The 72,089-nt window shown below is 34.6% G+C and overlaps 2 protein-coding genes across 2 annotated transcripts; one reads left to right on the forward strand and one right to left on the reverse strand.

The window, feature by feature from the left end:
- Nucleotides 1–433: 433 nt before the first annotated feature.
- On the reverse strand, nucleotides 434–27,450 carry LOC149413365 (bleomycin hydrolase). The gene is made up of 11 exons (XM_089645602.1): nucleotides 27,175–27,450; nucleotides 25,172–25,329; nucleotides 23,042–23,172; nucleotides 20,036–20,150; nucleotides 16,546–16,683; nucleotides 13,288–13,408; nucleotides 9,877–10,004; nucleotides 8,842–9,068; nucleotides 6,780–6,900; nucleotides 5,387–5,497; nucleotides 434–4,627 (listed from the first exon to the last, which is right to left on the reverse strand). Exons 1-11 carry the CDS (start codon nucleotides 27,179–27,181, stop codon nucleotides 4,520–4,522), a joined length of 1,365 nt encoding a protein of 454 aa, XP_089501728.1. The 5' UTR covers nucleotides 27,182–27,450; the 3' UTR covers nucleotides 434–4,519.
- Nucleotides 27,451–28,378: 928 nt separating this feature from the next.
- LOC149413366 (uncharacterized) lies at nucleotides 28,379–32,431 on the forward strand. Its single transcript, XM_089645159.1, has 3 exons — nucleotides 28,379–28,815; nucleotides 29,990–30,091; nucleotides 31,983–32,431. Exons 1-3 carry the CDS (start codon nucleotides 28,669–28,671, stop codon nucleotides 32,301–32,303), a joined length of 570 nt encoding a protein of 189 aa, XP_089501285.1. The 5' UTR covers nucleotides 28,379–28,668; the 3' UTR covers nucleotides 32,304–32,431.
- The last annotated feature ends 39,658 nt before the right edge of the window (nucleotides 32,432–72,089 follow it).

Genomic DNA, 72,089 nt, shown 5'->3' on the forward strand with positions numbered 1-72,089 from the left:
GTATCTCAATCAGAACTATTCGGAACCTGACGTGCGAGCGCTATATTTTCTGTACAAGCAGTGCCACCTATGATTAATTGCTAAAACTATCTTTATAATTTTACAGACACTACAGAAACTGATATTTCAAAATGTTTGATCAATTTCACTAGAAGAGAGATGAAATTAGGTTTCAGAAGGTCAGAGAATTTTTTTATAATACCGCTTCGCAATCAAACTGTTTAAAAATATTTATTCACACAATATTTTTAAATCCATGGGGAGAAGTGGAGGGGGATTACGAAATTTCGTACGAAAAAATTCCCCACATTGAGATTATCGAAAAAATTGCCCAAAATTCAAATCTTTTTGCCGACTCAGTAGATTTTCATCTTCATCTCTTCAGTGGATTTGGGATTGTGATAAATGAAAAAATTTATATAAAAAAAAGACATTGTATTTAATTTGCTTTTATTAAAATAATTGAGAAAACGTTTTATTTCAAAATAAACATGCCTAGAGTGTAATAAAGCAGATAGTGAACACAATATGGATCATTTGTACAATGTTAACATGTTAATTAAAAGTTATTTACAGCACTAGTTAGTAAAATTGTTAATAAAAAACACTTCGGTAGAATGGAAGACAATATTAACCTCTTAAGGACCACGCCCAAGTATACTCGGGCGGCTATTATGTGCCAGAATTCGGAATTCATACTAAAGAAATTTTTTAATTATTTTTTCACACTATGCACCACAACATCAATATTCAGTCCCATTTTGGGCCCGAATATGGCTTTTATATGAGGATATATATTTTGAGTAAATAAAATTCATTGATAAAAAAAAGGTGTTTTTTTTTCCATTTTTAATTTTTAAATGATTACTGAAGGGGTTAATTATCTTTAAAAAAGAAAACAATGTTTAAGGGTAAGCTGAAAACTATTCATAAACTGCTTGTTCATAGATGGCTCTAATTTAATTATTTTAGGAAGAAACCCTTTTTCCAAGTTATGCTTTAATATATTTACTCACCTTAATATTTTAAAATGTAACTTGCAAAAGTGTTTTTTCCTAAAATAATTAAATTAGCCATCTATTGCCAGTTTATGAATTGTTTTATGTATACCCTTACCATAACATATTATTATTGTTTGCTTACTCAGAACTCTCTAAAAAAAATGGTTAAAATTTATATATGACATAAAGACTAGCAATAAAATTAATGTTAAAACAATTATTCCAGTTCAAAAATAGAAGCTAAAGTTGGAGCCATAAGCGCCATTTTGTTTTGACATTTGAAAGGTCCTAGTTAACTGCCAATGCTAGGTTTATTTCAGCTTTTGAACAAATTGTGTTCAGCTGAGAAGCACAACAAGATGACAGTTGTGCTTTTCTACTGATTGAAAATTGTTTAAAATTTGAAACGGATTTAGAATCGGCGTTTAAAGGGGACCTTTTAAATATAAAAAAAATGGTGCTGATTGACCATATGATGACGATAAATGTCAATTGTAAATGTGTTTATGTCATTGACAAACGTGTATATAAGTGCGATTGACAGAATTTCAATCAATCTGTCAATATTTTCACCTCAGTTGCTTTTTCGACGTATGCGGAAACATAACCTAAAATGTGTGAATAGTGATAATCTTTTCATTTTACTATCCATAACTCTGGACAGTCATGATATAAGGCAGTTATAAGTAAAACCAATGCTATTCCGCAATGATACTGACTTCCAAGGGCTCGATAGACAGAGCAATTGAACATATTCAATCGCACAGCGAAACGATCATTTCGCTACATTGGTGCCGCTGGTCTATGGTGTCTATACGCTTAACCAATATATACATGTCAATGGGAAGTCTCGATTTACAATTCCTTCAATTGTCTCAGTAAATGATCAATTAGAAATAATTGTCAATTGCAGCAATAATGTGACTATTGCCGCAAGAACGTGACTATTGCAGCAATTACGTGACTATTGAACCAATAACGTGACTATTGCAGCAATAACGTGACTATTGACAATTGACATTGATCGTCTCCTGGGCGCTTTACATTTAACAACCCAACTTTAGAGTAAAGCAATATTATATTTTTATTAATTTAATATTTAATGTGTGTATTATTTTGTACACATGTTTTTTTGGTTGTTGTTGAAATTAATTGATGGTAACTTTTTTTTACGCGACACTCTTCATAATAAATACCCTGCAAGTGTTGTGGATCCAGGAAAGCTATATTGTTATGCGTTTGGGCGATGTTAAGAGGCAGATTAAGGAGGGGACTAATGATTTTTAGTAAGGACTAAGAAAAGGATTACAAAAATACATACATTAAAATGATACATCGATAATTTCAAAATACCCTAATTAAAATAAATCTGTTACTTTGAGCACCGTAAGAAAAAATTTTGTACGTAAAAATTACTATATACATATATACCGTCCTACTCATAATAGATAATACGGAGGGATAAGAGCAGGTTAGTTTAAAACGTTACACATAATCACGCGCATGCGTATTGCGTATAATTGCCGTAATACTGCAGTATTAGTGGCTGACAGATTTTTAAACCGTCCCAACCCCCAGGATTAGGGACGTATTACTCTGGTATTAAGACGGAGATCGCAGACTTAAAAATCTTGTTGATTTGACAAATATCGATCAGTCGCGCAATGAAAATGTAAAAAAGCAGTAATACCCATTGGCAGCACTATCAGAGGAATATTTTAGATCGAAATATCGATTTAGCAAAGCAAATAAGGAACGCATAATCAAATTGGTCAAATTTCGAAGCAATTCAAAGCAGACCTTTTCAATGACATCGCAAATGTCATCTGAAGAAACGTGAAGTTTACTAACTAACGGCGAAATGCAAAAATGACCGTGTTTTTGAGGATTGGAACAAGGTGGTGCCAGTCTAAAAAAATCTTGCATGAATATTATTATGAGTAAATATTTTAACCCGTGCAGTATACAGCCCTTCTAAAGGTATAGCTATACCAGCGCTACAGAGGCGTTTTAGGGAATCTTTATAAGTAAAAGTTTAACCCATAAATCGGATATTTAAGTTATAAAACTGTGGCATTATAGTTGATATAGGTGTCAATTTCGCCTTGGCAAAATATAAACTAATACATATCAGTATAAAAAAATTATGATAAAACTACAAAAAAAAACTTCTAAGTTGCTAAAGTAACAGATTTTCAGATTAAGTGGTCATAATGTATTAATTTTAACCCTTTCGCTGTGTTTTAAATACACATTTTTGACAGTTGTACGTTTTATTTTAAAAAGGATCTCTCATAATATTACTATGAGGTTAGGTTAGGTTTGCGACAAATGGGTTATTTAGTAAAAATGCAGTGTATGGAAAATATTATTAATAGAAGGTCAACAAAGTAAACTAACATGTATTGTAAATACATAATAGGAAAATGTTAGTTAAGAAAACACTTTATAAACCATGAAAAGGTCATTAAATTAAAAAAAGTAAAATGATTGCAATAAAAGCCATAAATAAGTTAATGATTTATCAAATGATAAGAAGAAATCTTAAGCAAGATTAAAAACGAGATATGGCAATATTAACATATTTCAAGTCTTTTAGGTAAATTAACTCGCCCATTTAAAAATTCTTACAATGATAATGTATTACATTATTCTGAAAGGTACTTATTTCATCTACGTTAAAAAAGCTATATATCAGTTCAGGGCTGTCGGTAATCATACCGGAGATGAAAAAACCATTATTGGGATGGCGTAATAAGAGTCGTGACAGGCGATAACGAAGAGAACGGACAACCCAGCAAACTCTTTGATAAAGTGAAATTTTATTGTGTAATATTTTAAGGCAAAATTAATTTACAAGGTCTACATTGCAACTGCAGTGCTTTGTACCGTGCTTGGGCACGATTCTTCAACACTGCAAATACAGTGGTTCAACCTCTTCGGGTTAACTCCAGTTTATGGAGTTGAATTACAGAGCACACTTTAATTTATACACGGTGTTCGGAAATCAGTAGTACAAGAGGGAAAGTGGTGAATCTACATTACAAAGAAAACAATTTTTTTTTTTTTTTTCATTTTGAATTTCGATTTTTGTTTAGCAATAAAAAGGTTAAAAAAAACTTTTGGAGCCAGGTATACGTATCAACCCATTATAAATACATTAAACAGGTGATATTAACCCTCAAGCAAGCGATTATTTTTGAATTTTACCTAAAGAATATCTACTTCAGACTTGATTTACTCGAAAACGAAAGCTCAAATCATAGAAAGTTAAACTACAAATGATGTAGATTCAACAGTTTTTCGCTTGTATTACTAGTTTCCGGACACCATGTGTGTGCATTATTTTCAAAGATATTATATCAGTTAAAAAATTTTTTTTTGAACAGGACACTTTTTTTTTGGCCTGAACGAAGTGTTGTTAGAACCAGTGATATAATAGCCACACTCCGCTATGAGCACAGACTGCCTCGCCAGGAAAATGGGCATTTGGTGTATGACGTGACGCAGTGAGGATGCTAGTTGGTAGCGAGGGTTCCCATAGGATCCCAGGCGGGCAGCGTCACCGGCACCTGGTTGAACACGCTCATTATTTCTTCCGAAAGGTACTTCTTGTCACAGACCACCTGGAAAAATTAATATTAATATTGTAAACGAAAAATGTTTCAGTTTTAACTAACTAATCATCAGGTCGTGCTACACTCCATTGTTTCATTCACATTCATACATTCTCTTCTGTTTTTCTAAATCTTGATGTAAATATTTTTATTTATAAAAATCATGATATTGTTACAGCAATATCAATAATATCATCGCCGTTGATGTCAAGGGAGCCAAGCCACAAATTTGGCGTAAATGAGTTAAGGTTAAACGCAACGCTCGTTGTATTCTACGTGTTCACAGATGGCGTTAATTAATTAATTTTGTTTAAATACGCTTTTGCAAGGTATTGCTTTACAGTATTAAGACAAATTATTTGTTTGCGCCCTCATATACGCAATATGAATATGAATAAATAGTTTTGTCCATATAAAAACTCAATTCTATCGAGAAAGGCATACAAATACAATATTGGATTGAATCATCGGTAAAATATTGTATTTGTGTGCCTTTCTCGAAAGAATTAAGTCTTTAAACGAATAAAACTATTGATTCATATTCATATTGCGTATATACGGGCGCAAACAAATGATTTGTCTTAATATTGTAAAGCAATACCTTGCAAAAGCGTATTTAAACAAAATTAATTAATTAACGCCATCTGTGAACACGTAGAATACAACGAGCGTTGCGTTTAACCTTAAGGAGACAAAAGCATCATAAAACAATCAAAGATGCATTATAATAATTAAGTTAGAAAAGAATGTAATAAAGTAGAAAGTTACCTCAAAGACGAACTCATCAAACCACTCGGTTGTGAGGAGAAGATACCCCTTTTCTCCCATCTCTTCGCCCCAAGAATTCTCTACGCGGAACTTTGTAGGGTTACCCTCATTCTAAAAACGAAAATAATACAAAATTAATTACTTGCGTAGGAACTTATTAGCGATTGCTTCAAAACGAATTTATTAAAATTTTACTGGATGCCTTAGAAATAAATCTTGGACAAAAGAAAGGCACTCATTTTGCTATGTTTTTAATGTGAATACCGTACTAGAACCGTCCAAAGCCAGTGGTACTATTGCATCCTCAATTGGGGTATGTTAAGAGGCTGAAGGTAGTGGGAAGGGAAAAGAGACAGGGCAGAGAAAAGTGGTGATGTATCTGGATATTCAAATGTGGTCACCAAACACAGCTGAAGCCATAGAAGGTACATCCACTGGCCGTTATTTTAAATTTAGTTGTAAACTACTTATGTTATAAACTGCGCCTGCTCTCAACAACACAGGAGTAGAAATAAAGCAAAGCTTCCATTCTGAACAGTGTATTCATACGAGGGCGATACTGACAGTATCTTCAGCTCTGCTTGATGCGGCTGATTTTTAAAATAAGAATTGCTACAGCACTTAGATTGGGTATTTCACAGAAATTTAAATATTGTAACATTGTCATCAAATTTATGGCTCGGTGCCATTTTGTTTATTTGAGATTTGAAATGTCCCCGCTAACTCTTGGCGTGCCGATGCTAAATTTTCACCACCCGCCAGCTGATTCTATTTTCGAACTAAGTTATTTATTTTTTGCAAAATGATGTTTTTGTAAAATGTACCGTCTTACCAGAAACAATAAGTAGTTTCTTTCACCAGACGAGCTTATTTTTTGATTGTGCCAATTGGATACGATGGTACTCAAGAGGTTAAACACCGTTTCTAGTTTTGTTCAGCTAGATAGTAATAATTTCATAGTAAAAATTCAACCGGTAAAAAAACAAAGTTTTTTTACTATAATACATGTGTTTTTATGAATAGCTGTATTTAAAAACATATATATATTTTTTTGTTTTACTGAGGATTGAATCTTCCTCCCAGGGACTGGCTCTGAACTGCTGTGAACTTTTAAAATGTTTTTTAAAATAAAAAAAATTGTTTGATTGAGGATTGAACCTTGAACTGAGCCAAATCCTGATTGTGTAGGACCAAAATTAATTTCATACATTAACCGCTGTAATTTCATCGAATTTCAGAGAAATGCGTGACTTCCACCAAGTTGACAGAATGCATTGTCATCGACAATGAGTCTATAAGCTGAGTTTCAGCTCGATTGGATGTTGGAAAGTGGAATCTTCCAAGATTTGCATTCATTCTAAATTACATGTATTTAAAAAAATTGTTTTTTTACATCAATTGAAACAGCTGTGAAAGCCATGGCGTGGGTCATGGCAGACTCCCCATAGATCACTCGGTCTTCTTTGCTCAGGGACACGTGGACGTCCGTTCCAAACACAAGGGAGAAGTCGTGTCTGAAACAAATAGGAAATTTAAAGTAAATTGTATGGAGAACAAAATCAGAATCGCTTGCGGTAATAACATTGTAGATTCTACTTTTTATTTAAGAAATGTAACCTCTCTGTTACAACATTTTATCTGTGCATGTCAAATTTTAATTTAATTCAATGGTGTACCAATAATGAAAATACTTGAATTTTTAAATGAGTACTACAGTCATTATTTTCTTGAAAATACCTTAATTATATTTTCCGAGTAGGGTCATTTATTCAGGTTTATGTAGAAATGATAAAACCAGTTAGTACATTCATATAACTATATTTTTTTGACGATTTTCCTCGTAATGAGAGATTTTAAATTTTTAGATAATGTTAACTACTCTGGGGAAACATCCGATATAAACATGAATTATATATGAATAATAAGACGTCATTACGCTTGCAAAAAGGCTATGCACCAGATTTTAGCAACCATTTTTAATAAAAAGAGATTTTAACATTTATTGTTGTGAGAATCTGTATTTAAGGGTTTTCTCGAAATATATTTTAAAACTTCACACTGATAGATGGCGTTATTTTAAATATTTTCGAATAAGACACTTTTGACACGTTATGGTTTTGAATATATTAGATGAATTTTTTCAAAAATTCTCAAAGACAATTTTTCTTCCTAGCTCCTAAAATCTTTAACCGTATCCATTAAAACCTAAAAACTGTGAGTCAACCCCATTCCTTTAAAAAACAAATTACGAAATGGATCCTTACACACGGAATACATTACAACTACAATACCCATTCATTCTACACTCTATCAATTTAATCACCTTTCAGTCAAAAAATAATATATCCTTATTACCTAACTTAGCGGTATAGTATGTACAGAATTAATTAGTGTGATCTATTTACTAATAATTTCTCAAATTTTTCATCTTTTTATAATTCTCTAACTTCTCCATCCTCTTCTTTCAACCCAAACTAGCTATACATCATTTTTCTTTTTTATACTATAGTAATGTATAGATTCTATGTCCGCAAACTGTAAAATTCACCCGCCATAACACAGGATCATCCCTAGCATGGAGGGTGAAATATCACAAAAAACCACATGTACTCTCTAAATCGTGTATCAATAAAATAAATAAATAAATTATCAGTTTGCGCCCGTACATTAAATATATTAATCTGAATAAATTGTTTTCTCTACCTATAAAGCTCAGGTCTTAGAGAACAGCATAAAAACACACAATTTGACTACGAAACTAACATAAAAAATACATTTGCCAAAACTCGCGAGTATGTTTATAAATAAAAAAAATTTTACCCAACCAAAAGATATTTGCGAAAAAGAGTGCATCTCAAAGTCCTAACGGCATAACGCATAAGGCTTATTATGCCCTTGCTGGCGTTAACTAGACCATTTTCTATCTGCTTGCACTACGGACAATGCTATATGAAGATCGAGAAGAAGAGATACCAAGTCTGTATTACATGGTTCCCGATACATTATATATTTTTTACAAGTTTTTAAAAGTTTAAAGTTTTATTAGAGGTTGCAGTAAATATTCTCTGCCACTATCTATTTAGCAATCCATCAAGACCATCTGTTTTTAAAGCGTTAAAAATTTGTGAATGTTTTAACGTACATCGCTTCTTTCCAAAAATCGTCACCAATATTTTTTCTTACGAGGAATTTTTTTCCTTCAAAATAATGCACCACAATAATGTAACTGATACACCAGTAGTCTCTATTATTTTTATGTCTTTCCGTCACGTAAAATCTTCAAGATGCCGGTAACTGATACACCAGTAGTCTGTATTATTTTTCAGTAATAAAATAAATATAATAATTTTGGATATTTTCGAGTGGGGCATTCAAACAGATTTTATGAGAATTGTCGCTTCTGCTTCACCTTAAGTTTAGGGTGTTACATGTTAGAATTAGGATAACCAACTCACATGCGAATGTCCTCAATGCCCATCTTGGGCATGAATCTCTTGTTGACGTCGCAGCCAAACCAGACGGCCTCGCCAGCCTGCACGGAGCGAGCTGCGGCTTCGCGCAAGTGCCTCACCTCCTGGTTATTGTAGAGGGTGCGCCTTCCGCCCACCACGTTTCCCAGGCAGTCCACCATGTAGAGGGCGCCGTAGGGATGTGCCGCTCGGGGATCCGTCACCAGGCACACCTGAAATAGACAAACAATCAGATATGGGAGGTACTAAATAATGTCTACTAATAGACAAAGGAAACTGTTGTATCAACGGGTTTTCTCACAAACTTTCTTATTAAATAAATCTCTGGCTCAATAAAGCACTTGAAACTTTAATGTGATAGATTGGTAATGGGCTATAATATCTTATTTAGCAGGCAGTAGGAATAATGTAGACCCCGACCTTGAGATTCCCACCATATTTAATCTACAATACTCAACAGCTAAACGCCATCTATTCATACATCATTCCTGAACATACTGAGCCCTAGATTCCTACACACCCCTCATATCTTAAGAAAAATCAGTTCTAGAAAATTGAAAATTCTGGAGAAGATTGAAAAGCATTGATAGTAGTCCCAAACACAGGTTGCACGTGACATCATAGTTCTAGTAGTTCTAGTAGAAAGAAGAGGACGACCGTAGACGATGCACATACAAGCTCTCTCCGGGACTATTATAGTTGAGGAAAATGGCTCACTTCATGGCATTGAAACTAACACAACTGATATGAGTACAATTACATCTGCCCTGATGATGAAACATTGGCTAAAGAAGGAGGAAGCGCAACTCGGCATAATAATCCAAAAATTAATCACCGTAATGCTTTTGGTAAAATTTAAAATCGTATCTGATATGAGTACAGTTTCATCGAGTTGTTCCAGGCTGCATCCCGGAGTGAAGATTGCCCTGATGGTGGCCGAACTCCGATAGGAGAGGATGCCAGAAAAACTGACAAAGAATTTATAAAAGTGTAACAATTCACGTATTGTCTATGAGTAACCTTATCATCCACATTGTAGAGCGGCTTCACGTGTTTCTCGTAGAATTCTAGCGGGGTAATGAGGCCCACAGTATTGTAGACGTTCTTCTTGCTGTAGTAATCCCATGTGAAGGTTTCTGGGGGAGTACCTGCAAAGTAAATACACCATCATGACTCCTTCAGTAAACATTACTTGTTCTGAAAAGGGAATAAGTCACTACTAGCTGTGTGGTTGTAACTTGTAATAGCCCAGCTACACTACTCGCGAAGTTGATCGAAGTTGACCGAATACGATATTCGGGCATCTTCGCTTCGCTTCGCAAGACTTCCGATTGTTGTCGGTAAATGCGCCCGAGTCAAAGGACTCGAAGCGTCACGGCATAAATAAACCAATCACTGACTGGTTGGACTGAGTTACTCGCGAAGTACACGAGTGTGTGGGCACGCACTTCGAACTTCGTCGAGGACTTCGTCGAAGCGAGTAGTGTAGCGGCCGCTTTACACAAAGACAGCCAGGAGGGGGGTGGGGGTCTAATAAAGGAAAGGATTAACTGATTTGATTTCCCAAGCATGGTTGTGCTCTCATGTAAATAGCCAAGCCGATATTGACAAGCGGATATTGTCTATGGATTGACATTTCTAAACATCAAACAGCTGTTTTTATTGTTAGTTTAGCTTTCAAAACCAATAATAACATAGCAACAAACCTTAAAAACTCTAAAAGTAGAAATCCTTAACTTAATAATAGTGGCATATATGAATTAAAATGTGACGACACCGACTGCAACGCTACTTATATCGGACAGACGGGAAGGGCTTTCTCAACTAGATTCAAAGAACATATAAGACGCAGAACATCTCTTAGTAAATAATCACGTCCCGCTTGACAACAATGAATTTAAACTCTTACATATATGTAAGAGTTTAAATATATTATATTTTTCTATAGAAAGAAAGGGCCTTAGATTAAATTTACTTGAACAATTAGAAATCAATAAAAGAACCAATAACCCTAATATTACATTAATTAATAATGTAAGCAAAATTATTTATTCAACGCTTCTAAGTATGTTCACAAAAGCTAAACAACATACCACATTTAAATAAATTAATATCAGCCACATCATTGTTAAACAATTAAGATAACATTAATGTGGGGAAAACAGACTTCAAAATACCCCTACAGAATATGAAATCTATTGTCACAATTATTTTGTCAGTAAATCGGTTTAACCGGTAATAAATCATTTTAAATTGGGAGGGAGTAAAATAGAATCATATAAATAAGTCGCCTAAACGTGGTTATAACTACAGTTTGAAAATGGCCTTGAAAGCCGAAACAGCTGTAACAATATTAACCGTTTTAGTGCTAATCAATTTTTGCAAAAATAAATGTAAATTTCTATACACATATTGATTAATTCAGAGGAAAAAATAATGGTGTCAAATTAAACACTCTAATTTAGTCAAATATCAATCAATTTTATTAATTCTTTTTGCATTATAAAGAAAAAATGTTTGTTGATATAAATATGAAAAAATAAGATAAAATATCAATTTTGTTTCTTTTTGAAATTGAAAATCATTTGTTGCTTTAGAAAACACTTTTGTCGGAGGAATTTTGGCAAAATTTGGTGTTTCTTCTGTTTCTGAAGATGAAGAGGAGATAGAAGGCTCACTTTCAATCCTCAATCTTTTTCTTCGATGCGTTATAATACTGCTATCGTTACTATTTGTATCTGTTGTTTCACCTCCCGTAGAATCATTAGGAATCAAATCAATGTTCGAAATAATAGCACGTGACATAGCTATTTTTTTTAAATAATGTAAAAAAATGGAAAAAAGGTATTTTTAAATGTATAAGAATGCACTCTCGTTACAAATTAGCGTACGTCCTCTCCCGCGGAGCACCAAAAACACACTGAAACTCGCAGCGCTTCTGCGCTGCGCCGCAATTTTCGATACAAACGATCGCAGCGCTTTTGCGACGCTTAGCATTCTAACGGTTAAACACCAAAAAATACTTGCAAAACTCAACAATTATTTTATTAAATTTGATTTTAATTAAATTTAAAAAAAAAAATCAAACAGCTGTATAAAAATACTAGTAAATTGACAAAGTCCAATTGAAATACACCCACTTTAACATACATTGGCAGTCCGCAGTGCTTTCTGACACCGAAAAGGGAATTTAGCCATAACTCCTGAAATTCCGAACATTCCATTTCTCCAAGCTAAAACGGATCCAATTCATTGCGTATTTGACATCTTTCAATTCTGAGAGCTTCGTTAATCTGCCTCCGTTCATTAAAAAGTAATTTTGCTTAACGAATGACATTATAAAAAAAGTTGTGCATATTGACAGTTAGTCTCTCAGTGAGAGCTAGGATGTCGCGGTTAAATAGACGGCAATTGTCTACCGGCTGTCGGAATCAATTGTTGTACTCTGCTTAACGCCGCCTAATAACCATAGATGACGGATGTAGTCAGTATTGTATTGATATAGGGTTTTATCGATCGACCGTGCTGGTGCACCTATCTATACGTTCAGAATTTGCTAGGCAACAACTGTCTGCCTACAAAGAATTTTAACCCTTCAGTACTTTCATCACATTTGTTCAGTTTGCAATGTTTTCTGTGTGTTTCAACTGCTTTATATACACCTTATTTTTAAATATTCCATAAAAACAAATACTGCTTTCGATACTAGATAAAATTATCTTTCCGGTGTATGCATTTAAAATAAAAATTACTGTTTCGAAATAATAAAATTCAATGTGAAAAATATTGTCAAAAACGCTAACCACATTTTTACTTAATATTTTACTCAAATCATAGAAAAATTGCAGAACTCGATATTTCGATAACACATTCGTTTTGTTTGAGGAATTTGTAGGAAAACTGTAACATCATTTTTATCTCGTTTATATAATACAAAATAATTTTTTTTAAGTTAAACCGATTTTTACGATAGCGGCGCGAAATATGAATTATTCATTCTGGCTATTTTTAGGATTTTATTAATGGATTCCAGTATAAATATTTGAGATAAAATGAGAAGAATAATTATTTCTCTTTCTAACGTAAAAAAAATTTATGTATTTCCACATGATAGATAAAAACACTTTTATAAAATATGGACATCCGGTCATATATGACCCTAAAAAGCTGGAGGGGTTAAGATACTTTGGGCACGTTGCTGGCCAAACTGGGAATTCGAATAGGCTAAGTGGAAGCTCATGATCAATGGAAGGCAGAACAAGCAGAAGAGCATCAACGATGTGTTGGACTGATGACGTGGCTCTCCTGCAGCATAGGACGGCTAGGATTGGAGGAGTCTGATTCATCAGGACGCTCACGATCCTCATCAGTTAGGTAAACAATCAAGTAGATGGTTAGTATAAGAATTTATGTTATAATTTTTCAACTTACTGAGACAAATGGCAACGACGTTATAGATGATCTTCATCTGCTTTTCGATCGCGGCCTGGATCACTTCTTCGGAGGCGTCCGCATCAACCAGCTGCCGCAGCTCTTTGGCAAACTGTCTCAACTGAAAAGCAAAGACAAGAGATTAATTCACTTTGAATCGAAAATATTAATAAGAATAATAATCATTAATAAACTTAGAGGTTTTCATGGGCCAAATAAACAAGATCTACGTTTATGTAGTCGCATAAAAACAAAAACTTTAATATTTTTAGAAAAATATAATATGTAGGTTAAGTTTTGGGAAGTACAGTAAGGACAATGGCTAAATATACTCTTTTTTTCTAGTTGATACTTGGCATCTTCTTTTTGCACAACATCTTACCTACTTAAGGCAAAAACTTTTTTGCAGTGATTACTTTCAAAACTGACACAATGTGAAACACATCACTAATTCACGATCTGACGGGAGACTTATAACCTTTTTTTTTCAAATGTTTCTAGCTTTCACCCTTCAAGAGTGTTCTAGATATTAATTTTGTTTAAATTGGCAAATTTCAAAATTATATAGAAGATTGGAGTCAAATTCAGACATCGAAGAGATGAGATGTTGAATGGAGTAATTTTAGATAAGTCTTGATAGAAGAGAGGATATTTGTTTAGAGAGGGACAGCCAAAAAACATGTGTCCTAAAGTTCCCGCTTCTAGACCACAGTGTGTACTATCTGAGTAAAGCACGTGAATTTTAAAATGGTGAGTAAGAAGGAAACAATGTCCTCATTCGAAAAAGCGAGGAATATCTTTTTTGGAGAAATGGGGCAATTGTAGAAAGGCATAGCAGGAAGCAAAAATAACTACTCACACGAAAAAAGTAATTCCAACCATGGAAAAAAAATTTATATACAAAATTTTGAGCATTTTCAGCATTGTAAAATTTAGGCAACTATACAAAATTTTACCTTCAAATCTGAATCGATTAGATACTAATTCTACAATATTGATTGTTAAAATCAAAGAAAACAAAGAAAACTTGTCTTCCAAAGATTTAAAATCTGCAAACCTTGTTATGTTGGAGCATAACTAACTAACTAACCATCACGCCGTTTCCCGCAGGGGTAGGCGGAGAGGACGGACCGCCAAACAACTTGGTCTTGGCACACACTCCTTGCCTCATTCACATTCATACATCGTCTCATACATACTCATCTATTATTATGACTCCCGACATGGCCCGACTCGAGTATCTGATTCACTTGATTGTGCCATGTCTTCCTCCGGCGTCCCCGACTTCTGCTACCATTCACATTTGCATCATATATCCTCCTTACACTCCTATCTTTGCTCATTCGCTCTACATTTCGCTCTGTTGGAGCATGAATTATATATTCCAATCCTGGGCGGAAAGGCATCGTGGGCTAGGGTGACCAAGACTTAATGATTAATTGGAACTTCAGAATAACCTTAATATATCATAAGCTGTACTTATCTTACCGTGACTAACTGACTAATTTTAACCACAAGAGAGGATACATAGAAACCGAAATATGTCTACCATTGAGTCACATTTTTTCATTGTGCACAACGTCATACATATTACATTCATCGTGCCCTACAATTTACATTCATCTTGCCCTACGTTATACATATTACATTCTTCTTGCCCTACGTTATGCATATGAGGATCTGGTAGTGAGACAATGAAATATGATGTTGTGTGGTATCACAGCGTTTATTGCGAGTCAGTATAATTGTGCAGTTGGGAGATGGCTCTGGACCGATGATGATGATACCAGGCGTAGACGGCAATGACTGCGGTAGAATGGTCGAGATGCGGGTCAGTGAGTCGACGCCGCGTTGGTGGAGACCAGACTCGTGGGCGTGTTCAGCACTGAACACTGTGGGTCTTCTGGGTACTCCAGTGTGAACGAGGTAGCCGAAGGTGCGATGGACCTGGTCGGCAGATGAGTGGGAGATGCAGGCCAGCAACGATGGTCGCGGAGCAGTGGCGCAGACCGGCGATGATGCGGTCGCAGGGTCTAGGCGCGTTAGGTCAGCGCTGGCTAGGAATGATAGCCCGGGCCAGGGCGTTGAGGTGAAATTCCAAGGAGTCCACGGTTGTAGTTCGTGCAAAGTCGGGTGTAGGTGTGTAGCAATGAGGTGAAGAAAGATCGAGGCGTGACGCGGGGGGCACCGGCCATAATGGCCGATTCCTCCGTTACGCCGAGTCGGACTTCTCGAGTGGGATGATGTCAGGTCGAACTTGTTGAATGGAATGATCTGGTGTACTTAGGTCCTCCACCGCTTATATAGCTGCTGATTCCTTTGTTCTTGTCTGCCACGGGTTGGAGTAGCGTCTGGACGTCGATCCCGCAGGATCACTGACTCATTACAACATTGACTCAAACATTCTCTATCAGCAGTTTACGTATCGCGGTCCCGATATTTCAATTGAAGTTTCATAAGTCTGATTGTTGACTCAGCTTTTTTACTTGTGCGGTCTGGTTATGATATGATGACCCTAGGAGCGGTGACGTAACCGCTACATACATATTAAACACTTCTATTACTTCCAATTGCTGACATAACTCAAACAATTCATATCACAAGTTTTTTGATTGTTTTATAAAAGATTTCGTTGATTAGGCTCAAGCTACGAACCAAATGAATAATGGATATAATTTTCATGACAAATGACGTAGATATTTGCTTGTTGTTTACTCTGCCGTAATATTATTTTTACAACATTACATTACATTGTATTCTAAGTATTGACATATATGGCGGACAGGGCATGTCAGCCACCAATCTGTTCTGCTGAAGGAAATAACATTTATTGTAATGGACTCCACACCGAGATAACACCAAGATCACACCGCTCGTACATGTAATTGAAATACATCATGAAATTGTGTAACTATGGGTTTACGGATCTACAAATTAAAATTTTATTGAACGTGTAGTAATATTGCGGGATGAGAAGGTTGTCAGTAGGACTACTGTAGTGTTAGATTGAGACGGCAATAGCATTGCTGTATATACAGTAGTGCGTGCTCGATTAGTCTCTCTTGATAGCCAGAACTCCTCCAGGTCAGATGTTAGCATCGCAATATTTCATTGTTACTAGTATCGTGTGTATAATAAACTTGCTGTGGACTGAAGACTATTTTATACTTCAGTTCCAAGATTCAGTTTATCATATGAAAATAGAATTATGATGGGGCACTAAAGAGTCCAGTGCTATAATTTGAGAACAATGCGTACCTTTGACTTGAGAATGGCATTCATGTGACGGCTGTTCTCGCAGCTGAAGGACTCGGGGAAGCACTTCTTGGGCATCAGTCCGTGCTTGTTGATCAGGTTCACCAGCATGTCCCACTGGCCCCCGTCGCAAGTCGGGTCCTGCACAAGCAAACATTATATATAACATATTATCTCTTTTGTTAGTAAACATATTACAGCCCCAATTTGGGGTAGTCGGGGGCTATTAGAATCATTTAATACATAGTAGCTTCATTTAAAAAAACAAAAGTAGAGTTGATGTGAGAACCAATAGAGGGACCCATCTGGGCCTTAAAACGGTTCGTGAAAGTGGTGGGTGCCCTCGACAGCCCCAATTTGGGGAATGTTGAAAGTGGTGGGTGCCATCGACAGCCCCAATTTGTGGAATGTTGAAAGTGGTGGGTGCCCTCGACAGCCCCAATTTGTGGAATGTTGAAAGTGGTGGGTGCCCTCGACAGCCCCAATTTGTGGAATGTTGAAAGTGGTGGGTGCCCTCGACAGCCCCAATTTGTGGAATGTTGAAAGTGGTGGGTGCCCTCGACAGCCCCAATTTGTGGAATGTTGAAAGTGGTGGGTGCCCTCGACAGCCCCAATTTGTGGAATGTTGAAAGTGGTGGGTGCCCTCGACAGCCCCAATTTGTGGAATGTTGAAAGTGGTGGGTGCCCTCGACAGCCCCAATTTGTGGAATGTTGAAAGTGGTGGGTGCCCTCGACAGCCCCAATTTGGGGAATGTTGAAAGTGGTGGGTGCCCTCGACAGTCCCAATTTGGTGAATTTTGAAAGTGGTGGGTTCCATCGACAGCTCCAATTTGAGGAATGTTATGAAGTTGGAGGAAGTGGAGAGGGAAAGGATATGCGAGAGAAAAAGGCCCTTCTTCCACAGGGATATGCAAGAATCCAATACTCGACAATTCGAATATCTTGGCGACTGCCGCCATAAATCTGTACAGAGGTTTGTACATAGGCACACATTGCCAACATTTTGTAAGCTCGTCGGCAACGCCAGTCTTTCGCGACCAGCTGGATGAGGTTTTTCCTACTCACATTGTCGAGACTTTGATCATGGCATCACTTGTGTCAAATATTTTGTAACAATGAGTGTTCTTTAGATCAATTCTAGGAACAGAACAGTCAGCAAAAAATGACAGGATATAAAAATGACAGCTATACAGCAACTGTTTGGTGGGAGTGAGGTTATAAAAGCATTCTAGTTTTGACGTTTTGAGAATTCAACAATCATTGGTGGAGACGAGTATCGAGATTTCAGTAGCGACCTTGAAGGTCCCACATGGGAAGAGGCCTTCGTCTCTCCTCTCCACTTCTCCTTGGTTCCCCAAAGGCCCCACGATGGAAAAGGACTTGGTTTCTCCACTCCTACTTGGTTCCCTGAAGGCCCCACGAGGGAAGAGGCCTTCGCCTCTCCTCTCCACTGATCCTTGGTTCCCTAAAGGCCCCACGATGGAAAAGGACTTGGTTTCTCCACTCCTACTTGGTTCCCTGAAGGCCCCACGAGGGAAGAGGCCTTCGCCTCTCCTCTCCACTGATCCTTGGTTCCCTAAAGGCCCCACGATGGAAGAGGACTTTGTACGGACATCGCACGACAAGTTTTTTGCAACATGCGTACACAACATGAGCATCCGATACTTGCATATCCCTGGGGAAGAAGGTCCCTGGTCTAAAAGATTTTCTTTCCTGAAGTAGAATAACAAGCTTGAAACATGCTGTATGCAGTAATGCATCTGTGTAAGTACTGTATTACCTACATTTCTACAATACTTTTAATTTTAATCATATTAAAAAAAAGTCTTCAAGAGCATGCAAACAGAGACGTTTTCTGGTTATATAAGACGTCTATAAACAAACGGAAATGTTTATACTGCAGCGAGATAATGCAGTAGGTAAATGCACACGTTATCTTGAAAAACAATATCACATTTTAACCATTGAAGAATATAATTATTATGTTCTAACAAATCTCAAAACTTAAACAGAAAAAGAGATAAAAAAGGTAACGGATGCAACTGGGAATCGAACAGTGAACCTCTGTATTACCAGGACAACACTCTACCAATTCAGCTAACGTGACCGAATTTTATATTTCTATTTTAAAAATTACTCTCAATTACAGTGAAACTAACACGTTTTTGGAGGGTATTTTTTGCGCTGGCGCTACGCTGTCTCCGGGCGAAAATAAGGATCCCGCGCGAATTTCTTTAATTTCTTTTAAATCGTTATATCTTCGAAAATATTTTAATAAAAATTTCTATGAGTAACTCAGCACACCCAAGCTATAAAAGTACTAAAAGAAAATCGAATATTATTTGAAATGCAACTCAATTAACCTTGTAATATGTTTATTACGGTCCACCTATCGGTATTTGCCCATACCTGCTCTTTAAATACGACCGACAACTTGAATGAGTTGAGTGGGTGCGGAATAGAGATAAAGATTCGAATTGGGTTTCACGGTCATAAAAACCCTCATAATGTTGAGGGATCAGTAGGATTTATAGGCCCTGTTAGAAGTTCTACCGAGACGAACCCTCCGATATGAAAATATCTGGAGTCGGTGAATTATTTTCCCATTTGATCTCTGGTGAGTTGACGTGTTGTTGTTCTTGTATTGTTTTGTATTTATTTTGCTTATATAATGTAATTGCATAATGTGGATTGACTAGCTGATCATTTGTGGAAAAGTGAGTGGAAGGGTTTAGTTTTTCCTATGGGGAAGATTTAACCCGGACAACAAAATCGGAAGAAAAAAAAAAAATGTACCTAATTAAATACATTCCATAAATATTAAGTCCCAATCTGCCCAAAGCCGGTGGGACTATGACATCCATGGGTATGTTGTGAGACTGAGTGGAGCGGGTAGAGGAAGGAGAAATGAAAGAGAAAGATGGAGGAAGTACCTGACTTTACATATTTGGCCACCAAAGATGGCTAAAGTCATTTCAAGCAAAATTTCGATTTTGAATGTTAATTTTTCACCAGGGCGATACTGAGAGTATCTACCGCCCAACCACCAATCAGAATAAGTATTACGATTATGCATTCTTTTGAAAATGAATGTTCATTATTAATTCTATCGATGATGCCAGTTTGTTCTCGAGTTACTTGATATCATGATTAAATAATGAGTAATATGAAATTCTGTTTTTGCATTACTGTCGTTATGGCAATGTTATATTTATGGATCCAACATTGTTCAACCATACTACTGCTGCTTGCATATACGCACAGCGCTGCCTCGTCTTTGTTTCTACCTACACATCAAATGCATAACATTCACTGCATAACCGCTTTGATAGTCTGCACAGATTATTAATAATATTAAAAACACTAGACTTACATATAAGAGGAAAGTGACCAGTCTGCCATCAACCTTTTCTCCTCTTCTGGCCGTGTCCACAATACTATTCAACCAATAGTGGCATCTCTCAATCTTATCCCAGAAAAACACTAGACTTACATATAAGAGGAAAGTGACCAGTCTGCCATCAACCTTTTCTCCTCTTCTGGCCGTGTCCACAATACTATTCAACCAATAGTGGCATCTCTCAATCTTATCCCAGAAAAAGATGTATCTGCAAAATAAAACAATATGTGTAGTGACATCGCCTTTTTTTGTTGAATTGGGATGGCGTAATACTCGTCAAAATACTTAAATTAATACAATGCAACAAGTGTACAAGGAGATGGACTTGTCGAACGTCACAGCGGTGCTGCCAAGGTTTGTTATCTATGTGAGGATACTGTGACAGCGCTTAATTAGCAGCAGACACAAACCTCGACGGATGACGAACCTCGTGCTGGCACTGTTGGTGGACGCGGTGCACTCTTTCGCTGCAGCAGCTGGTCCAGTTTCCTCACCACCTAGGATTCTTGCTGCAGAGTCTCCATCCTCTACCTTTGTCGAATGTCACAGCGGTGCTGCCAAGGTCTGAAATCCATGAGAGGACATTGTGTCAGCGCTCTATTAGCAGCAGACACATACCTGGGCGGATGACGAACCTCGTGCTGGCACTGTTGGTGGACGCGGTGCACTCTTTCGCTGCAGCAGCTGGTCCAGTTTCCTCACCACCTAGGATTCTTGCTGCAGAGTCTCCATCCTCTACCTTTGTCGAATGTCACAGCGGTGCTGCCAAGGTCTGGAATCCATGAGAGGACATTGTGTCAGCGCTCTATTAGCAGCAGACACATACCTGGACGGATGACGAACCTCGTGCTGGCACTGTTGGTGGACGCGGTGCACTCTTTCGCTGCAGCAGCTGGTCCAGTTTCCTCACCACCTAGGATTCTTGCTGCAGAGTCTCCATCCTCTACCTTTGTCGAATGTCACAGCGGTGCTGCCAAGGTCTGGAATCCATGAGAGGACATTGTGTCAGCGCTCTATTAGCAGCAGACACATACCTGGGCGGATGACGAACCTCGTGCTGGCACTGTTGGTGGACGCGGTGCACTCTCTCGCTGCAGCAGCTGGTCCAGTTTCCTCACCACCTAGGATTCTTGCTGCAGAGTCTCCATCTTCGTGTCACCTGTTTCTGTACTTCATTTTATTTAACTTAATTTTAATTTCAATTTGTAATATTTATATATTTTTTGTAATATCTGCATTAACTGTAAAGCGCCCCTGAGGTGATATCTCACAAAAACGGCGCTATACAAATCATCCAATAAATAAATAAATACTGTGATATTGGAATGGCAGAATAACAGTCAATAGATTGTAATTAGCATAATGTATCATTTAATGAAAAAACTTATTTTTTTAATTTAAATTATTTTATGAGATTAATAATCCGTTTGCACAACAAGATTTCTTTTATTTTAACTTTCTTAAAATTTGGGAAGATAGATAAACAAAAAAGGTTTAATGTTATAAAGTAAAATATATCTACAGCTTTAGAAATTTGATTCAATAGCACCATTCCTCTTGTGTTAGAAAATCTGTTCTGCCGTGTGGTATTTTGAATAAGTCGTGGTGATGACTACGGCTATAATATTCCAATATTGAATTTACAAAATGTTCAATTTTTATTGGAATAACTTTTGAGGGTTAAACCCATCCATGTGATAAAGGGAACTCTAAACGAAACATGAAACAGAACAAGACACAGAAAAATGATATTGTTAATTCTGAATTTGAAATATGAGATTGACAAAAAAGATATAAAATTATTAGGTCTAATAGCTGAGTGGTTAGAGGCGTAGTCCTGGTAAGACAGAGATCCTAGGTTCGATTCCCAGTTGAGACCGCTACCATTTTATTTTTCTCTGTCTTGTTCTGTTTCATGTTTCATTTAGATTTATTAGTATTATCTTCTTCAATGATATTACAAAATGTTGTTTAGAATATAATATTATATAAATGATGTTGTCCATTGTCTGGCTATGTTATAAATTTATTTCATTATCACTGACGACGTGATGCTAAATTACACAAGTCTAATTGAGACTGCATATTTTATCTATCATTATTAAATTAATATTAATAGTGATTGGCCTTTCAAATGTACACGTGTGGGTTAATATTGTCATAAATAATTAAATATAAATAGTTTAAAACAAAGTCGCTATCCGCGTCTGTTTGTGCGCTAACTTCTTCTAAACTACACAATGGGTTTTCACTATCATATAAAGAATTTTGTCCAGAAAGTTTATATATATACAGGGTTTTCCAATAAGAGGTGTTATTTTGAATAGCCCACTATTTCGGTAGATGTTACTTTTGAAGCTGTCATTTTTTGACATTTAACATTTGACAAGTAGAAACTACGCCATTAATAAAAATGGAACGATACACGCTTCAACAACGCATTGAAATTATTAAAATTCACTTGAGTGAATCAAATGCAAATCATCTTGAGTGATGAGGCCCATTTCCACCTCAGTGGCTTTGTCAACAAGCAAAATTATCGCATCTGGGACTCGGAAAACCCAAGAGTTATTGTTGAAAAGCCTCTCTATCGTCAACGTGTGACTGTTTGGTGCAGTTTATGGTCCGGCGGAGTCATTGGACCTTACTTTTTCGAAAATGAGGCTGGAGCAACAGTTACGGTGAATGGATTGCGCTATCGAGAGATGATTAATGATTTTTTATGGCCCGAATTGGATGGTATTGATCTGGACAACATTTACTTTCAACAAGACGGCGATACGTGCCACACAAGTAACGAAACCATTGATCTTTTACGATTGAATATCAGAATAACACCTCTTATTGGAAAACCCTGTATAATACATTCATATTATATTTATAGAAAGTAGAGAAATGCTGGATACAATTCAGCTGGTACATAAATAAATAGAAACAGCGTTATGGTTTAGTTAACTCCTAGTATTCACGGGTGAGCATGGCCCGGGGGAGCATGAGTTCACAGGCTGAGCGATGAGCATTTCTGCATTAAATTAAATATAAATAAACATATTCCTATACTAATTATCATTTATTATATTTGCTAAAATAAGCACTTACCCTTGCGAGAATTCAAACTCCTCGATGTTGAGTGCTTTCATGAAGGGCAGTCGGATGACATTGAGGGCAGAGAATATCCAACACCTCCCGCTGACCTTCTGCGTGGTGACGGGCTTGCCCTCCAACTCAACCTGAATTAAACAAAGTCATACACTTCATTAGTCCGATAACACTTTAATCTAACCCAAGTAATAACAAATTCAAACAGTAACAGTACTTCTGTGTGTGTCAACATAGATTCGATAAGTCTGTAAGGTGATGCACCTCGGTGCGTAACATTTTGAATAGGGTGAAATCACAGACTCCTTAACCCTGCAGTGGTCGCGTAGACTACATATGTAGTCCACTAATACTAAATCAAAAATTTCTCCAAAATGGTAGGCATTAGTTTCACGTGCCGCTAGGTACTTTTAAACGAACTACCGAGAGACGCACTCAGTGCAGCGCAAGCCACAAATCGTGTGAGGACGTGTAACAGTAGCTCCGCAAAGATCCTGGACTAAATACGTAGTCTGCACGACCAATCACGTAAGTATTTTTCAAGTATGTAATATTTAAAAAGTTCATTCGTGGGGATCATTCGAAAATAGTGTCTTTCCTGCGCAGAAAATATTATAAGTTAATAATTTTTAATAAATAGTTTTATTGTGTTCTCAATTAGAGCCAAACCTGTGATTTTTGTGCCAATTTTTGGAGGATTTTTATTTATATTTTATTACATAATTATAAAACAGAGGATTTGATTAAGTTTTGTTTATTGTATCTAGTTAAGAAAACTGAACTGATTATATTTTCAAAGTAAAATAAAGATATTATGCTTAATTTTTATTTTTTACAATTGACATAAACTGCGAGAGGGGTAATGTAATCTAAGCCATGAAATAATTTGCAATAGAATTTAAGAATACATGATATTAAAATTATAAAATGTGTGGGGTAACTGAGTCACCCCTCATGTTTTGTTTCCATCTTGGCACGGCGAAGATTAATAAATGAATAAAGTCAGATCACAACTTGGGGAAATGGATTTTCGATAGTTATTCATAATATCACGCAGAGGCGGCTCCTGGGATCCAGAAGTGGTAGGTCAATAATTTTTTTTTTTTAAATGTTTATACTTATCAGTAAACAATGAAAGCAAAATTACCTAAACATTCATTTTATTGCACCTGCAAATGCACTGATAAAAAAATATTCTCAGTAATGGTTTTCAAGAATTAACCCAAACATTTTGATTTTTCTCTATAGTCAAGAGGGCAGAATAAAATTGAAAAGCGGGTCGCGAGAATTGGGCCGCGGGTTGTGCATCACTGGTTTGTGGCAAGTAAAATTACAAACCAAAAGCATAACAATCGCAAGCTAGTTATTTATGACAAGTGGGATTTTACAAGTGGTACGATACGCACAAGCTGGTGATGATAATATAGACAATTTAGTGTTATTTTTCTAGGAAACCTTTACATTTTGTTAATAAAAGTGTATTTTCTAACATACTTTTTTAATAAGTAATATTTACTTGTATGTATTTTGAAAATATACGTCACATTTGCGTATATATCGATAGTAGAGGCATTTATGTAGGTACATAAGACTTAATAAGACTTATAAGGACCTAATTTAGTTGGTTCTCTCGTGCCCGTTATAACCAAATTTGACTGTATATATATTTTTTTTACATTAACCCCACACAGGACCTTTCGGGATTCTATGCGGAGGGACTTTTTTAAGGAAAGGAAGGAGAAGAAGTTCTGGGAAGGTAAAAGCTTTGGGGGTTCAGTAGGAATCTATGGATCATTGTGTCCAGGAGTGACAGTGATATGTATTATGTTTAATGAGTAATTTGTGAAATAACACAAATTAATCAAATGAAATTTACTTTGAGCATGCCGGGATTTGCGACCCGATTTGGGACCCGCAACCTCCAGCTTGCTAGAGTCGAGAGCCTTACCTCGCGACCATGGAGGCCATCATATATCACTGTTGACTGATCATATATTGCAAGTGTCTGGAACATCAGTGTCCTCGACTCTCCATGCCAGCGCAGGACCGTGAGGAGTGGAGGAGCCTGCTTTATCAGGACTATTGAAGTGAAGATACAGTAAATATATTCAATGGTGAGTAGGTACTAACTTTGTGAGTGTAGACATGTTGGATGGTTTCGACATTTTTCCTAGAAAGGCAGACGTCAAAGGGATCAACCCTGGAACAAACGTTCAGGGCTAAGATGTTTTTGGGATCACTTTCAAAATCTTTCTTCAACTGCGATAACTTCTCCGTAGTCAGTGGAACTGAAAAATAAAAATAAATTATCAATCATGCGTAAGATTTACGCGTCCTACCCTTATTAAAATCTCTGTGCATGACACTGTTGTCAAGGTGTCCCAGTGTAAGCAACCCAGAGGCAGATCGAGGGAGAGGTGGAAAGATAGCGTGGAAGAGGATTGGAGTAGGACATTAAGGACTGAGGACTAAAAGCAGATGACGAGGGACCGCAGCCAGTGGAGAACATTTGTGGAGGAGGACAAATCCCACTCTGGGATGCAGCACCCAAATGATGATGAAAATAAAATAAATACAAGAGGGACTCTTAGATGTTTTAAAAATAGTAATTGTAGTGGAAGAGAATTAATATATGACGTGAAAATGAGTGGAAGAAGAAGTCGGCGATGCCAGACGAAGATATGGCACGATAAAGCCCTACCTTCCTACAGAAGCAACAAAACTACTTATCAACTCTTACGTAGTCTCACGTCTCGATTACTGCAACGGCATTTATGCCAGCCTTCCAAAATATCAAATTGACAAGCTTCAATCAGTGTTTAATGCAGCAACAAAGCTCATAACCGGGGTTTCAAAATATTTGCACATTTCAGAACACCTTCGTAACCTTCACTGGCTCAAGTGCCCTGAAAGAATCCAGTACAAACTGTGCTGGATGGTGTTTAAATCAATCAATGAAATGGCCCCACCCTACATCTCTGAATTATGCGTCCCGGAAAACACTGGTCTGAGGCAGTCAACTCTTAGATCAGCAACATCATTAGCTGTAGGCAGACTGATAGAACCTATGCGCAAGCCAAATACTAAGTTTGGTGATCGCGCTTTCGGAGTATCTGGGCCGAAGGCTTGGAATAAACTCCCTCCAGAACTAAGATCCATAACAAGTCCAACAGAATTCAGGTCTAAACTAAAAACTTACCTTTTTAAGCTGTCGTATCCTTAAATTAAATATACTACTCTTAAGAGAAAGTCCAGTTATATCCAATTTTCCAATTATGTCCTAAATCCTGTATCTAAATTTCGCTAATAAACAATTATATAATGTTAATTAAGTGTTAATCTCAAGTGACCTACCAGGTAAGTATTGTACTGTATAATATATTATCTCCATAAATAGTTAAGTAATAACATAGATCACTGTAGAGATGTATTATAAGTTTGTACAGCGCCCTTGAGGTGATTTTGCACAAAAACGGCGCTATACAATTCATCCAATTATTATTATTATTATTAAAGTGAATGTTATGGAGTCAGAATTACTGAAGCATATATATGAGACGATGCATGAATGTAAACAAAGCCAGGAGTGTGTGCCAAGTCAGATGTGTGGCAGTACATCTGACTACCCTTCCGGAAATGGCGTGATAGTTAGTTGATGATTTTATTTTTATACTGCAGATGTTGCAAAATACTTTTCGTCTTTAAAAATAGTTTTCACATCTGTGTTTATCGATTCAAACATTAGAAATAGTATTTGCAGTCACATTATTCTGTCAGAGTATTTTTTAAAGGCTTCATATTTATCATAGTTTGTATTTTTTCCGATAAGCATAAAAGATAAGTTAAGTTAAGATATACGTCATTGATAGCAGTACTGTTATAAAAAATTGTCAATAAATATAAAGGCAGATAACTAGCTGTAATTAAGGTCAAACATCTCGGAATTTATTAAAAATACCGTTAGCAAAGAAGTTCCGATGACAGATTAAAATAATATAGGTTACGCATGACTAGCGGATTTTCAAATGATTGCACTTTCAAAACAATTTAACACAATAACTAAAAATACTTAGTTAATAATATCTACACTGCCATCACAATATATAAATAACTGTATATGGCAGTTTACTTACCCGACATGTTTAAACAAACTCTATTAATTTATCAACAAAGTTTTTGCTACAAAACTGACTTGACACCAACAACAAAAGTTGCGCGATTAGATATTTAATATTTTATCGGGTTAATTCGACGATATTTAATTATTTTAAAATATTAAGCGCGCTTTTTGTGCATCTGGCGATATTTAGCGGACGCTAAATGTTTGTGTTCGATGTTAAATATCCCAAAAATGACCAAATGATGCTCACGTCAAGTAACTAAATGCAATTTTCGTAATGTCAAATTTTTTCAACTCATGACGGCAGACGGCTGAAAATTCATTTCACTCCGAGCGGCTGTATGCCAACCAGGCCCAGATTGGCCAAGATGATGTATATTTATGAATCCATTTTTGTGAAATTCCTAAAATGTCAACATAAAACTGCGTTGTTGAAAAATACAAAAACCTTATTAATATTAACACAAAAATATTATCAATAACTGTTTATGTGACCATTCCAACAAATCAGATCATGTAAAATATATTTTTTATATTAAGATTTTTATCATTACTTATATTCCAAATTTATGACGGGTTGTTTCACAAAATTTGAACAATTCATCAAATTAAGAAGTTGATTTTCAAGTTATTTGAAAGTTCTATTCAAGTTGTTATTATTTCAGTGTTGCGAAAAAACTGGCCAATAATGATAAAATAACAGAACTTGAAAATCAACTTCGAAATTTGATGCAGTGTTCAAAATTTGTCAATTACCTAATCCGTTTTTAATATATAATATCAAGACGTCAATTTCAGAGAATTTAAAAACGTATTCAATTTAAATTTAGCACGTTTACGAAAAATTAGTAAATGTTATGTTAATGTTTAATCACAATTTTTTATTTTATTATTATTCGTATGTGCCCTTCGTCATGATATAATTTTGTCTTATTAAAATATACAGAGATATTTTTAATTCGGTTGATATCGTCCGTACAACAGTTTTTTTTTCCATCTCATTGTACACCGGAATTAATTATTTTTACTTATTTCAGAAAAAATTCAGGACTTCGCTACGCTGTCAAAAAACACATATATAAGTTGTCGGACTTATATTTTTCTAGCTCCTCGATACTACTTTCTCTAGTGTTGCTAGATACAAAACTAAAGTGCTTACATAAAATCGTTTAAAATAGTATTTTTACATATCGCCACACTGCACGAAAAATGACAGATTGAAGGCAGCAGTGCCGCGTACTTTAAAAGAAAATAAATTATTGATGTATTTTTAAATTGAAACGATAAAAGAGACAGGGACTTATTGTTGGTGATAATAAATAAGTTTTAATAAACATTATCAAATATTATATTGTACATACAGAAAATGCTGTACCGTTATCGTGATAGTTTAATGAAACTGTGAAAATACTTTAATCAATAAATTTTGCAAGACATTACATTACCAGTTATCCAACATTCGCAGAGACAGTTTTTCTGGTGTTAAGCGGATTATAATTATAAAAAAATGGCTGAAGGAACTTACGAGCATGCTTGTATGCGGGCTGAGCTTCTGGGGATGGACAAACCAAATAAGGAGGATTTCCTGAGAACTCAACCACAGGCTTCAAGAATTGAATGTGAAAATGAAAAAATTGAGGCCGCCCAATTCGAAGTAATAAAGCATCATATTCGATATATCTATTCAGTAATATAAACATTTCAATGTAGGCATCCATCAGATTAAAAACAAAAGAATTAATTAAGTCATTAATTAATGTCAGCTAGTTAATTAACTAGCTGTACCCCGTCACACGTTGATATGGCTCAGTCTGTATGTGTAGATAGAAAAACAATAGCGCGTGTTGCTTTTACGTCCAATAGATTACGCTGTTTTAAAAAGAACATGTTTTTACCTTGCACAGGTAACATCTACATAATGTAGATATATAAAAACACATGCATATTTGAATGTAACGTTGTGTCAAAATTTCAAAGCAAAATTGGTGAAGAACTTTGGGAGATTAAAGATTTTGAACAACATAGGATAGATAACTGATTTATGCAAATACTTTTGAAGAATTTTTGTCACTTAAAAAAAAATTACTTATTTTCATGTAAACAGGAGATGGGTAGTTACAATATCCAGTATTAAATCTTTCTAGCCAGGTATATATATCAGAAAACTGTCTGGTTAGTACTTATCTATATATGTTTTTAAAATTTATTCTGTGAACAGTTTGTAGACTTAATTCAAACAACAACAGTTCTGTGAACAGAAGACCTTGCGTCTGAAGAAGTATGTTTCCAATTTTCTCTTATTTAATAAATTAATCAAAACCAAAATTTCCTCTGAAATCATAAGATTTGTAAGTAGGTACTTAAAAACCTTATGTAAACCATGTATATTATGTGATTTTTTTAAAATTTCAATTAAGGAATTTTACAATTTATCCGAAGAAATGTAATTCTTTTTTCAAACTTTCTTCAGGCAGGTAAGCACCATAATATTGAAATGCAAATAAGAAAGTCCAAATAAACAAAAAGATTTCACATGTTTTTTAAATAATCTTTTCTGAACCGTGAGCTATTTATTTATGGCTGAACCATTAAAACAGCCACCATCTTAAAATGGAACGTACAAACAAATTTATAGATAGAGGAAATGCGAAATGGACGAGTTAAAATAATATAATCAGAACACATCGTAGAAGATTGTCCCCTTCATAAATTTCCTGCAGTCACATCTGTGCTGAACCAACTGACTCCCAATGCCTTTGATTGGCTGAAAACCTTAGCATCCTACTTTGATTTATTTGAAATTATTGTTATTTTTTTTTTCATTTCAGGATATCTCCCTACAAAATGATGACCTAAATAAGACTACAGGTGGGCTAACGGAGTTAAATACCATTTTATCTGGCACACAGAGAAGACTCAACAAGCTAAAGGTATTTATAATCTGATTAATACAACTTGTTTTCAATCTACGATTACAATTTTGAATTTTTGCAAATATGTATTAAAATATTTTAGATACTGGAACCTCAGTTTTTTGTTTTAATTTGATGTTTAAATGAAAATATAAACTGTATATATAAAACATATATATCTGTTTGTGTGCTTAGTTCTTCTAAACTACGCAACGGGTTTTGATAAGGTTTTAACTATAATTCAAAGAATTTCATCCGTAAGGTTTATATATATGTATGATAAATGCATATTATATTTATAGAAAGAAGAGAAAATTCAATGTTTTGTAATCAAGTCGTAAAAAAATATTTTCGGGTACTTACATTGCTAACGCTGGCTAAACCTTACAAGATACATAAAAATAATGTTATAAGGAATTGTATATCTTAAAAAGGCCTACAGAAAAGCCCACTAGTATATGTCTCCTCAGGATACCTAGCAACGCCGGGTGCATGTCAGCTAGTTTTTTATAAAATAATTAATTATTGAAGACAATATTAGCGATTTCTAAACGAAAATCTGAAACAGAAAAATCAGAAAAGGATACGGTTACATCTAGGACTCGAACCCAGGTGCTTTGCCTTGCCGGGGCACTGCTCTACCACTGAGCTAATGGGACCCTATCCCCTTCGGTCACATTTAACTGTATCATACTTCGAATAAGAACTACCCACATTGTCTTCATTTTTTCACCGCACATTTTTTATTGCCAACTATCTTTATGTATCCTGGGTTCGAGCCCTAGATGTGATATTAGACTTGCCAAGATGAAATATTAGAAATTTAAAAAACTTAAAATTTCCATGCTCCGCTTATTCTTAATATGAACAAATTATTTAAATAACAGTTCGTTTTTTAAATAATTTAACAAGAAACAAACTACATATTTACATTAGGGAAGATCGTAAAGGTTCAAACATTATTCCATTTTTTTTAATCAAAGTTGAAAAATTTCCCTTGTTTTGATCATTTTGACTTTATGTTAGTATGATGTGGCGTTTGCCGAAAGACAAAAATTATAAAAATTACCCAAACTAAGAAACTAAAAATCTATTTTGTGCGTGTTTTTCCATCTCACCCGACACAAATAGTTGTTTCTTTTACTGATTTAAGTTGAAACTAATAGTTGTATTTAGAAGTTAGCGGGGAATGGAAATTTTAACTCAAAATAATAATACGCTTTTCAAAAATAATCGTCATGTAGAATATAGTAATGTTGTTAGGTGGGTACTTTATCAGTTATCTGGATTTGAAAAGATTCATTTTATAGCTCCGTTTTAACCTCTCTTTCTGTTTCATTATACCGCTTGCACAACACATTTCGCCAACATCATTCACCCATACTACTGTAAATAATCGCATCTATGGATAGTGGCACCCCACCTTTGTTTCTACCAACACACCAAACACATAACTTTCATTGCTTAGTCACTTTGATGGTCCATGCAATTTGGTTTTAGATCGGGGACAATCAGCACTTTTCCATGCCACATCTCCATTGGTTTTTATTATCAACTAGCTGTACCCCGCCATGTATTGCTGTGGCTCAGTCTGTCTGTGCAGATAGAGAAACGTGTTGCTTTTACGTCCAACAGATGGCGCTGTTTTGAAAAAAAGCATGTTTTTCACCTGTCACAGGTGACATCTATATAATATAAGTATATAAAAACACAAGCGTATTTGAATGCCATGTTGTGTCAAAATTTCAAAGTAATCGTTGAAGAACTTTGGGAGATTTTAGAATTTGAACAAACGAACATTTACATTTTTGTTTATATAAATTTCTTGTACGAATGAAATGCAATATGTAAATAATTTTTTTGATAATTGAAGAGTGATGTAATCTTAACCCATCACAATCATTTCCAGGGAGTCTGCGGCAGCCTTACCGACCTCCTCCGCAACAAACTGGGCGGCTCCAAAGACAACATGTCTTACTCCACAGATCCCAGCTACGTGGGATCCGACAGCCCCGCAAAGGCCCCCCTGAGGGGCCAGGGCTCAATCAACAATGCGCTGGACGACCTGGACACCATGAGGGAGAACCAGAGGTCAGGGATAGGTCGGGACATCAACCAGCAGGTCAGCTCGCAGATAGACAAGCTGGACTCGCTGCTAATGAAGGCGGACAATGCGCAACACTCGATGGCACATCAGAACAAGCAGATGAAAAGAATTATTGATAAGTAATTTTTGACAATGAAGTTTTTATTTGTTGTTATTTGAGTTTCTGATTCCAACTTTTAAGCTTAGTAAAAACATTCGTTCTTACTTAAACGTTCGATTAGATTCATTCTACTTCGAAGGCTCCAAGCGATGTCTACACATAGGGTTTTACTCAACGAGATTGGTTCGATGTTTAGTGCACGCTGAACAGAGCCTCAGCATGTCTACAATACGAAAGAAACAGTGGCATTGTTTAGCGAGTCACTTACCCACTTAACTTACTCGATGTAGTGTACAACACTCTAGAGCTTGGCTCGGTAACTCGAAGCGAGTAAATACAAAAGAAATTATGAGTTCTAAATTGCTGTGATCCGGCTCGCAGCGAGCCATCGAGCCACGGGTTTTGCCGTCCAAACGGTGATGTGAAGAACGAATGGGCATACTAGACTTAAGATTATGTCACAATTTAAACATATTTGCACAAACATTGCATTCTGTGAGATGATTTCATCAATATTGGCCTCAGCCATTTTCCAGTTAAAAAAACTAAAAATTGTTTATTTTTTACCCTGCACTATTTTGTTGTAGCGGACAACTGTTACCATCAGAGAGATGTTTTGTAGTAATGACTAGATAATTTTGCATTATTACTTGAAATTGGATTATATGCATTCAAATACGTATTTGCATAATATGTTTAATGCATATTATTTAAGCTCTTTTCCGTCATAAATTTTCCTAATTTCTGCGGTTTACTAGCGTAGTAGGGCTCTTCAAAAATGAAATAAATAAGTGTACGAGACAAGTCCGTGAAGTGAAATGTTCATTATAGATGATCGATATTCCTGTTCCAAAAATTTTATCATTTTCTGTAAGCTTTCTAACGAAATCAAAAATCCCATAAGTGTGATATAAATCCCCATATTTCAGTTGTAAACGAATTCATACTCACATTTTTCTGTTTTTATTACTTTTCACTTATACATATACAGATTTTGGCATTATTTGTTCATATTCTGTGATTTTAATAAGTCAACGTCTAGTGGGCTCTGTGCCAAGACCAAGCAGACCTGTTATTTAATCATTTTGCTGGTTTACTTTAATTAAAACTTCGATTAGTTTTTTATGTACTACGTTGCTTTTAAACGTGTGGTTCGAACTTGGTAGGCGTGAAGCTAATAAGTACCATAACTTTACCTTCATTTGGACTAAAGTAAAATGTTGGACATCGAGATTTTTTATTTATTTCTGACCGACTAAATTTCCAGTAGGTAGTTCTATCTTAATATGTAATATGATTTGTAACTTTGTTTAACTTAAACTTACAAGAAGATATTACACGGTCTTACTTATTAGGGTAGATATGTTAAATATTCTATCGAGCCATGATTGCCAAAAGATCGTAACCAACAAAAACTTAATTTTACTGGAGACGATTTTTTCTTCTTATTTTCTAAGTAAGGTACCAAAACATTTTAGCGAATATTAATAATATCCGCCTTAGATTATGGAAAAGTTAAATTTGCGCTGCTTTGGGCATAAATGGGTTGTTTTGCCCGGCTATTGTGCAATACATTTGTTAATCTTTGTCACGTACAATGTCGTTAACAATGTTTTACATATCATACAAAATGGAGCTACTTTTAAAAATAATTCAATATTTTTTGATTATCAATTGGTACATGTTTTGTTTACAATAAAATGCTGGACCGTTACGCTGAATGCTAACCGGCTAAATACGCTAATTATGGGGCTGATTTTATCTTTAATATCTTGAATATGCAATGTTAAATGTTTATCAATGCACAGCCCAAGATATTTCTTCTGTATCAGGATTTGCAAGTTGTTATTTTCAATTTTTAAGGGTACATGAGGAGTATTGATTTTACAGGTTGAGCTTAAAATCATGTATCCTGTTTATTTTTACATTCATAGTTAGGATATTTGATTGGAGCAAACTGTTAATTTTTTCTAGGTCTCCTTGTGCATTTTCTAGTAAGATGTCTAAATTTTTACCCCAGTAGAAAATCTAATCTAGAAAATGTTTCCTTTCAGCCTCACCCCAGAGATAACAATGACCATTATTTGATCCCCTCTCATAAAAGCTTTCATTAAAGAAAGCAAACATTCTGCTGTAATATCAATTCACACTATTCCGGCTTGGAGTGGTTAGATCAAAGCTCAAACAAAGGGAGAGAGTTGCTTCTTTACGTTTCAGTTGGTCAGACAAAATTTTTCTTTGTATTCATCTTTATCAGCCATGTGATTTTTGTAATTGATAGATTCTGTTGCCAGAACCTGCTCCTCTCCCGTCATATTTTTAAATTTTTTTGCAATAAGTACACTTAACTTTCTGGAAGATGGAATCCGATATTGAATTCTTTTTTGAAAACATCTCTAAAAACTTTATGTGATACAATTAAAGATCCATTATTTATGCTGTTATCCATGCATCAACATAAAGTCTGTATAAATTGGAAATGTTTGAAATTCTCTGGGAAGATCCCTTTTTGTGCTTATATTACGCAGTAGTGCGATGGGACAGCTGGCAGTTTTTATATGTATTTTTTCAACAATCCTATTTTCTCTATGCTGGTTTTATTAGCTGGCTCTCGGTGTCCTCTCTTATCTACAAGGGCAGTATTAGTACTAGTAGAATGCTTTTTTTTGTATATCGCAGAATCATCTGTGCATTTTCAAGAGTTTTCCGAAGGAATTTCTTGCAAACGTTGTGTGTTTCATTGCCGTAGTAGAAAAGCTATGTGAGATACTTCGCCCACTACATATTAGCAACAACCATTGATGTATTTGGTCGATGGCAACAACCCTTTTTCTTTTGATTGATGTTTGCTTCATGCATGAAACTAGCCAATCTACTCACCATTCCTCAATAATTCATTAATAACTCTACGATCTTCTTCAGAAAATTTAGTTGAACATTCATTTCCAGAATTTTTGCCAGCAGAGGGATTAGGTTTTATAGACTTTGCCTTATCTGCACACTTCTCCACTCTATTTCTTTTGTTGGTAGTGGCTTAGATTTTTGAATTCCCTCTGTGCCTACTTAAATATTTAGATCAATAAAAGATTCATCACTGGAATTATCCGTTATAGGTTTCCAGGAATCGTCTGTCAATTCGAAATCAATGTTTTCATCACTTGAAATTCTCTGGATCATTTTGTTATTCATTAAACTCAAAGGTGCTCGTACCGCACTCAAGTGAAATATGCTGTGTGTATTGTATCGTAAGTGACAAGTTATACAGGGTATCCGGGAGTAAAGTGCACTAACTTCAGGGGGTAATTCTACATGATTTTAGAAATAGAAAAAATGAAAAACTTTTTTCGAAATTCCAACGTTTTAAGGTAGTTTTTAGGTGAAAAAGTTGAATCGTTTGTATTGTAAAATAAATATTTTAGTATGGGGAAAAAAGTTGGAATTTGGAAAAAAGTTATTTATCTTTTTTATTTCTACCATCATGTAGAATTACCCCTGAAGTTAGTAAAGTTTACCCCCGGACACCCTGTATATGATGAAATGCATAGGACCGTAACAACCATTTGGCGCGTGATTTTTGGTATTCTCGAATATTGAGGCGGTGCGTCTAGCCGTTTAAGATGCTTATGATTAAAAAACGCAATTTTAGCCAAACTGTCGCTTACGATCTTTTGGCGATCATTGCTCGATATTTAAGCAATTGTGCGGTCCTAATATTGTAATTAATGGTATTAAAAATAACTTTTCATTGCCAATGTTTTATATTTTTAAACTATTTTTTATCATTCCAATAATAACTACTTAATTGTGATAATTTTCTACTAAATACATATTATTTTAAACCATAAGATTAAATAGTTTCTATGTTTTATAAAACATTAAAATATGTTTATTTAATTTTTATGTAAGTAATAAAATTTTTCAAAATATGTCAGTAATATTGTATGTATTTCTCTTATTATGAAAAACATTTTCATTATAATTGAACATTTACTCTCATTGTAGTTTTTCTATTATGAAATATGCAAAACGATAAAAGCAATCAATTTTGTACAAAACATATTTATTAATTAAAAAGATGTAAATTGGTTAACAATAATCAATCCTTTTTAAAAATAATATAGATGGTGCAGCACACTTTGCATGCAAGGGGAGTGCATTGCAATATGTATACATTTGTTTAGTTTACCAATATTAGCATTAAAATATGTACATTTTAAAATCAAAATTTTTGACCATCACCCCAAACTGTTGATTTTTCCTCACACAGAGTGCCCTTGCAGTGATAAAATATAACGTAATTTATAATCTACGCTTTCATAGATGGTTATAATTTATTTATTTTATGAAAAAATGCTTTTTACAAGTTATGCTTGAAAATATTAAGACAAATTATTTGTTCGCACTTGTACATAAGTAATATGAATAAATACCTTTGTTCGTATACAAACTCAATTCTTTTAAGAAAGGCATACAAATACAATATTGTATCGGATTTAATCTAATTTGTATGCCTTTCTTAAAAGAATTGCATTTTTATACGAACAAAACTATTTAGACAAATTATTTGTTTGTGCCTGAAAATACAATGTTAATATGAATAAATAGTTTTGACAATATAAAAACTCAATTCTTTCAAGAAAGGCACACAAATAGTATATAGGATTGAATCTCCGATACAATATTGAAATGTCTCCAAAATTCTTAACAATCATTAATTTGATTGGAGTTTGATAATATTGATATGAAGACAATGCAACTCAGCATGTAACATTTGGAATGGGCGAAATCATGCTATTTAATTTAATACGTAATTTTTATTTAAATGAAATGAAAATACTTGGTTTTAAGTCACTTTATTGTGTACCGGTTTCGGTACCTCCGTACCATCATCAGAACAGTTATAAAAATTATACTATTAAATACAGAAGTACACATACTATCAAAAAAGAAAGAGACAGTATACTAGAGTGGGACAGAGTGTCAGTTGTGTGCAAGAGGTGGAGGAGGGGAACTTGGGATAGGTGAATTAAAACCAAGTATTTTCATTTCATTTATTTAAAATGTCAAGTCACAATGTGTTTGCTTCTTTTGAAAAATTAATTTTTATGTATTCTGTTCTATTAACTTAACCACGGAAGGTCGTCATTCCTTCGTCTGTTAATTAAGTAATATATATAATAAACATTTTAAAGAAAAAAAAAATATTTACAAGCCTACATATTTACTATAAAATTAGTATGTAAACCGTCTTATGCATGTGTTGTGATGTTTTAAACCATTAATACTGAATTTATTATTAAAAATAGTACTACAATAATTGTTATAAACCACATAAAAATATTAGTTTACCTAACATGTTTACAAAATGTTCATAAATAAATAATACACATTGAGCTTCAGACATAATAATGTAAGCTTGTGTTTGAACATTATATATTATGCTATGTTTAAGACACTGAAGAGATATTTGTGTAGACGTGGGTTGTGGGCGTGCCAGCGTGGCCGAAGTAATGACGAAAATATTATCTTACTTAGGGTGAACAGAAATCATCAATTTCATTGACTTATCCTGCGCCTAGGAGTTTGAACGTCTTATGTAAAATGGCAACATCAGTTTCCTTTAGAATCTGTAATCAGTCTATCCAATGGAAAATTATATACAGGGTGCAGGAAAATAGACAGTGAAGTTTTGAAGGGCCGATACATTCCGTATGGTGGGGGTAAGAACCTGTGTCGTTTTCAGTTGTTACTATGGTTTGGTCCGGACAACACCTGGGCTTCGCCATCCGCACGTTTCTTGAAAACGGCCGTTCTTTCGTCGCCACCCTGCGGCCCTTCTGGTAGAACTTTGCGACTTCTTCCTGTAGGGCTACCCAAAAAATGTTTTTAAACTCGGCCTCACATCTTCGAAATAACTCAAAGATCGAATTCAGAAGGAAATCGCTGTTATACCCGTCGAGATGTGCAAAAATGCGTCCCAAAACTACAGAAATCACCTTCATCGATATTTCGCTGCTGGGGGCCATCATGTTTCTGATGTCATCTTTATGACTTGATGCATAAAACAGCATGATGTACCGAATAAAATAAACTCTATTTCGGTACGTTTCGCCGTTTTTTTTTTAATAGCTCTTCAAAACAGTACTGTCTGTTTTGCCGCACCCTGTATTATGTTTAAGATAATTTGTTAGAAAGAAAAAAATGCATACCATATAAACTTAGATGTTCATTTTTATTGTATATGTTTTAACAATATGCATTTATATCACCATGCAGACGTATTTCTAATTGTATTAATTAATGATCTCTAAGGCTGCTTTCTTTTCAAATTACTGTAAAAATGGCTCGTGAAAAAATCTGGCGTTAGATTAAGGTAGGCGACACATTACGCTATACGCATCATTGCTAAGTCTATTTCAGCATTTCGCTCACCATACACTACCAATGGGAATGTATGGCGAGCGATATACTGAAATAGGCCAAGTCACGAAAATAGAGTGCGTTTATAGCGTGGTCTGTCACAGGCTTAACTGAAATAATATTGTGTGATTTAAAAAACGAAATGGGACTACCCTTTCACAATTTGGATTAAAATAAACCGTCAGGTTTTATTTATTTATATATTTTTTATTTATTCTTCAAATGTTTGATTGATTCATTCAATATTTTTTTTATTTAGTTGATTTGATTGATTCATTCATCCATTGATGGTTTAAATTTATTCACTTGCTTCATATATGTATTCAATTATTTCAACAATTTAATTGAAGCACATTTTTCTTGATTAATTCGTTCATTCAATAATTTCAATCTTTCGATTGATGCCCTAATTGGTTTATGAACGCTCAATCATTCAATTGATGTACCCCTTTTGGTGATTGATTTGTTCATTTGATAATTTCAATCATTCGATTGATGCCCTAATTGGTTGATGAACACTCAATCATTCAATTGATGTACCCTTTTTGGTGATTGATTTGTTCATTTGATAATTTCAATCACTCGATGAATTCATTTGATTATTTGAATCATTCTTTTGGTACACTAATTAGTTGATAGATTAATTAATTCTTTTATTTGTTAACAAATTAATCAATTCGATTTATGCATTATTCATTATTGATTGAATCTTTGATGCAATTAAATAATTTGATAGATTCGTCTTATCGATGAATCAGATATCGTTCGGTTAATTAAATTAACTAACTCATTTCGTTGATTCAATAAATTTATTCATTCATTTTATCCATCATTCACTCCGTACTTTAATGTTGATTAATTATATTTTAAATAAATAAAATAAGTCATAACAAATTCAATAAACTCTTGAATTACATTACATATTAATTTTATTAAAACTAAATTATTCTTATATTATGTGTGTTATAATTGAACATACAAAATAACTTAAGCACTTCTGCCCTTTTTGCAATATTAACTGTAAAGCAATGAGTAGTTATAACTTATGGCATTTCTTACATCTATAATAATTGTTTTTAAAAATATAATATATTTATTATCGTTAACCATTTATGTACTTAAGGTTAAATGTAACATACATTATAATCTAATCGTTCATAGATATAAATACAAAATACACTTTTTAAAAGTTATGCTTTAATGTTTAATATTAAGACAAATTATTTGTTTGCGCCCATGTAATATGAATATAAATAAACAGTTTCGTTTTGGATTGAATCACCGATACAATATTGGATATGTATGCCTTTCTTGAAAGAATTGAGTTTTTATAAAACAAAACTATTTTTTCAACAAATAATTCATCTTTATATTTTAAAGCACAACTTGCAAAAAGTGTATTTTCTTAAAATAATTAAATTAACCACATCTACGAACGCTTATCATGGGGCCTTTAGGGAACCAAGGAGGGTTGGAGAGGCGAGAAGAAGGCCTCTTCCCTCGTGGGGCCTTCAGGGAACCAAGGAGGAGCAGTGGAGAGAAGAGATAAGTCCCTCTTCCCTCGTGGGACCTTCAGGGAACCAAAGGGGAGTGGAGAGGAGAGATGAGGCTCTCTTCCCTCGTGGGACCTTTAGGGAACCAACGAGGAGTGGAGAGGAGAGACGAGGCTCTCTTCCCTTGTGGGGCCTTCAGGGAACCAAAGGGGAGTGGAGAGGAGAGATGAGGCTCTCTTCCCTCGTGGGACCTTTATGGAACCAACGAGGAGTGGAGAGGAGAGACGAGGCTCTCTTCCCTTGTGGGGCCTTCAGGGAACCAAAGGGGAGTTGAGAGGAAAGACGAGGATCTCTTCCCTTGTGGGGCCTTCAGGGAACCAAGGAGGAGCAGTGGAGAGAAGAGATAAGTCCCTCTTCCCTCGTGGGACCTTCAGGGAACCAAAGGGGAGTGGAGAGGAGAGATGAGGCTCTCTTCCCTCGTGGGACCTTTAGGGAACCAACGAGGAGTGGAGAGGAGAGACGAGGCTCTCTTCCCTTGTGGGGCCTTCAGGGAACCAAAGGGGAGTGGAGAGGAGAGATGAGGCTCTCTTCCCTCGTGGGACCTTTATGGAACCAACGAGGAGTGGAGAGGAGAGACGAGGCTCTCTTCCCTTGTGGGGCCTTCAGGGAACCAAAGGGGAGTGGAGAGGAGAGATGAGGCTCTCTTCCCTCGTGGGGCCTTCAGGGAACCAAGGGGGATGGGGAGGAGAGATGATACCTGGGAAGACCAGATTGTGGAACCAGAAGACATAGCCACATACCCAATAACAACCCTGGTGAACTTTATTAAAGGGACTGGGTTGTTGTTAAAGGATTGAGGTAAAATGGGAGAGAGCACAATGGGCCTATGGCCTAAGTGCTCACGGGAACTACATGTAAACCGTCTCCGCTCTATAAATAAATAAACATGAACGTTTAGATTATAATGTGTGTTACGTTTAACCTTAACTTACCTAATTTATCATTTATTATAATCAATGTTTGGTGTTGTTATGTTATAGATTATATGCTAGAGATTTAATAATATATATAATGAATTATATAGCTTTTATATATTCTCTTGTTAGAAGTAGTTGTGGGTGCTTATATATGTCGACAATAATTGTATTTTCCAATGAATTCATCTGCTTCTTGTAATAATATGGACCTATGGAATACAACAATCTAACCTAACTTTAATTAAATTTATTGCCCTGATATTTTAAAATTATTACTATAAATTTTTACATTTTGAACTCACTTGACATTTGTAAATTGACATCGGTGTTCATAATGTGGATTATAAAGTTTTACGTTGTTGTATTATTTTTTACATTAAAAAATATATTACGTTAATATTAATTTTGGTTTCCCTTAATTAAAAAATACAAACATATTTATGTCTTGTGCATGTTTTAAATTTTAACCTGTATAATTTACAATATCCTATATTAAATTAGACCCTTTAGAAAATTTCCTCTCCTTTAAAACGTATGTAATATACATAATATAAGTAGTAGGTATAATTATTGATGTTTTTTGTCAAGAATTAGATTTGTACTAAAAGTTTCAAAATAATATCTACTAATTTAAAAAAAAACTTTTTCTCTCTGAATTTATTTTTTGGTAGATCTTTTTCTATCTAACGTTTCTTGGCCATGTTCCTATGTTTATCTGAAACTGATACCTTTTCCATTAAGTGCTATTTTACTCTTCAATCTGAAAATGTTCTGATTCACCTTTTTTGTCTGATAAATAAGTACTGGGGTTACTTTTCTATGTAAAACATAAGAAGGGAAATCTAATTACTTATTTATTGTTGTGTTTTACAAAATGTTGTGTTTCGTCGCAAAAAAAATTACTTACTTTTCTATCTGATGATTTACTTTTTCTATCTGAAAAAATGCTTACTTACTTTTTTTGTCTGAAAAAATGTACTTGATTATTTTTCTTGTTCCTTTTTATATCTGAAACTGGTTAGACTGTTGTTTTGTTTGGACTTTATGATGTTTCCCATGTGTTTTATTTAATTTAATTTTTTTGTTATTATCTACCATGTATTTATAAATTATTATATATGATTTCTTACCTAGGCATTACAATATAATTTTTACCCTGATTATTATCTCTTAAAATAATGTGATACCTATTCTGATGTTAATGCCTCCCAATTGTAATTCACGTACCAAAGCAATAAAATGTTACAGAAAAGTGTATGTTTAATTATTTTTATTTGAACACTGCACAAGTGTCCCAACTTCCCCAGAGCCACTAGCACTATGGCAACCCGATTGGGATATGTTGTGAGACGTAATGGAAGAGATGGAGAAGATGAAGGTCAGTCAGTACCTACTTGGCTATTCAGATCTAGTCATAATTTTTTTTTTTTTTTCAAATTTTATGTGAATATGGCACACACGCTTCTGAACTACCCTGGAGCGTATGTTTCGAGGCTAAAGGTAGTGGGGAGGGGAAGGAGATGGGGAAGAGGAAGGTTGGGAAGTACATCTCTATTAGTACGCTCAGATGGTATGCGCATGTATAACGGATGTGAAGCAAAATTGAATTGTAGAAGAAGTCGGGGATGCCCTAAGAACGCTACGCTTCATGTTTAAGCGAATAAAAAAAATACACGAGTCATGCCGTGTCAAGATACAGAATAATAGAAGAGTTTGTTTGGTACGGTGTATTTATTTATATATCTTTTTAACCCTTCGATGGGCAATATGGCCTGCCCAGGCCATTTTGATTTTCAAAGGTGATTTTCTTTTTTTCATTGATTTTTTGGAATGCGGTATCTATTCTATACAACTCGGCGAGTTGTGTCGAATGGTTCTATTGCCGATGAGGTTACGTTTAGTTGGTAGAATTTAAAAAAAATAATATAAAAAATTTAAGGAATGTACCACATGGCCACAAGTATCGCTGTACCGGCCGAACAGTATACTGCGAACACTTTTTTACGTCACTCGACTTGGCCTGAATTCTAATGGAAAAAGGACTTGATATTGTTGGTACGTTGGCCCATCCAAAGGGTTAAAGTACATTGCCAGAGGTTAAAGTACATAAACAGTTTTCCTATTTATTTATAGAGTGGAGACGGTTTAAGATATAGTTCCTGTGAGCACTTAGGCCATAGGCTCATTGTTTTATCGCCTATTTTACATAATTCCTTTAATAGTAACCCTGTTACTTTTATAAAGTTCACCAGGGTCGTCATTCGATATGAGGGTATATCTTCTGGTTCCGCAATGTGTCTTCCCAGGTCTCATCTCTCTTCTCCAATCCCCCTTGGTTCTCTGAAGGCTCCACAGGGGAAGAGAGCCTGCTCTCTCCTCTCCACTCGCCTTTGGTTCCTTGAAGACCCAACAAGGGAAGAGTTCACGGAGGTGGCCTCATCTTTCCTGTCCACTCCTACTTGGTTCCCGAAAGCCCCACGGAAGAGTCCACACCCCGTTGGTTCCCTGAAGGCCCCACGACAGAAGAGTGCACTCCCTTTGGTTCCCTTAAGGCCCCACGAGGGAAGAGGTCCTCATCTCTCCTCTCAACTCCTCCTTGGTTCCCTGAAGGCCCCACGACAGAAGATCCACTACCTCTTGGTTCCCTGAAGGTCCCGCGAGGGAAGAGAGCCTCATCTCTCCTCTCCACTCCCTTTTGGTTTCCTGAAGGCCCCACAAGGAAAGAGTTGGAGGTGGCCTCATCTCTCCTTGGTTCCACGAATGCCCTTACGACAGAAGAGGAATATTTTGAATGGTCCAATTATCGTCCCACGAGTATCTAGGGAAATAGAAGGTCCAATCCAGCAGAGCCTCAAGTGCTGGGGTAAGGTCTAAATTCTCCGAGATGTGACCCTGTTTCTCGGAGGCACCGTTCGTACCACTGTTCCCCAGGTCATTCAGCCTTAGCATGGTAGCTCACAACTTAGCTTGGGATGGCTATTGCAGGTCGTGTTTCCACTCCCTGAGCGATGAGTTCGCCAAATTCTCTACGCTAATAAACAGTCTTAATATTAATAATGTACAGAAGAGATGTTGATGAAAAAACGGATCAATTATAAATGTTCACAGATGGGTTGATTTAGAAATATGAAACTAAGAACTCAAAGAATGTAAACTAAAATATTAAAAATATATATATAAGAATGGAAGTACAATAACTGTAATAAACCTATTTAAATTATACAGGGTTTTCCAATAAGAGGTGTTATTTTGAATAGCCCGCTATTTCGGTAGATGTTACTTTTGAAGCTGTCATTTTGACATTTGACAAGTAGAAACTACGCCATTAATAAAAATGGAACGATACACGCTTCAACAACGCATTGAAATCATTAAAATTCACTTGAGTGAATCAAATGCAAATCATCTTGAGTGATGAGGCCCATTTCCACCTAGGTGGCTTCGTCAACAAGCAAAATTGTCGCACCTGGGGCTCGGAAAACCCAAGAGTTATTGTTGAAAAGCCTCTCTATCTTCAACGTGTGATTGTTTGGTGCGGTTTATGGTCCGGCGGAGTCATTGGACCTTACTTTTTCGAAAATAAGGCTGGAGCAACAGTTACGGTGAATGGATTGCGCTATCAAGAGATGATTAATGATTTTTTATGGACGGAATTGGATGGTATTGATTTGGACAACGTTTACTTTCAACAAGACGGCGCTACGTGCCACACAAGCAACGAAACCATTGATCTTTTACGATTGAATATCAAAATAATACCTCTTATTGGAAAACCCTACAACAATGTATGTGTTTATAACTATACCTACAGAATAGTGTGGTAAACAGGTTTTGGGGTGAGACAGGTTAGGGGAGGAAAAGGATGACGTAATGTTGGCGTAGTTTGTTGTTGTTGTACCAGTTACAGGTCCTATTCATAAATTTATTTTGATTTTGATTTTTGCTAATGAAGCAAGAAGTGTGTGCCGAGACAGATTTGTGTAGCAGTCTATCCTATCTGCCCGCCCCTGCGGAGAAATGGCGTGATATTAGTTAGTTTATTACCGCTGCGGTATATTTCAGATCACTTGACCTTTATTACCAAAGCTGATTGTTCAGATCGTTTTTTATTTTATTATTTATGAGTTTATTATGAAGGAAATTATGTTTTATTGTCGAATCAATTAAGTAATGCTTCCAGAGTTATTGTTTCCGCAATTAACAAGTTAGTTGCGGACTCGACTCAATTTATCCGAAAGATTTATGGGACAATGTGGGAACAGAGTCGCAAAAAAATTAACATTCTTCTGAGAAATTCTTCATTACTAAATTGGAGTTAAACAGAAAATGATATGATATGTGTTTCTGACTTGCTTATAAGTAAAAACTTATTTGTACTGGCGGACAAATGAGAAACTAATAGACTATTTAAAGAATTAAAAAAATCAACCCGTAAAAAACAAGGATACAGCATGTGACAGACCACGCTATATTTTCGTAGTTTGGTGGCCTATTTTAGCCAGTTTGCCAAGTTAGCATATTATATGCTAAATTTGGCATAATTACTCCATGTTTAGCATAACTATTATGCTTTTAGCATATAGCATATTTATTTGGCTTATTTTTACAGAAACATGAAAATAATAAAAACCAATTTTTTAACTAACAAAAATGATATCGATTGAAAAACTGGTGTCTCAATGGAGAAACATAGTTCACATTAAATGGGAATCCTTGACTTCCACTGTAGAGTTTTGGAATGAAGTCATGCAATATAAAGATGCAGCTAATAATAACCCCTTCGGTGATTTATGTCAGTTTGCAATGTCTATTTTAACATTGCCGCATTCAAATGCAGATATTGAACGTGTATTTAGCTAAATGAGTCTGGTCAAAACAAAACTCCGAAATCGTTTGGCGGTGAGAACCTTGATTGCCATTTTGTACGCGAGATTTGGCCTAAAGAGAGCAGGAAAGTGCTGTTATTCTTACACTGTTCCTGACGAAGTACTACGCTGCATTGGGACCAAAGAAAGTTACGACTCCGTCTCTCAGCCTTCCACATCAGCTGCTGTTAATGCAGAAAAAGAAGACGAAGATGAAGATATTGATATTTTATTTCACTGATTTTATTTCTAAATTAAATTTATGTTAGTTTTTTTTTGCATTTTTTAAAGTAATTTTGAATTTTTCCGGCATATTTTTCCCATCACTCTATTTCTCAACAAATAATAAGTTAAATTTATGTTGGCTTTTTTTTGGCATTTTTTAAAGGAATTTAGCATATTTCTGGCATATTTTTCCCATCACTCTAGCATATTTTGAAGTAGTTGAGTTGGCAACACTGATTTTAGCATATCGCTCGCACTATATTCCCGCGTATGGCGTAATGGCGTAATCTGTCGCCTACCTTACGCTGTCCCGGCAAAACAAGAGATCCTGGGTTCGAATCCTAGTCGTGACCATTATCTTTTTTATTTCTGTTCTTGTTCTGTTTCGTGTTTCGTTCAGATTTGTTTGTATTATCTTCTTCAATGATATATTACATTGATGGGTTATAACTAGAGACACCCATTCATCTAAATGGTGTTTTTAGCGATAATTTTTTTTTAATCGTTATAATCTTGTATTGACAGATCTTAGAACGAACATGACACAGTCTACTGTAGAAACATGTGCCATGCTGAGTTTCAATCAATAATACAATAAAAGTTTCAAATGATTTTGCTAATTTAATTGTTTTTCCCCTCTTGCCGAATCCCATTCCTTGACGTTATCCTAAACGCTATGAAAACGCAAAATTAAAGCTATTTTTTCAATAATTAATGCTACATTTCTTTAAAATTAAAGCTATGAATGGATGTCTCTAGTTATAACATCTTCAAAAAAATTAGAGAAAATGTTGTTCATGGATATACATTTAGACTTTTAGAAAAAATAAATATTCGGGATCGCTGGCCACGAATACGTAATTAAAAATTAAAATGCTAAAATTAAAATTTTCAAAATGCAGTCAATTTCTTTTTATAGTAATTAAGGTAAATCAGATGGTTTTATTAAAGAATATTTCGTATTATCCGTGGCCAGCGATTCCGAATAATTACCAAAGTCAATAGATATCTCATATAAATAAAAATCGGATATGTTTTTCCAAGACACTGTTACAAACCAATTCGTTCGAACTTAGTGATCACTGATCATTAAAATAGTAGCTGTCAAAAAAATTGGGAATAATTAGTTGCAAGATGATATTGTTTATTCTCAATTTGAAATATGACGGTTAATACTTAGGATTCAATGGTCGAGTGGTTAATACGCTGTTCCGGTAAGACAAGAGATACTGGGTTCGATTCCTAGTTGTGACCGATATATTATGTTTACTTCTGTATCTTGTTCTGTTTCATGTTTCCGATTTGTTAGTTGCCTGGCTACCATCTGGCACCATCTGGCTACTACTGTCAAATCGAAATAATTAATATTATGGTACCTACGGGTCGGTCTGAAGAAAGTTTGAAAAAAGAATAATTCTCATTGAGACGGTGGTGACTTTGAACAAATTGTATAATTCCATAAATATGAAATTAGAATAACGTTACGTAAAATATTTATGGCTTATAATTAAGTAGGTAGGTATTTAAGTACCTATTTACAATTCTAATGATTTCAGAGGAGTTTTTGGTATTGATTTATTAAAATAAAAGAAAAATCGAAACGTACATACTGTTCACAAAACCACTAGTACCTAGGTAGTTTAATAAGGATTTAATTTATGGTAGTTATTTATGAGACCATGAATTGCATCAATTTCAGAGTCTGAAAAGTCGGTGCCGTTTGATGACAGTTTAGTCGGTTGAAAGTTAATCAATTTTATCACGTATAAGACGGGCTGTGGAAAGATTCGTTATAATAATTCAGATGATCTGCCACAAGAGATTTAATAATACAGAGGAATCTTTGCGCAAGTAATTAGAACAAATCAAGATCATCTTCCACTTAATCATTCAACTGAAAACAAAACAATCAATTATTACAAATAGCGCCGGAAAAAAACAGGATTATAAAACGCATCGAGCGACCTTAATTACGGAGGCAATTGAAATCTACAAAAACCACATTAATATCAATAGGGACGACGGTAGTTCTTGGTACTGGGTACTTGGCGGTTACACCAAAACCAAACGCGCAAAACCACATACTTCAATAGTGAACAGCTGCTAATCATATAAAAATCTAAAGTACGCCCAACAATTGAATATGGGGGCCACCTCTGAGCCCCATAATACTTAATAAACCGACTTGATTCTGTGCAAAGGAGGCATTCCGTCTGACCGACAATCCATTGTTAACGGACCGATTGTCATCTCTAACGCACGCAATGTTCATGCTGAATCTGTTCTACAGGTATTTTAATGTAGCCTGCTCCAAGGAACTAGCAGCACTGATCCCGGTGAGATACAGCGGCGTAGCTACCTAGGGGCTACGCGGGGCAGTGCCCCGGGACCCTCAAGCTCAGGGGGCCCTCGAACTGAAATTTTGGAAATTTCTCCCATTTTCAAAATAAGTATGACAGGTTGCAACTTGCAACCCCACGCTAATCATGACAACTCAGTTGAGAGAAATTCAAAAGTTATGCCTAGGGAATTCCCCTTAATTCTTTCTGTAGGTTGGCAGTGTTGTCAATTAGACGGATAGTGATATGTGCGTCATTCCCAAATGACACTTGTAGCGTATTAAAATATGGATAAAAAGAAGAAACCAAGTGGTGCATTTAAACGCCAAGAAAGAGAAGATAGTAAACAAAATTTGCCAAGTTTTTTAGTCAGCCTTCTGCAAATACATCAGGCCAAAATATTTCTATTGTTAGTGACTCAAATAATGTGGTAACTGCAGTGTTGGTTGAGAAGCCTACTGAGGAAGATTCGAAAATTATTGCAGTTGGAGATACCTCCGCCGCCGATCATGTGAACGTGCATGACACACATAAGATCGGAGGGTTTGGAGCAGTTTGGAGGAACCACAGACCTCTACATTTTTCGAAAATGTGTACGATAAATCTTCTTATGACTTGGGAAACTTCACGAACAAAATATTAATGATAACGAAAAACGTCAAATTCTTGATATGGGGCCTTTACAGCCTTCAGGACCTTTTCCAACAGACATCAACCAGAACAACAGGTGTTTTTCAAAATCTTACTACTTTTCGTGTTCTAAATATGGGCCAGTTAATCGTTTTTGGTTGTGTTATTCCAAAATACTAGACGCTGCCTAACGCAGAGTACGTGCCACTCATTATTTAAATTTGGTGATAAATTATGCCGTTAGCAGTTGTGTGGAAATACAGATTTTTTTCGCAACGTCGCAAGATTTGTATAACTTTTTCGGAAACAGCATCAAACGTTGGGATCTACTGTCAAAATTCACTGGCGAATCGGACACCACTCTAAAAAAACAAAATCCGACTAGATGGTCCAGTAGGGTCAATCCGATATCTGCAATGAAACTTCGTTATTTTGATATTATCAAAGCATTATCAGAAATAGTTCTAAAGAGTCCTAATAAAGATGAGCGTAGTGAAGCAGAGAGTATTAAAACAAAAAGCTAAATTTCGAGTTCGTGTTGCTTTGCGAATTCATGCACAGTGTATTGAACGACATCAATTATGCGTCCAAAACTTTACAAAAATGCGACATCAATTTGGGCGAGGCGAGTAAAGTTTTAGCAGAGACCAAAGCAATGTTGCAAATTTATAGAAATGATTTCGAATTATTCAAGTGCAAAGCCAGGGAAACTGCAAAAAAAATATGGTATTGATACCCATTTTCTAGAAAAAAGGCATTTTCAAAGAAAAAACATTTTGATGAATTATCTGCTGATCACCGATTTCCAAACCGAGAAAAATATTTAAAATTGAGATTTTCAATAATGTACTAGACACAGTAATATCTCAATTAGATACGCGTTTTATTGGTATGAGTTCAGTCTGTCATATATTCAATTTTCTAACACCAACATTTTTATTAAATGTTGATGAAGCAACTTTATTACAAAAGTGTGACGAATTCCAAAGAAAATATTCAGATATTATAGGCCCTAGTTTTTCACTTCAATTTATTAATATTTACCATCTAGTTTTACCTCAACTAACTCAAGCATGGACTGTTCACCAATTATGTAAGGAAATAATGAGCAAATATGGAGTTCTAGAATGCGACCTAACGGAAGTATTTACAGCAATGTTATTTTTCTTTACAATTCCTGTCACTTCTGCAGCAGCTGAAAGGTCATTAAGTAAATTAAAAATAATAAAAAAATATTTAAGAGCAATAATTATTAGCCTGAAACACTCATCCACATTGAAAAATCTCCTGATAAAAGATACATACACACTTGACGGGTTCAAGTCCCGTTGGCGTCATGTATCTTTTATCAGGAGATTTTTCAATGTGGATGAGTGTTTCTGACTAATAATTATTGCTTATAAAAAATAATTGTTACCCTTTGTGCTATGCATAAAAAATCTTGTCTTAAACATTAGTTTACCAAAAAAGAAATTATTCAAGAAATAAGATGGGCCAAACTCGACTCCGACATTTATCGCTAATAGCAATTGAAAACAAAACCGCATCAAGCCTGGATTTAAACGAAGTCATTGATACTTTTGCGAAAACTAAAGCTAGGAAAAAATTGTAAATATAATTGTTATTTAGTCAGTTGGTAGGCCCGACCTTTATTAAACCCTTGAATCTTCTCTATTTTGTTTTATTAGCCAAACCTACACCAAGTATTTATTGTAATTTATGTTGTTACTGTTTAATATTTTTATTACCTGCCCTGCAGTCTGCAGTGCACAACAAAGAGCTTAAGTAGCTTAGCATTTTTAAAGTGTTTGTATATTTCATATTTTTATTTGATAAAACCTAATCAGTTTACATAGCAGTGGGGCCCCATTTCTAATTTGCCCCAGGGCCCTTGGTTACCTAGCTACGCCACTGGTGAGATACACGAGTTGAACACCCTTTCACAGTTGATGTTGGCTTCATGAGAACGGCCCGCTTGTTCGACTTGTTTTTTGTGTGAGACGGCTCGTTTAACGAGCTACCGGCATCTGTATTTCCTCCGTCATATAATCCGGGCCTCTTGATAAATTTCTACCTACAGTTTCTACCTTAACCCGTCCCACAACGCTGCCCAGCCGGGTGGCGACACAGCTCCCCTGTCATTACACTCTACAGACAGGGGCGCTATTGTGAGATGTCACATAAAAAAATAATAATTTTACTAAATAATTTTACTGAAGTAGGTATCAGCCCTGAGAGGACTAATGCATGCAAGACGGTATCACTTCTATTTATATAAAAACACACTCTGCCCCTGATGATGGATATTGTAATGCTGTCCGAAATTTTGATTAAAGGAGATAATGATTTCAAAAGGCGGCAAAATTTAAGTCGCTCCAATCGTCGCCATTTTGAACCGAGACAAATCCATTGATAAACAGACCAAGTATTATTTATGTCCGTATTGCCAAATAATACGCTGATGCGATGACATTCGTGGGTCAATAATTATTAATTATGATGAACGATCCCAACAGGATATCACGCATCCTTTACAAGACATTAACAACCACTTTATAAGATCCCCTAAATAAGATAGCAACGCAATTTGACCATGTTGTAACATAATATTATTTTTCGTAGAAGTTGCCGACAAGAATTAAGTGTGTCAGTAGACAATTAAGCAATTTGTGTTCTTTATGTGCCATTGTCGAATTCGTTGTACAAGATAATTGGGTCTGTTAAAATTTCGCACACAACATCGATTTTGGAATTATGGGTGATGCATTAAGTTTAGTAAGAATCTTAAGTATTTAATTAGAATGTGGGAAGTTCTTAGAATGATTTGAGGTATTTGAACACTTGAAACGCTAAAATTTTAGTGGTGACGTGGGTAATTTAAATATATTTTTAGAGTGCGTACGTAGATCAAGGTAGTAGTCATTGAATTATCAAATAAAAATGAAAGAATAAACATTATTTGCACTTTAGATTACAGAGAAGATTTTACCACATCAAAAGCAAATAACAAAAAGTAAATATCAAAAGCCATAACAAAATTTAACCCTTAGAAACTCGCCGCATTTGTCTCGATTTTATGGTATTTTAAAACTTAAAAAATGCTCCTAGAATATAACAATAAATTTTATTCGCTTGGCAAGGAAATAATGTATCGTAATATTATTCTAGCTTGTTGTTTTATCACTTCTCATCTGTGAGAAAGCATATCGCAAAATAGGTATCAAATGTCATAACTTTTCGTTTTCAAGTCACTGTAATGCATGTATTTGCAGAAATGCCTCGCTTGGCTAATTTTAATTGTGAAAAACGCTTATTTAGATAGAAAGTATTATAAAACTCAAGAATATTTTCGTATTTGTTTATATTTTTTTTGTGACATTTATCTGAATATAAGTTGTCATCTTAATGAAACTACATAGGTATATAATTTTTTTTATAAATATATAAACATATTATTTGGTAAGACGGTATAGTTTACAAAAACATCGATTTGCAAAAAACAAGTGAGTTATTACGAAAATAGTGTCAGCCGGCGCATGGTGGACCGCTTGGCATTTTAGCTGGCACACTAAGGGAAAAATTGAATGTGTATTGAGGAACCTATGCAATTTTAGGTTAAATCATCGAGAAAATAAAAATCAACTAACAACTGCGCCAAATCGTGATTGGGTAGGACCGATATTTATTTCGTATTTCATCTGCAGTAATGTCATCGGATTTCAGAGAAATGCGTACATTTCAGCGTGTGTAAGCGTGATTGCCATCAAACACTTATGAAATGCACGGTCGTCAACAACGAGTCTTTGCCGAGTTTCAGCTGGATCGGATGTTTGGAAATGGGTTAATTTCCGCTTCCAAGATTTGCATTGATTAATGAAAACCAATAGTTGTGATATTATAATATTATTCAAAGCTTATTATGAATTTTATTAATTATAGTTATTAATACACATTATTTTCCAAAAACTAAAGCAAATCAGCATTACGCCGAGGACACAGCATTGATGTTCATTGTTTTACGAGAGTTTTTCCATATTTGTCGAATTTGTCATGAAACAGGTCACTTTGAAGGTGAAGACATTCATATGCATATTTTAATATGGAATACAATAATATCACGGTGAGAATTCATTATTTATTTATTTAAATTATCACGAGTAGGTACATCAACACTACACTAGACAACTCAATAAATTATACACAAATTCAGAAAATACTGAAAGTGGTAAAAGAAACATGGCCATGAGGGCGTACACATAATTCCCCTTACTTATAAACATTCATTTGAATTCCGTAGTTAGGTTCTTAATTTTCATGGAATGTTCCTGTGTTCCAAATTTAAATATTGTTATTTCTTCCGCAAATAGCCGTATTCGGGTCATACATTCAAATGTAGAGTGATAATTATTATTCTGCGTGTTCGTAAATGCTCTTTGATGATTTGGCGAGGAAAATAGGTACTACAGTACATTACGACGGCCTCCGTGGTCGATGCGTAAGGCTCTCGACTAGCGAGCTGGTTCATATCCCGGCTAAATTTTATTTGATTAATTTGTGTTATTTCACAATTACTCATTTAAAATAATATATTGAATATTTCCGGCATGTTCCAGAGTTGAAGATACTCTCGGTATCTCCCTGGTGTAAGACCACCATTCAGAATTGAAACGTTGCGTGAAATGGCTTTGGCCGTGTTTGGTGACCAGATTAGAATTGCCAGGTGCTTCCCCACCTTTCCCTCTTATCTCCTTCCCTGCCCCACTACCTTCAGGCGCACAACATACCTACTCAAATTGGGGATGCCAGTCTCACTGGCTAAAATAATGGACATGAATAAATTATTCGAGGTTAGTTTTTCACGCTATGGTTAAAAATTATTCAGAAATGTAACTTTTCTTTCTTTATTTCCATGTGTGTAAGTTAAATAATGTACACGGTGTCCGGAAACTCATAGTACATGCGGGAAACTAGTGAATCTACATCACATTTGGCGTCGATTTAGTGGTATAACTTTCGTAAGAGCTTTCGTTTCCGAGTAAATCGAGTCTGATGTTAGAATTTTTATGTCTTAAAATGCGTCGAAGCGTAGACCCGACCAACAGTTTTTTTTTTAATCCTAAATACTGAAAAACGTTTTTAATGAAATCGAAATGCTCAGATCAAGAAAAGATTTTTTTTGGGTTTTCTTTGTGATGTATATTCACCGGCTTCCCATTTACACAGACACCGTTCTTGGTTGAAAATTTCAATACTTTCGAGTCGTGTTAACTATTAACTTCACAGTTGGGAGAAAAACGATCGTAAACTATATTAACTGATAGTAACGCCCTGGTGAAAGACAAACATTCGGAATTGAAACATTGCTTGAAATGGTTTTACCACCTACATCTTCCCCCATTACCTTCAGTCTGACAATATGTCCCGTTTGGGAGTGCTATAGTCTCTATACGGTTGGGAGCTGTTGGGACTCCTTTACGGTATTCAGATAAAATAAACTTATTTCTTCTTTGATTAATAATAATATAATATCGATTACATGTCATAACATATATTGTGTCGATGGCGCCAAATGGCAAGACCTACCTCAAATGCTACTGTCTGCGCAGCGTGGGTTGCAAATAGAATGGTTAGTGATTTGAGTATATTTTTTGGCACGGCAACACCGGTCACCAGTGTCGCCCGCGGTAATTGGAGCGCATGCCAATCTATGCTATTATTTATCTGTGTGTTGCCTATTCATATATTATCTGTGACAATGATCAGACCAAAGATTTTCAACATTTTGTGCGTACATAACACCGAAAACTAAGTTTTTCATTTCAACCTTTTAACTTCTGATGTATTAAGAAATCCACTTGATCCGATGATTTTTGACATTTGTACCAGTAGCTTATCGCATTTGCTCAAAAACAGCGACTAAGCGACTTTTTTTATAATATTTATAGATATTTTTTTCATTGAAGAGAAAAAACTACATATGATGGATATACACATTTTTATAAATAAATATAAATATATATACAGGGTGTCCGGAAACTCGTAGTACAAGCGGGAAACTGGTGAATCTACATCACATTTGAAGTTGATTTTGTAGTATATTTTTTTTTATTTGAGCTTTCGTTATCGAGTAAATCGAGTTTGAAGTTGATTTTTTTTTTTTTTTTTTTAATCAAATTCTTATAAATTATTACTGAAGATCAAAGTACCCAACTAATTAAAACTATTTGAAAGTAAAACAAATGAAGAAACTCGGATTTGAAGCATTATTTTGAAATCACCCTTCATTTAACCCGGTGTAATCATAAAATATTTCTGCTCTGCAGGGTTAAAATATCTGTTATTCAACCCTAAACACCAGAAAAAACTTTAACCCTAAAATAGCCGAAAAATATTTTTTTTTGGTTTTTTTTTTTTTTTTTTTGAAAATGCTCAAATCAAAAAACTTTATGTTATTTTGGGTTCCCCATGTGGTGTAGATTCTCCAGTTTCCCGCTTGTACTACGAGTTTCCGGACACCGTGTATATATGATAAAACGGCATAATTTACAGAAAAATAAAATTAAGTAGGTACCAGGTAGTGAGATAATGGTATTCCAAGAGTTAATCAAATTTTACCTGCTTGTGGAAATGATCACGACTTGCGCTATCCAATTTTTAAAGTTTTCACATTTATTGTGTTATTCTTCAATCTATGACCTCAAGTATTGAATTGTCAAAGTGACGTTAACAAGCGGCATTTATATAGGTGTCAAAATCATGATCAATTATACTTTAGTAAAAACTTGTAATAACACCAATTTCAGTTTGATTTGAATTTAAGTATCATATATAAAATTGGAACCGATTGTGTGAATAATTCAGACAAGCAATAAATGATCTACCTACACCATAATATTTTAAATGAAAAAGAGATTAGTAGCAACCCTGCTAAATCCAGGGCAAAAGTCCGAAAACAGGCTTCTTTAACTGTCAGTTCATTTTCTACAGCACGGCCTGTATTAATAAAGATTGTGGTAGTTCTTTATATAAAATTTCAGCTTTACAATACCTAAAATTACAATTATCTAGCGGGTATATATTTGATTGATAATTTAAAATTTTCTTTATAAAGGCGTTTGTGAAAAAGAAATGTGTAAATCTATGTGTAAGTTTTGACGTACCAACAGTTACTCAGATATAATAATCGTAGATACAAAAATAAACTCTACTTTTGGAATGTAATTTTTTTATTGCATATAGTACAAATTATCCAAGAATAATAGTTTGTTGAGAACCGCTGGACTAGACAATAACCTGTCGGTAACTACTGGTTAATATAACAGGGCGTAAGGAAATGGACACAAAGAGGTATTGTAAATATTGTGTTTATTGTTTTTGTGTAAATATTATGGCCATAACTGGGGATTTTCCGATGATTCTAGGTGACCCCTGGGCTAGCTTGTAACCGGGACCTCTACCCCACAGTAATAACTTAATAAGTAAATATGGACAATTGGTGTAAGTCGAATGAGGAATGGAAGTGCGGTCTGGGTGTTAATTTGGGAGGTGGGTATAGGTACCGCCGCCCCGGGAACCATTGATTGGATAACCAACAGCTCTACGACAGGTCACCCCAAGTGGTTCGATACGTTTGGTGACTTAGCAGGGATGTCCGGGGTGGTTCGTAGGGTGAGGTTTGTCCAGGGGTTGGCGGCAGATGCATCTGCCCAGCAGTTGTGTGGCGGATCGGGAGAGACCGGTTGAAGTAGACCATTTGACCTCTCCAGCCAGACTCGACGGCTTGCACCGCAGTTATAGGAAAGTATTCACACGTGACACTTGGACACACTGACCCACAAATTCCAACCCATCCCTCATACTTTTCCTTCCTTGAACTTCCTTTCATAAAAATACCGTCCTCACAGCATCCTCAAATATGACTCAAGCCTCATGGGAAATTATTTTCTCATGGTCTTATTTGTTAGTTAGTTTGTTTTATTTTTACATTAACACGAGGAAAATAATTTCCTTCGGGGCCTATGCCATCTCTGGGAATGCTGTGCGGAGGGTCTTCTTGAGGAGGGTACAGAGTGAACATGGGTCTTAATGAGTAAAAGTATGGTCACCAAACACGGCTAAAGCCATTTCAATCAACAACGTTTTGATTCCGAATGGTGGTCTTTCATTGAGTTTTTCTTGAAAAGAGAATCATCATATTTGACCTGTCTTGGGCCTAGGAGACGAATGGTCATATGTAAACTGGTGACATCGATATTAAATGACACTTCTTGTCGTTATCCATTCAGCGGCAGTACACGAATTGCAAATTGCAAGATTGATTCTGACGCTATCGTTTCTGTTGAAACAAAGCGAATATAAATAAAGTAAGATTGACACTGACACTTGTGGCTGACCAAATCTATTCTTATGACTGCTTTACAGCATCCATTTTTCATCAAGTTTATCTATTCCTAGCTATTCGGGATGAAAAAAAAATGTGTGTTCTATTTTGGTACCGATTTTCGTACGGTTCAAGATGGCGGACATTATTTGACATCTGTTATCTCTCATTATTTTACGTAACTATATTCGGTGAAAATGTTGCATGAATTAATTCAATTTTTTATTCAGTTTTATAATAAATGCTTCAGTGTGTATTTATAACTGATTGTGAAATTATATTACTGTTGATATTGTGAATTTCGCGTGTATATGTGATGATTTAACACTTTTTGTGAGGAATTAATACGTGAGAATTTTACAAACTTACTGTTAACTCATAAGAATATCTATGTGTGTTTACTTCGTATTGTAACATATTTTATTAATTAATGAATGGCGAAAGGTTGTGACAGCTATTACTTTAGCATCTGCGCTGCCGGATATTTGGGCGTTTCACCTCATATATTATACAAATATCGCATCGATCAAGATACGGTGATCAGGTTAGCAATTTCACCAAGGCATAGGTACCCATAACAATCATTATGATAAAGGTTCAAACGACGAAAATAAAAAATATCTATTGGATAACGACCAAGCACGTGACACAGCTCGAAAATGACAGTGACAGATACTTTCATAATTGTGGTCTATGGTTGTGTTCAAGGTGTTGCCAATTTTTGACGATTTACTATCGTCCCAAAAAAGTATTTATTCTCTAATGGCAACTATTTTTAAGGGGTGTTTTATTTATGTATTTGTAAGAAAACGATGATCGTGTGAAGCGAAGATTTTTCATATGGGTCCCCGATTTGGGGATAGGTATGAGAAAAGGATGGTGTGAAGCTAGAATTATTATTGAATATGACACACGGTATGTAAGGCATAAGCCGCTATGTGATATAATATCCATGATATGAAAAATTGTTTTATTATGAGTGATTACTGACCTTTTTCAAAATTATTTTGAACCAATTTGAACGAATCTCGGTTTGAACAAATACCTTCAAACGTTCGCTCTTTAAAATTATTTGAGAGGGGCGACAGCAGACAAATTATATCTATACAAATCAGACAAAAACAAGATGAATTAAGTAATAATAGTTTATTTTACCTTCTTATAACAAAACTGGGTATTCGCCACATTGTTAGTTAGTTTTTAAATTACGTAAATCGTTAATAATTGAATTATTTATTTTCCATCAACGTCATTGGTTCTTCATAGTTTGTGTGTAAAGTTGTATCGGACTATCCACCTTTAATTCGTGCCGCGTTTGTGGCAATCAAGTTCTAATAAGAATTAACATTTCTTAGAAATAGGACATGAGTCATACCCTAGATAGGGTAAGATAGATATCAAGTTCAAGGATAGATATCCTACCCATATTTATTTATTTCTTTTTATTTTATTTCAAAGAAAATTTACATTGTATTATACATTTTGAATGTTATTTCGACCGCCATGCTAGGGAAGCCTTTGTTTTTATGGCGGGTGAAGTGTACGGATCTGAAGAATTCAATAATAGTTAGTAAATTATACAATTCGGGTTCAATTAATATTTTATGTGATAAATAATTAATGAAACATTGACAAGTGCTATTTTTTATATGAATTAAATCAATTGAGGAATGTGAGAGATGTGTGGAAAGTGTAGAATGTATGCGTGTAATGTATTGAAAGTATTTATTTATTTATTAACGCCCTTTTTCGGGTCTTTTACAAGAGAGTATTAGGAAATATACATTATTTATTGTACATAACTGAATTGTTTCATAAACAACATTTTATATTTGTTTAAACATAAATTGAAGATGTACACTGACTTGGAATAGTTGTTTCCCTCCATTAGTATTCTGGGCAAAGAGGAATACATATGGTAGTTAGTCCCAGAATTTCTGCACTGAAATAAATCCTGACTTCTAGTATTACGTTGTGGAAACCGAATTTTATATAGAAATACCAAGTCAGTGAAAATTCTTCCGTCTGACAATTTGAGCATATTGATATAATTTTTGTTATTTGTTTTTGGGGTATTATGCCGTGTTGCGCTAACTCCTTCTTTAGCCTAAAGAAGGAGTTAGCGCAACACGGCATAATACCCCAAAAACAAATAACAAAAATACTTTTGGCCGTGAAAATCTTAAATCATATATTGATATAATTTAACAGAGTGTTGCAGTTCAACATAATTGCTGGAATACCCATCTTAAAATTATTGAGTGGAGTTTCTTTTTTTAGGATATCAGGGAGAATATTGAAGGTTTTGTGAGCTATAATAATAGATACATATATAATAATGCATGTTTAAAAAAACATTTTTGTCACAACTGTTTTAAAGATACAAAGCAATCTAGATTTTTTTTTAAATCTCAAAGTGGGCGGTTGACGAAATAAGTTTGAGAATCTGTGGCCTAGACTATACAGAATATCATAATAACGTACTTACATTTGAAGAACAGAAACCGTATTATTTGTTAATGATAAATACATCATATTTAGCGACGACATTCGACGAAGTGTCCCCATTCTGGTGGCAGAAGGATTTTGACCAGCGATTAATGGGCATAATTGGAATAAAAAACGTAGAAGTCATTTTACTGTCCGATGATATATTTTAATCAATTAAGGCGATGCACTACGTCGTGTAATATTTTAAATTGAGCCGCTATCAATAACATCCCTTACGTAGATGGCGATAAGGTTTAAATTCCCGCTTAACACCATCCGCCTGTTTTGATTTATGCAAGAAAAAAACATTGCCAAAAAGTGCCTTTTATTTTATTTTGTGGATTTTCAGGCATAAATATTTAATTTTTTTCCGATCATTTTATAAATAACTTAATTTGCCACATTATACAGTAAAATCATAACCGAAGATGGGTTCGTAAGTAGGAGATTTTGAACTTTAAAACAGTTTTCATAGGCCTTATACATTATTTTTTTCTGGGTTTATGAAAAGAATCATCTAAAAAATACTCGATTATTTTAAAGGACAAGATGTATTCTACTCGAAGTATTTAATTAAAACATCTGAAACATTTCTAGGCGACCAAATTTTCAAACCAAAAACACATGATTTTGCATTACTAGGTAGTGCATCACCTTAAATACAATGTTTCTATCACATGTCATCACTGATCACACGCTAATGGGAAAATCCACATAATGGTAATAAAATCATTGCATACCATTCCAGTTAACCACCACCCCCTCATCCAAAGGTTATGTATATAAACCATGGTTTATGGAATAATTGTACCAGTTTAAAGATGGCTATAATAAGTTAAAACCGGTCACGGTCAAAAAATAAAATAAGCGGAGAAAAGTTTAAAATTGTTTCAAACTATCATTAAAATGGAATTCCACCACGAACTGTGACGATACTAACACGATATATGTTCTACCGTAAAAAATCTCTTAATCACTTGCAATATCTAGTTAGGTAGTGTCTTTAAGAATTATATTATTATATGCAGTAACAGTTATATGGTAAATGCAGGTAACTCCATTAATGGAGGACTGAACGCAGTTGGCGCTAACAAAAAAAAATGTCCAAAGAAGGGAAGCTAGCAGTCCATAATGGGGTACTGGTACCTACCCTGATGTATGACAGTGAGGCATGGAACTGGCAGAGGAAGGATCAAAATAGACTGAATGCTGAAGATATGAGATCCCTTAAGCGTATGAGCGGTAAAACCATGTACGATCGTGTGATAAATGTGGAGATTCGCAAAGAACCCAAGCGTAATGACTAAGATTAAGAAACGGACGCTTAGATGGTTTGGGTTGTAGAGCGAATGGGCGGCAGAAAGCGTAGCAGAAGTCTGGGACGCCCGAGGAAGACATGGCACTATCAAGTGAATCAGATACTTGCATCGGGCCATGTCAGGTGTAGAGTAATAGAAGAGTATGTATGAATGTGAATTAGGCAAGGAGTGTGTGTCACGACTGAATTGTTTGGCGGTCCGTCCTGTTAGTGAGTTATTATTTTTGTTTGCTTTATGACGACAATCACTTATAAATATAATGAGATCGTTATGGATGCTGCATAGTGTATCCGATTCAATTGAAAATAATGGACTTCAATCATAAAAATCTTCCACCATTCGCCACTGAATACCACAATGTTACCACTAAAAAACTACATTACATCGATTTTAATTCGACTTTACTTTATTGCGTTAAGTATTCCTCAGGCATCCCCCCGACTTCTACTACCCTCTCAAACCCCTCTCTAAACACTCCTGGCACCAATAAGAACATTAAATTTTAACAAACTTTGACAATTTCAGCGATATCGGTCAACTAATTTTCGAATTTTGCGAGCACAAACATACGAAGGATGAATTTTTAAATACAGGGTTTTCAAATAAGAGGTGTTATTTTGATATTCAATCGTAAAAGATCAATGGTTTCGTTGCTTGTGTAGCACGTAGCACCGTCTTGTTGAAAGTAAACGTTATCCAAAAAAATACCATCCAATTCCGGCCAAAAAAATCATTAATCTTCTCTCGATAGCGCAATCCATTCACCGTAACTGTTGCTCCAGCCTCATTTTCGAAAAAGTAAGGTCCAATGACTCCGCCGGACCATAAACCGCACCAAACAGTCACACGTTGAGGATAGAGAGGCTTTTCAACAATAAATCTTGGGTTTTCCGAGCCCCAGACGCGACAATTTTGCTTGTTGACAAAGCCACCGAGGTGGAAATGGGCCTCATCACTCAAGATGATTTGCATTTGATTCACTCAAGTGAATTTTAATAATTTCAATGCGTTGTTGAAGCGTGTATCGTTCCATTTTTATTAATGGCGCAGTTTCTACTTGTCAAATGTCAAAAAATGACAGCTTCAAAAGTAACATCTACCGAAATAGCGGGCTATTCAAAATAACACCTATTATTGGAAAACCCTGTATAAAGAAAGATTTGGACTGTAGGTGGAGCGCTTAATATCCTCGACTATGAATCCAGAAGTCTAGGGTTCAAACTCCGACGTGCGTAAGTAAATTTGTTGCAATCAATACGTTTTATTTCACAATTAATTAATATTGATTGTGAATATCACGCTCCAGAGTGGAATATACTCTCAGATCATAATTCAGAATGGATACATCGCTTTAAATTGCTTTAGTCGTGTTTTGTAACCAGATCCGAATACCCAGGTACTTTTCAACCATTAACTTCCCCATCTCAGTCCCTTCCCCACTCTCTTCAGCATCACAACATTCTCCAATTAGGGATGCTTTAGTCCCATTGACTCCGGACAGACGGGAGGAGTTGCGATTATTGTGTGACGTTCGCAAAATAAATAATTAAAAATTACAAAGTAGGTACCATTCCGCATGCATCACCACACGAGAGAAGTAAGTAGTTACTATTTAACCCTTTCGGACCGTAAGTAGGCATATTTAAAAATACATTTATGGATATTAAAAATTGGCGGTTTTCGTTTTCCAGTTGCTTATATACTTCATTTCTTACATATTTCATTTCTTCGCTTTGATCAATGTGATGCAAATAATAAATTGTGTGTACCACAACTAGCAGAGGTCCCAAAAACTCTTAATTTTCCAACCCCACCTCCCCCCTACACAGGATCGAACTACTGCCTTTAGGGTCGAACCTCTCCTTGTGAATGCTATAGCTGTGCCTTTGTAGGCGGTAGTTATGTTTATACGTTGAAAGGTAATTTTTGTGTTTAATATTGACGTATGCCACCTTCCTCACAACATTGAATTGTTTTTTTTTTTTAATTAGAAATTTAGAAGGTACTTATTAAATGCTTTTTTTTAGGTTCAAGCATCAAATATGTTTTATCACTGTTTTAATTCAGGCCTGAAAGAGTTAATTTATTTAACGATCAGTAAAACATACAAAACTAACGTAATTTCCAGAAAATCTTTATAAAAAAGACAAGGAAAATACGCGGATGTTTGTTTTAAAAACGCTTGCAAAAGATTCTAAAGTAAAACTATTATCATAAATGAGTCTGTAAGTAAAAAAAAATGTATACCGAAGCTGCGAAGGTATTTCCACTTACCATAGATTCTAACACACACTTTCCCTGACTGATTCATGCGATGATCAAATGATAGATTACACCATTCTTCTTTCTTCATTGTTTCTCTCGCATCCCACGCACAGATCATATCGGACCGGAAAAAAACGAAAGGTTGTTTGAAAGTAGTGAAACTAGTGACTAGTAAATAGGGCCGAGTCAAATCTGGTTAGAAAATACTCTCAGTATCGCCCTGCTAAATGAACATCATTCAAAATTGAAATATTAATTGCAGTGTTGTATTAAATGAGTAAATAAAAATGAGTGGTCCCAAAACAGATCCCTGAGGAACTCCAAGATTTACTTCTTGTTTTTGAGACATCATCTCCAATTTTGGTTCTTTGTTTTCTATTTTTTAGGTAATCATAAACCATTGCAGTTCGTTGCCATGAATTCCTATGTCCTTCAATTTCGTTATTAGTCTTTCTCTGTCTATCGTATTAAAAGCATTTCCATAATCCAAGAACACTGCTATTGTGCTTTTCTTCTGATTCAAACCTGTTTTTCATTCATTAATCACATAATTGATGAAAATCTTAGATGGGACCTACATATCAAAGGTATCACGGAAAACTTACAAAACTTATATATGTCCTTAAAAATCTAAGAAATGTGGTAAATAAAAAGGACATGAAAAAATCTATTACACTTTATGTCATTCTCATATTGAATATGGAATTATAGGATGGGGATCTGCTGTATCTAAGTATATACATAACCTGAACACAATTCAAAAGGAATTAAATACCATACTGAAAGTACCCATAAGAACGCCTTCGATTGAAATTTTCAATAGTTTTGATGTAACAAATGTACAACAAATATATGCTAAAAATATACTATTGAAACTATTAAAAAATACTGAATCCTCTACAATACCGCGTATTCATCAAACAAGGTAAAATCACAATGACATTAAAAATATTTCAGGTCATAAAACCACATTCGGACAAAAAAATTAATGAATGATTACAATTCAATAATAAAAATCTGGCTGAAAGATATTAATGAAAAAACATTACAAACGACCTAGAAAACTAATAAAACAGAAATGAATAACTTTAGTCCGTCTCAGTACAGGTTACCCTAGTGAGAAGGACTAAGAAATACAATTTACTATACATATATTCATTATCATATTTTGTATGTACAATGTTTAAATAGTTTGCTATAATAAAATAAAATAAAAATTTATAAAAAAGTCCTTGATTTTCTCAGTGTTGTCTTCGTGAACAACTATAATTCAGAAGCGAAACAGTTTGAAATATTTTACGCCGTATTTCTCTTCTACAAATCCTTCTTGTTCTCACTTTCTTCAGACTTTCAAAAATCACTTTGGGATTCCCTACGTGGACCTACGTGGTCGAGGGGTAAGGCTCTCAACTAGAAATTTCAAATTTTCGGTTCAAATCCCGGCGTTCGCAAGTATAATTTATTAATTAAAAATAATTTTTATTATCCATGTAATATATTTGTGACACGAGTCGAAGATACTCTAGTTATCTCCCTGGTGGAAGAATTAAAACTTTGCTTTAAATAGATTTAGTCGTATTTGATGACCAAATCTGAATAGCCAGATACTTCCCCACCTTCCTCTTCTCAATCTCCTCCCTCTCCTCACTACCTTCAGCCTCACAACATACTCCAACTGGTGATATCATGATCAGGCTCCAGATGTTTGGGAGCAGTTGGGACTCTTGTGCGTACTCAATAAAAAAATACATGTGGTCAACGAATGCCCGCTTTATTCATTCCCCGGCGGGATTGATGAAGTTCACACGGCGACGCATGAGGCCCTAGAATGGCTCGCCGACCTAAATGTCCCCCTCTGACCCCCCCACCATACGAAAGAAGAAGAAAAATAAGAAAGTCTGATTTCTAAATCATAAATACGCATTATTTCATTATCTTTCATTTTAAATTTCCTATGAAAATTTTTCGAATAAGATTTTAAGCCCCATTCACATAACGCGTTTTTTAATCACACTAAAATATTCTTCATTCTAATTTTGTATAGAATTTGACAGGAATGTGCACACAAGAGATGTAACCCGATGATTTTCACCTTGTGTCCACAAAAAACTCTTAAGGCTGAAGTTATGTGGCTTCAGACAGAGTACAGCTTTAACGACAGTCAATACTATTATATTTCACAATTGACCAGCGGTTGATGATTATGGTTACGTTTGAAAAGAAACAAATGTGAAATTGGATCTTCTTGGCAAAGTCTTTGACTTCTTGCAAGTCCACGATAAAACGTCCGCTTCGATTATACCACTGCCGTCTCTATTACAAGCCGTGCTGTAGATTTGGCGGGAAGTCAAATTTCAAAGTAAAGAGGCCTATTTCCCCAAGAAGCAAAAACATCATTCCAGCTCTGATTTTAAAGGTTCTAATGAATTTAATTTAAAGTGAAGGCATGGATATTTCATATTTATAAATACTTACCTATTTTACCTATGCAAATCGTTTTGATTCATATTAATGAATACATACTCACCTAAATCCTATGGGTAAAAAAATATTTTTTTTTTGTGGGAAGTAGATATTTTAGAATTTCATGGATAAATAGTAAAAGATTTTTTTGTACAAGTATATATTTTATTACATTATACACAATACAATACAATTTTTGATGGATAAATAGTAAAAGAATTTTTTGTACAAGTATATATTTTATTACATTATACACAATACAATACAATTTTTCATGGATAAATAGTAAAAGAATTTTTTGTACAAGTATATATTTTATTACATTATACACAATACAATGCAATTTTTCATGGATAAATAGTAAAAGAATTTTTTGTACAAGTATATATTTTATTACATTATACACAATACAATACAATTTTTCATGGATAAATAGGAAAATAATTTTTTGTACAAGTATATATTTTATTACATTATACATAATACAATACAATTTTTCATGGATAAATAGAAAAAGAATTTTTCGTACAAGTATATATTTTATTACATTATACATAATACAATACAATTTTTCATGGATAAATAGGAAAAGAATTTTTCGTACAAGTATATATTTTATTACATTATACATAATACAATACAATTTTTCATGGATAAATAGGAAAAGAATTTTTCGTACAAGTATATATTTTATTACATTATACATAATACAATACAATTTTTCATGGATAAATAGGAAAAGAATTTTTCGTACAAGTATATATTTTATTACACTATACACAATACAATTATTTTCAATATTTGTATTATAATATATGGATAGGAACATTGGAGGGGATCCACCATACAAATATCTGAGTCCATAAAAATAAAGAAACAAAACACAGGTTACATAAAATGTTACAAAAGTAGGCAACGTAGAATATAAATTATTAAGTAAAATAGATAAACTGCTAATATCCTTCAACTCAACAATAATATTGATAAAAAATAAAGATGAACACTAACTATAATATTAACTAATTACAATATGTTTTAAGTTTTCTTGTATTACTTTTTTTATTTGAAGAGATACGATTGTTTTGCATTTTGCTATAATTATTAAGCAAAATATTTGATAGAGTTTTCACAATCATAGTGTAAATTCTGTGATTTGTCATCCCACAAATACATTTTGAATCTAAATCTACATAAAAAGAACCAGATCTTAGGCTTAAAAATGTTAATGTTAATAATATGTCCTTTTGGTGTCCATGTTCCAAAAATTTATGATGTAACTCTTTTTCATTGACAATGAATTCAAATATGGAACATAAATGAAAATATACAAACCTTACAGACTCAGATGGGACAATCAAACCTCCTCTTTGTAAAAAATCAAAATATTTATCGTTAATTTTAGTTCCTTTGCTATCGGACACCAAATTCATACATGCGTTACAATTACTCGCTATCTTTTTTCTAACACCAAGGGCTGCATAACCACAAACATAAATCTGTGACGATTCGTCATTTTCGTATGTTTCAAGGTAATTAGATTTCAATATATGTATAAATTCAGTTACATCTATTTCTAAATTAGTTTCTTTTTCCAAAGGTGTAAGCGAGTTTTTAATATCGGTTAACGTCTCGGATATATTTTTAAACCTAAACAATTTTCTGACTCTAATTTTTTTCTCTGACTCTACAATTTGTGAATATGAAATATGGTAATTTGTACCCGATAATCTTCTATACAAACTAAATCGCTCTTCGAGCTTGTCGGTTTGAAATTTTCCTGACAAAACATAGGAAATTGGAAAATTGGCAAACGAAAATTCTATTAATTTTATGAAAGTTAAAACACTGCCATATAAGGCATTAAAAGTGTCCCTTGAAAATAAAGTACCACCTGGCAAATTGTTCCATTTATCTAACCAAACAGCAAATTTTTTTAAATGCAACAGTTTCTCATCATTTACCCCCAGTATGGGTGTACAAAATTCATTTCGTTTTATTTTACCCTTCATTGTAGTTTTAACATTCAAAATATCCCACCAATTTCTTATTATTTGTAAAAACATAGCCGTTTCTTTAAATTCGTCAATATTATGCAAAGCAGCAATAGTGGTACAATGAAATATATTATCAACTAAAATCACCTTCTGCCTTTCGAAGCATGTTGGATAAAGAGATTTATAATTTAATTTGAATGCCTTTTTAATTGTACTGTTGCTTTCTATGGTATATATATCTCTCAGATCTTGAAATTGGGCATGTCTTATTATTGAGTTGTCGTCAAAATCTGGATATGAGAATGATTTCTTAAAATCTTTTAAATTGATCCAATTATTTCTAATATTTTTAAATATGTGCACAAAATCATAAAACATAAAAATTGGCAGATTAGTGTGTAAAGGATTAACAAAATTATCCAAGGGAGATATTTGTTTGAACATATTTTGGTTCACCCGATTATTGTCAGTAATAATGCAAGTGACCGTAAAACCAAGTTTTTGAACAAAATTTAAAACATTTAAGGTGATTGTTTTCAAATCACTGCCAGAAATAGAACTAACTGGCATCAGTCGAACGACTTCTTTTAAACCACCAAAACATGAAGTGATCATAAAACATTGCACTGTTTTTGCTATTTTTGAGGAATCATTTGATGCATAACCTGTAAGTTTATTGGATTTATAAGTAATACAACTACTTATGTAAATTTCATCAATCAATAAGGAAACAAACTTTTCACGCTCCGAAAGCTCCTTTACTATATTTTTAAAATATAAATTATTTGAAGAATCAGGTGAAACATCAAACGACGAAGAAATGCTTTGTAAATACCTTTTATGTGGCAAAATAAAAAAATCTTTAATTAATCTGTAACATGTAGGAGACCTCGAGTAAATCATGAAAGCAAAGATTAAAGTGGTAGTACTATATCGTCTCCTTTTTGATGTTAATAAACTAACCTGATCTAAAAGTAGTTCTAAAGAGTTTTTAAATTCATATTCAAGACTACTGGCAGCGTCTAGTGCGGACTTTAAATAAATATGAGCTTTTAATAAATGATTATTTACAGTATTCTGACTCTTGTCTTCATAATTAACATTGTCATCTATATTAATATTATGATATCGTACCAACAAATTTTCTAATTGTGACCATAAACTCAATATCATAGTTTTGGGGAATAACCACTTCAATTCACTATGAGAAAGTTCATTTGTTCCGACAAATACTTTGATATTCAGATTATGGTCAACTACAACTTGAGAACTTAAATATAAATGTTTATCTACATTGTCAAAGTTTGTGGTGTATAAATATGTTATGTCATTTATAGTTTTTACATTCCACTCACCGAGTTTAATTTTTATTTGCATATTTCTAACAAAATCACTATAATTCACTATTGTGTCACTTTGAAAGAAAAGTTCAACTTGTTCCTCGTGTCGGTGTTTTATTTTTAACTTCCTATTTTCGGGATTCACTCTATCCAGTGCCTTTTTCTTTGTTAAATAACTTGGCAAACCTTTAAAAATACTTGGTGTAGCTCCGATGGCCAATTTTGGTTTTTTAGGGTGCGATATAATATCCTTTTTGTCAAAATGATTGATGCAAACGGCAGCGAAAGCACCTGGAATCCAATTTTTGCGAGGAATGGCCCTGATCCATGACTGTCTGCGTTCTTCCTCCGCTGGAAATTTGAAGATGGTAACAGCTCCTTCCTTCTTCAGAGAACTGGTGTAATTTGCTTTGCATCCGGGAACACAGCACTTATGAGGCATCTGAAAATAATATCCACTAATAAATATATTACGTATTTTCAAAACAAATCAAATTTCACTTTGAAAACAAATCAACAATCGAGTTGAAACGAAGTATCAATTCCAAGTGCCTACTAAAAACGTGGCGGCTTATGAATTACCCTATTATTCTCTCAGAAAGCTCTACACATGTTATTACATAGTACTATTATGAAGATTATATTATATTATGTAGATTATATTATATTATCTAGTAAATTACACCATTTCTAATGATAATCTGTACAGATCCAAAGCTAAGCGTCATCCGCCATTATGTAAGTTGTTGAAAACATTATTTACTACGTTAAAATTGTAAATATATTTAAAATTTCTTACCTTGACGATCGTATATAACCACCAACCTATTGTTTTACAAAAATGAAGTATAAATATTGCAGAAACGTGATGTAAAATGTAAAATAACTGCTTAAATCAGTTGCACACACTTTCCAGACGCCTACAAAATCCATACTGGCGCATAGAAAAAAGCTAGCACGAAGTCCGAAAAACAGGACTCTTTGAATGTCAGTTGGTTTTCTACAGCACGGCCTGTGTACAGATGGCAGTGATTATACTCAACGCATGAGTCTAAACGTCTAACCACTGAAGATATAAACACCGAAAGAAGTGTATTGGGGGCGTGTCTATGTGTCCGAAGTTAGCTGTCAGTTTTTTTTGATAGATCTATTTAAATTTCTAAAAAAAATCTAAAAACAACTTTATATTAAACTTATTTAGAAGATTTATTATGTTAATTTAAACATACATAATAATAAGGACTCCATCAAAAGAAATTTTTTAAAAATTTAACGTGTTCAGCATTATAAAACTGTACTAAAAAAATGCAATACTCAATTTTAAAGAAAAATATGAACGCCTTGCTGAACAACACACCTACACTACAAGAACGAAATCCTCAAATCTACTAAACATTCCAAAATTAAATACATCTTTCGGCCAGAAGAACCACTATTTCCATGCTATAAAATTATATAATGCCCTTCCTAAAATTAAAAACACCAAGGATAGAGAAAAGTTTAAAAAGGACATCAAATTACGGCTAACTAAACATGAAGATGAGGAAATCATTAAATTTATGAAGTAACCCCAACGTAACCTACAGACAACAAACATAAATACCTTTTGCTTAATATATTTTATATTTTGTTGGAACCAACAAATTAGAAGATGAGGAAATCATGACCAACACAAATACAACAGCCTACAGTCTGCCTCGGAACAGGAATACCTAGTGAGGAGGACTGAGAACAAACTACATCACTTTATAACTTTTTTTACTTAATATTGTATCAATTTTATATTACTTTATATTGCCGTTAAATAATAAAAAAAAATAATCTTAAAACCTGTCCAAGTGGTGACCGTTATCTTTTTTTTCTGTGTCTTGTTCTGTTTCATGTTTTGTTAAGGTTTATTAGTAATATCTTCTTCTTCAATGGTATATACCAGGTGTGGCGAACCTAGGGCACGCGTGCCCGAGGTGGCACGTTTGATCATTTGGATGGCACACTAACGATTTCCAAGTTCAATTTTTTTTTTTTAATTTTTAAGTTTAAAAAATATATTTTTATGATTTGACAAGTTGTTTCAAAAATATCTGAACAATCGTTCATATTCTTCTTTTCTTTGCAAATGTAACAGTCATTCTGTTGATTTTTTTCAAACCAGAATTGGGTTATTTCAACTCAAATTTAACTTACGTTACATTTGAAAATTTCATTCAATGTTCCCCGCCATTGATTGTTTCAACAGCAAAAATCTCATTGATCAATAACTAATATATGTACATTTATTGATTATGACTTTATTTTTATGAAACTCTTTTGTAATTTTTAAGCTTATGAATAAAATTTAAAAAAAAAACTTTTTTTATCTATTTGGTAAATTTTTTTACAGCTTGGGCACGCCACACAATCTAGAAATAATATTTGAGGATTTTTGGCACGCGGGCCCAAAAAGGTTCGCCACACCTGGTATATACGATTAAAACTTAAGGGTAACTGCAGTTTGTTTAGCACACTTATGAACATAATAGAAAGAATCATTTACTTAATAATAAAGGATTAAAACATAAAGAAAAGTGTGCCAAGACCGAGTTGTTTGGCGGTCTGTCCGCTCTGCCTAC

Source organism: Hesperophylax consimilis, chromosome 22, assembly GCF_061612785.1.
Source record: "Hesperophylax consimilis isolate HC1 chromosome 22, BYU_Hcon_1.0, whole genome shotgun sequence".
In the NCBI taxonomy this organism is placed as follows: Eukaryota; Metazoa; Arthropoda; class Insecta; order Trichoptera; family Limnephilidae; genus Hesperophylax; species Hesperophylax consimilis.

Bases quoted from the DNA above. Each gene is read 5' to 3' on its own strand.
- LOC149413365 (XM_089645602.1), bottom strand. The intron at 16,684-20,035 runs GTAAGTCTAGTG...TTGCTTGTGCAG, and splicing joins TGGTCACTTTCCTCTTATAT to GACCCGACTTGCGACGGGGG. The intron at 13,409-16,545 runs GTACGCATTGTT...TTTGCTTTTCAG, and splicing joins ATGCCATTCTCAAGTCAAAG to TTGAGACAGTTTGCCAAAGA.
- LOC149413366 (XM_089645159.1), top strand. From the start codon at position 28,669: ATGGCTGAAGGAACTTACGAGCATGCTTGTATGCGGGCTGAGCTTCTG. The intron at 28,816-29,989 runs GTAATAAAGCAT...TTTTCATTTCAG, and splicing joins TTGAGGCCGCCCAATTCGAA to GATATCTCCCTACAAAATGA. The intron at 30,092-31,982 runs GTATTTATAATC...AATCATTTCCAG, and splicing joins GAAGACTCAACAAGCTAAAG to GGAGTCTGCGGCAGCCTTAC.